Source organism: Falco cherrug, chromosome 15, assembly GCF_023634085.1.
Source record: "Falco cherrug isolate bFalChe1 chromosome 15, bFalChe1.pri, whole genome shotgun sequence".
NCBI classification, from domain to species: Eukaryota; Metazoa; Chordata; class Aves; order Falconiformes; family Falconidae; genus Falco; species Falco cherrug.
The window spans coordinates 1-69,287 of record NC_073711.1 but is presented as its reverse complement, the minus strand read 5'-3'; the positions used below and the strand labels follow the sequence as shown (position 1 = coordinate 69,287).

At 58.5% G+C, this 69,287-nt stretch overlaps 3 protein-coding genes across 3 annotated transcripts; all 3 read right to left on the bottom strand.

Moving 5' to 3' along the window:
* Positions 1-34,615: 34,615 nt before the first annotated feature.
* HES7 (hes family bHLH transcription factor 7) lies at positions 34,616-39,013 on the bottom strand. Its single transcript, XM_027798274.2, has 4 exons — positions 38,790-39,013; positions 36,661-36,756; positions 35,423-35,501; positions 34,616-35,265 (listed from the first exon to the last, which is right to left on the bottom strand). The coding sequence occupies exons 1-4, from the start codon at positions 38,823-38,825 to the stop codon at positions 34,631-34,633; spliced, it is 846 nt and encodes a 281-aa protein (XP_027654075.2). The 5' UTR covers positions 38,826-39,013; the 3' UTR covers positions 34,616-34,630.
* Positions 39,014-40,454: 1,441 nt separating this feature from the next.
* PFAS (phosphoribosylformylglycinamidine synthase) lies at positions 40,455-57,680 on the bottom strand. Its single transcript, XM_055727639.1, is given in 32 exon segments — positions 40,455-41,050; positions 41,401-41,553; positions 42,231-42,371; positions 43,210-43,324; positions 43,481-43,572; positions 43,905-44,115; positions 44,630-44,775; positions 45,332-45,457; positions 45,703-45,858; positions 46,282-46,365; positions 47,101-47,281; positions 48,095-48,325; positions 48,900-49,031; positions 49,252-49,365; positions 49,817-49,978; positions 50,595-50,656; positions 50,902-51,058; positions 51,148-51,221; positions 51,597-51,725; positions 52,257-52,388; positions 53,175-53,268; positions 53,270-53,304; positions 53,396-53,520; positions 53,961-54,010; positions 54,012-54,102; positions 54,649-54,754; positions 55,180-55,321; positions 55,323-55,367; positions 55,892-55,997; positions 56,409-56,547; positions 56,985-57,165; positions 57,573-57,680. Coding segments are annotated over 31 exon segments (4,053 nt in total). The 5' UTR covers positions 57,573-57,680; the 3' UTR covers positions 40,455-40,709.
* A 1,882-nt stretch (positions 57,681-59,562) lies between these two features.
* Positions 59,563-66,539, bottom strand: LOC129737405 (polyunsaturated fatty acid lipoxygenase ALOX15B-like; the record flags this gene model as incomplete). Its single annotated transcript, XM_055727327.1, has 12 exons — positions 59,563-59,742; positions 59,873-60,043; positions 60,293-60,393; positions 60,778-60,899; positions 61,229-61,398; positions 61,574-61,660; positions 62,230-62,430; positions 63,598-63,741; positions 64,057-64,302; positions 64,882-64,951; positions 65,908-65,992; positions 66,305-66,539. Coding segments are annotated over 12 exons (1,812 nt in total), but the record flags the coding sequence as incomplete, so codon positions are not given.
* Positions 66,540-69,287: the final 2,748 nt, after the last annotated feature.

Here is a 69,287-nt window from a genome sequence, read left to right as displayed (position 1 = left end):
AGCTCTTCCCTGGGAAGAGCGTGTCTGCTTGTGCTGGACCTCTCTTTCTCAGCGTTGCAAACAAAAGATGTTCTTTCTCCCTTTCTGGAAAACATTTTGGAAAAGCAAGCTGTATATTACCAGGCTAGGCTTAGGATGATGTTAGACTCGTTTGGCTTTGTTCGGTACGCAGCTGAGAGTATAGAAGCACATCTGCTCTTTGGCAAAGAAGCCTCACTGGGCACCACTGTGGAAAAGCAGAGGTGCTTGCTTTGGAGGTTTCCTCTTCCTCCTTCTAGTTCTTAGGTAAGATTACTCTTCACCCTCTCCTCCAGCTGAGTTCCAAGCAATAGTAAATGCTGGCAGCGTCAGAGCTGGCATGAGTGGCTTTGTTAAAATGATCACGTACGCTGGGACTGGCTTGTGTTGCCTCTGTGTGCTTCAGAAGGGGCACAAAGAGGTGACAGTGGCGTTCCTTGGCAGCGCCACTATTTTTGGCTTGCCCTGACTGGGTAGAGGGTGCAAGAGTGGGCTTTGGTAGCTGGAACGGTCTGAGAAAGCCTGACGTAGCCTGCAGAGAGCGAGGGCGAGATGTTAGATGAGGGCGAATGCCATAGTTTGCTGGCAGAGGGGGTTTCAGCTTGCGTGTAACTTACAGGAGCAGATCTCAGAATGTCACAGGCTCACAGAACGGCTGGGGTTGGAAGGGACCTGTGCAGGCCATGTCGTGCAACCCCCTGCTAAAGCCGGTTTGCCTAGAGCGGGTTGCACAGGGTCGCGTCCAGGTGGGGTTTGAGTATCTCCAGGGAAGGAGACTGCACAGCCTCTCTGGGCAGCCTGTGCCAGGGCTCCGACACCCTCCAAGTGAAGACGTTTTCCCTCACACTCGGATGGAATTTCCTGTGTTTCAGTTGGCGCCCGTCGCCCCTTGTCCTGACGCTGGGCACCACTGAAAAGAGCCTGGCCCCATCCTCTTGACACTTGCCCTTAAGATATTTATATGCACTGAGGAGATGCCCTCTCACTCTTCCCCAGGCTACACAGGTGCATCTCTGTCAGCCTGTCCTCATAAGGGAGATGGTCCAGTCCCCTGTGGTCTTTGTAGGTATAAACTGTGCACCGCAATGTAAAAGGAGGTTGCTCTCCAAGGGGTTTCCAGTGCTGCTAAAACTTGGTACTTGTATCAAACTTGTATCAAATCGCCTGGCGTGGCTTGTACTTAGGAGCATTTTTGCCAAAGGCTGCCCGTGATCAACTTCAATCACAAAGTTACCTTTTCCATAGCAGGAGAACCCAAAAATTTCTGGTTGTGGGGTTTAGCTTATCCATCATTGTGGCAACCTCCCTGCAGGTTTTACGTGGCCGGAGTCATTTCCCCGTCTAGGCTTCTCCGATGTGGGGGGAGAGGCTTCAGCAGTCGGGCTGTTGATGTTCTCTGCTGCACCTTCCTCAGATTTCAGCACGTCTTTCTCAGTCAGTTCTCAATCCACCAGACTGAACACAAAGTCTTTCTCTGAAACGTGAAGGTAGCAGAAATTTTGTTCAAATTCCCACTTGCTGCTGATCTGGATGTTTGGGGGTGAATTCAGGAGTTCCCTTACCACGTTTTCAAAGGGCTTAAAGACACGAGAGAGACATTTTGTTTGCTTTCTGCCCGCCCCCAGCCGCCCAGAGCCCCAGTGGGAGAGCGCGTGTTTCCGCCCCGCACCAAACCGGAGAGCGCTGAGGTGTAAGTGACTGCTTTCTGTCTGCTGTCACCTGACTGCTCAGCGCAGCCACAGCTGGGCCCAGCGCACTTTGCTGGACCTGATACCTTCCACCTCGGCAACGCCGCTCAGCTCAGGTCGATTAGAATTTCAGGGTTTGATGGGAACGTACAAGAGCGCGTGCTTCTCAGAAAGGGATGCAGGTGCGTATCTTTGTTACCTTGTTTACTTGCCCTTCCAAACCATTCTTGGATCTTGGTAAGGGAGTCTGTCTCCAAAAGTTGGCTGATTTTTTCCAGCACCTAGAAGACGTACAGAATAGTGACCATGAAAGAAGAGAAGCTGATTCGTGACAGTTTTTGCATGTGTTTCCGTTTAGCTCTAGCTGTGTGAGTGTGCGGCTTTACGGCTGTGCAAATTGCCTAGCCCAAGGTGTCCCATCAGGTTTGCCACAGTGTGAGCTAAGGACGCCAGCCTGCAAAAGGTGATATTGCATGAGCGCCGTGTAAGCGGCACTTCAGAGACACCGCAAGGAAACGCTAAGAGTGTTTACTACGAAGAAAGCCCCTTGCATGTGTCATGCCAGATTTACAGGCTGCCTTTTAGAGAACAAGTTTCAGCTGTGTCGTTCCACCAGTGATTGCCCATAGCAACTTCCAGGTAGGGGAGAGCAACTGAGGAGTAAATGCTAAATACAAAAGCCAGTAGTCTCCCCACGGGGGTGGTGGCGGTGGGAAAAGTGGCCAATGAAGTCCCACACCATCCTCAAGAGAACTAAGAACGCATACCGTGGTAGGAATCCATGTACTGTAGCCCTCGTGTCTTTACCTTTTTTTCCTGATCTGTGTCGCTGAGGTCAGAACTCCCCTGGACGCGAGCACTGTAGCGCGAGCTGACGGATGGGGAGGAACGCTGAGGGAGAGGCGTGTCCTGGAGTTCCAGTCTGTGTGCAGGCTGTGCAGAGGCTTGGAACCGTTTCTGCAGAAGCTTTTCCAAAAGAGAAAGCAACGTGTAAAGGAGTGGCTTGACTCCATTTCTGCAGCGCTTAAAGCAGTGCGAAACGTAGGGCTAACACTAGTCCCCAGCAAGGGTGTGCAGCAGAAACACATCTGAAACTGTCGCTCGCTTGGACAGGAACACCTGTAGGTTAGCTGCATTAGGTTAATTGTTACAGCTGCTACTACACAGTCGCCGAGAATCGCAGTACATATCTACGGCAAATGCGTAACGCTGGAGGAGAATGAGAGTGCTGCCGGGTAACTGCTGGTGGAAGTCAGGTGAGGAAACCATTAAGCCTGCAGCTTGAGGCTAAAGAGTTACGGCAGCAGGAATCTTGTACTGGAATTTATGAGCACAGCTGCAAAGCTGGGTCTGAACCTCAGTGTGCTGCTTCTAGAGAACGGTGTCAGCCCAAGTAAAACTGCTGGCAGTAAGTAATCTAAAGAAGCTTTGTGTGTGAGGGGAGGAGGCTTCTCCTGGGCTTGCTTGTTGTATAGTGTGATGTTTTCTCCCCGGCGCTACCAAAGCACAGTGGCGTTACAGATCTGAACACAATACAGTTATGGTTTAGCTGTCGTACTGCTTGACACCGTCTCCCTTCCAAGCTCTATGTTCTACATGTGGGATGCTCACATCCCTCTTTTTGGTTCTGCGCGGTCCTCCTTAGCAATCGGAGACCGTCAATTCAGGTTACATTGTTGAGAAGTGAGGGAGAGTGTGCCGCAGCAAAGAGCCATGTCTTCCCCCCCGCTACCCACCCCATCCCCCCACCCCCCTTACCTTTTCAGGCACAGCAGAGTTCTTCCCAAGCCTTTTGGGAACATCGGCGCGTCCTTCTGAGTGTCCTTTTGGCAGGCTGCTGCTTACAGCACAGACCAGAGTGTTGTTTAATCCTGTGCAAGAAACCAGAAGATACAGGTTTTTCCTACAGTAAACACGCACAGTCAACTTGGCAGGTGATCTCCAAGGAGAGTCTGTGCTGGAAGGATGGAAAAGGGAGGTATCGGACCTGAAGTTTGTAGGCCCTGATACAGGGCTGATGGAACGGTGTGTAAACCCTGGGTAAACCTGTCATACTTGGGTAGGTGGCAGAGGGCCATAAGCAGTCTGTTAGGGAGGACGGTGTGACCAGCCGCTACCTCAACAGTAATGATGCTCCAGGTACGACCCGGAGAGTGGGCAGGTGGGGTGAAGCCCACTCCCTGAGCGGTGCCAATCAGGAGAAAAGTGTCACTTGTCCGTGTGTCTTCAGAACAGGCTTGTGGTTTTCAATGAGAGCCGCGGCATTTAATGAAGAACTGGAACCCTCCTTTCTTAGCCAGGCTCAACGGATTTTCTTAACGAGCCGCTGTTTCTCTGGTGGAATACCAGTCCAACTGGGTTTCACATGGCAAAGCAGCAGTGCTGTGAAGTAGCTGGTGGAGGATTTTCAGCACCTTGATTCTGTTCAGATACTAAGCCGAAAGTAGTGACAGCTGAAACAGTTACTTGTTGTCTTGGTGCAAGAGTTGTAGTTGCACCTTGTAAAGAGTTTAGTGCGGCTAAGCTGAGGTTATTGCTTGCTGAGGACAGGTAAGGCTGCTTAGTCGATTGAAATGAAGGTAGCAGCTTTCTCTGCGGAAATGCTCCTCTTAGAAATGGGAAACGGCAGCAGTGGGTACTTTTGGAACAAAATGGTGGTTACGCTCACATTTCTCTCTGTGCGTGCCAGGGCAGTTGTCCTGGCTCTCTGTGTGGTCTCTCAGCAAGTCTTACCTGGTATGTGGCGGACCATCCGCGGATGGGGGATGTTCCTGGAGTGATGGTAGTAGTTTTCGCCTGAGCAGCCAAGCTGTGAGTCACGCCGGTTGTTCTTCCACATGTCGTGGCTCAAGTGAGGTTCACACGTTGACTCAGAATCGGTCTTTGTTGTGTGAACTTGCTGGCCCTCGTGGGGAGCGTCTTTGTTCAGGGCAGGCTGGCTCTTCTGCCGATGGGCTGAGGCCAAACGCTGGGGGTGAAGTGGAGAACAAGTGAGAACAGCAAAGGAGACGTCCAGGCCTTCTTGGTTTCTGCCTTTCCTAAAGGTTGTGTGCGCAGGGAGGCAGCCCCCTGTCTCTTTATAGTTGCTATCTGTTGTAGAGTTTGGATTGAGAGGTTGAATAACAGACTAGGAGCTGTTATTACCGTTATCCTGTGGGGGTTTTTTTCCCTTTCCGGTAGTAGCAGTCCCTAATGTTCACAGTCGTCTTTGCCTCAGGCACTTGCCTGGCACACTCGGTACTGTAACGTCTAAGACTGGGAACATCCCAAGACAGTTGGTTTGTTGAAGGCACCTGGCAAATGTCACGTGGGGGATGAGCTAATCTGATCTCTTCTGTTATGTTCCAGGCTCTAGTTCAACAAATACTCTCTGAGGCACCTGGCTCGGGTGCAAGCGCATCCCCAGTGGAGTGATGGATCTTAGCGTACGGGGGGAGTGGTCCGTGAGCCAGGGAAACCCCCTGGGAGGGCAGAGACCTGCCAGGAGCCAGCAGCTCCCATGAGAGCAGCTGAAGAGGTGTGGGCAGGGCCAGGGGTCCTGGAAGCTGCTCCTCGCTCCCACAACGTTCAGCCCTGGGGAGCGCTGCGACCGGGGCGGGCAAACAGGTGGCTTTGCAGGGTGGCCGTTTGGGTGGGAGGGCACCTCTTTCAGGGGGGGACATTGCGCTGGCCAAAGGTGAGAGACTTGAGGTACACACAAGCCAGCAACTGGACATTGTTCTGTGGTCATCTGCACAGGTCAAGGGCCATGCAGTGGTGGAGCTAAAGAGCCTTAGGGCAGCGAGGAGGGTGCACAGCAAGCTCGCCCCCCTGGGATAGCTAACTGAAGTTTTCAAAAATGAAGTTCATGTGAGAGGGTTCTCTTCTTCACTAAAAACTTTTATGGATTTTCTTTGGCAATTGAAACTGTCTTGTGAAAGAGAAGTCTAGAATCTCACTAGTTACTTAGCAACCTCTTTGTATTATATACAATAATTCCTGGTACAATATGTTTTGGGGATTTTAGGGGTGTTATTCTACCCAAATAGCAACTTACGACATGCCTAATATTGAGATTGGTAAAATTAAATGACAACCAAGGATGTTTGGGGTTTACCCAGTATGGTGCACCAGAATGGTGCTACCAGCCGGCACTGTCATTTTTATATTGTAGATAAAATGACACCCCAAACGTTGATTATCATTGCAGCATGCCATAGCATAGCAGTCCACGAGCTTGTGGCCTTGAGGCACAACAATTTCAGGACATTGCACCTGCGGGTGACTGCTACTCATGTAACTTGTTGTTGGTTTTGTTGGTTTTGCAAGCCATCTTGGGCACAAGAGGAAGATAAAAACTGTGTCTCTGAGGTCAACAATAAATCAGATTTAGAGTTTCTCGTTGTGTCTTAAGGCCTTTTGCAGAGGCATGGGGCATGCTCTCTGTCTTTGTGTCCTCACCAGGAGTGGGACTAGTGTCCGTAAGAGCTGGAGAAAAGGAGAAAATGGAAGAAGCACGGGCAGATATTTTTTATGCTTGGAGGGCAAAAAGAGGGGCACGTGTGTCGTGTGTGTCTCTTTGTCGTTACGGGTAATGTTTGGGTAACGTAGAGTCCGAGATGCTGTTGAATATTGTCAAGAGAAGGCATCTGATAGCAGAAGCTCTAAGAAAGGGTTCAGGTAGCTGCTGGCTCCTGATGCCTAGGATGCCTGTGGAGAGGTACTACTGCTGGTGCTACAAGATGATGACCTATCTAGAAGGAGAAAGGAAACGTGGATGGAGTCGGGTGAAGGGCAGTAGTGTTAGTTGCCAAAGTTATGTGATCTGTGAGGTTTGGATACCGTAGGGTTCCCTCGTTCAGATCAGCCTGTTGACTTCAGTGGAAGGTGAAAGGATGAGTATTATTACGGCATCCGATTCTGCCAGTACTTCTGGCATTTTGCCTTGACATGCTTTCCTTTCCCCACAGCCGATCCCAGTTTTTTTCAAGAGAGTGCTATAAAAATATGAAGGTATTTTTTTCACTTTTAAAAGGAGTAGCTCTTTTGGGTGTGTATTTTGTTGCCTTATGAAAAGCATTTGCCAAGAGTTAGTTGGCGTTGAAACTGAACAAAGAAGCCATCTAGTGTAGCACTCATGTTTTACCTTAATTTCCTGATCCACGTCACAGAGGTCAGAACTCCCCTGGACGCGAGCACTGTAGCGCGAGCTGACGGATGGGGAGGAACGCTGAGGGAGAGGCGTGTCCTGGAGTTCCAGTCTGTGTGCAGGCTGTGCAGAGGCTTGGAACCGTTTCTGCAGAAGCTTTTCCAAAAGAGAAAGCAACGTGTAAAGGAGTGGCTTGACTCCATTTCTGCAGCGCTTAAAGGCAGTGCGAAACGTAGGGCTAACACTAGTCCCCAGCAAGGGTGTGCAGCAGAAACACATCTGAAACTGTCGCTCGCTTGGACAGGAACACCTGTAGGTTAGCTGCATTAGGTTAATTGTTACAGCTGCTACTACACAGTCGCCGAGAATCGCAGTACATATCTACGGCAAATGCGTAACGCTGGAGGAGAATGAGAGTGCTGCCGGGTAACTGCTGGTGGAAGTCAGGTGAGGAAACCATTAAGCCTGCAGCTTGAGGCTAAAGAGTTACGGCAGCAGGAATCTTGTACTGGAATTTATGAGCACAGCTGCAAAGCTGGGTCTGAACCTCAGTGTGCTGCTTCTAGAGAACGGTGTCAGCCCAAGTAAAACTGCTGGCAGTAAGTAATCTAAAGAAGCTTTGTGTGTGAGGGGAGGAGGCTTCTCCTGGGCTTGCTTGTTGTATAGTGTGATGTTTTCTCCCCGGCGCTACCAAAGCACAGTGGCGTTACAGATCTGAACACAATACAGTTATGGTTTAGCTGTCGTACTGCTTGACACCGTCTCCCTTCCAAGCTCTATGTTCTACATGTGGGATGCTCACATCCCTCTTTTTGGTTCTGCGCGGTCCTCCTTAGCAATCGGAGACCGTCAATTCAGGTTACATTGTTGAGAAGTGAGGGAGAGTGTGCCGCAGCAAAGAGCCATGTCTTCCCCCCCGCTACCCACCCCATCCCCCCACCCCCCTTACCTTTTCAGGCACAGCAGAGTTCTTCCCAAGCCTTTTGGGAACATCGGCGCGTCCTTCTGAGTGTCCTTTTGGCAGGCTGCTGCTTACAGCACAGACCAGAGTGTTGTTTAATCCTGTGCAAGAAACCAGAAGATACAGGTTTTTCCTACAGTAAACACGCACAGTCAACTTGGCAGGTGATCTCCAAGGAGAGTCTGTGCTGGAAGGATGGAAAAGGGAGGTATCGGACCTGAAGTTTGTAGGCCCTGATACAGGGCTGATGGAACGGTGTGTAAACCCTGGGTAAACCTGTCATACTTGGGTAGGTGGCAGAGGGCCGTAAGCAGTCTGTTAGGGAGGACGGTGTGACCAGCCGCTACCTCAACAGTAATGATGCTCCAGGTACGACCCGGAGAGTGGGCAGGTGGGGTGAAGCCCACTCCCTGAGCGGTGCCAATCAGGAGAAAAGTGTCACTTGTCCGTGTGTCTTCAGAACAGGCTTGTGGTTTTCAATGAGAGCCGCGGCATTTAATGAAGAACTGGAACCCTCCTTTCTTAGCCAGGCTCAACGGATTTTCTTAACGAGCCGCTGTTTTTCTGGTGGAATACCAGTCCAACTGGGTTTCACATGGCAAAGCAGCAGTGCTGTGAAGTAGCTGGTGGAGGATTTTCAGCACCTTGATTCTGTTCAGATACTAAGCCGAAAGTAGTGACAGCTGAAACAGTTACTTGTTGTCTTGGTGCAAGAGTTGTAGTTGCACCTTGTAAAGAGTTTAGTGCGGCTAAGCTGAGGTTATTGCTTGCTGAGGACAGGTAAGGCTGCTTAGTCGATTGAAATGAAGGTAGCAGCTTTCTCTGCGGAAATGCTCCTCTTAGAAATGGGAAACGGCAGCAGTGGGTACTTTTGGAACAAAATGGTGGTTACGCTCACATTTCTCTCTGTGCGTGCCAGGGCAGTTGTCCTGGCTCTCTGTGTGGTCTCTCAGCAAGTCTTACCTGGTATGTGGCGGACCATCCGCGGATGGGGGATGTTCCTGGAGTGATGGTAGTAGTTTTCGCCTGAGCAGCCAAGCTGTGAGTCACGCCGGTTGTTCTTCCACATGTCGTGGCTCAAGTGAGGTTCACACGTTGACTCAGAATCGGTCTTTGTTGTGTGAACTTGCTGGCCCTCGTGGGGAGCGTCTTTGTTCAGGGCAGGCTGGCTCTTCTGCCGATGGGCTGAGGCCAAACGCTGGGGGTGAAGTGGAGAACAAGTGAGAACAGCAAAGGAGACGTCCAGGCCTTCTTGGTTTCTGCCTTTCCTAAAGGTTGTGTGCGCAGGGAGGCAGCCCCCTGTCTCTTTATAGTTGCTATCTGTTGTAGAGTTTGGATTGAGAGGTTGAATAACAGACTAGGAGCTGTTATTACCGTTATCCTGTGGGTTTTTTTTTCCCTTTCCGGTAGTAGCAGTCCCTAATGTTCACAGTCGTCTTTGCCTCAGGCACTTGCCTGGCACACTCGGTACTGTAACGTCTAAGACTGGGAACATCCCAAGACAGTTGGTTTGTTGAAGGCACCTGGCAAATGTCACACGGGGTGTGAGCTAATGTGTTCTGTTGTGATGCAGTCACGAGGTCATCAAACACTTGCCATGGCAACCGCATTCCACAGTATAGTGGTGGGTCACAGCTTGGAGGTGGGGGTGGGGGGGTGGTCCGTGAGCTGGGGAAACCCCCTGGGAGAAATAAAATCCTGTTTCTCTAACTCTTATTTATATCCAAGCTCAACTGTGGGTCAATCTGTGGTAGCAGCAATTACAAGTGAAGGTGCAGAGGGCACCTTCCCCACTGAAATTCAAAAGTTAATTTGGGATAAGGCAACTACATTTGCAAAAGAATTCAATCTTGGTGGTATCTGGTCAATTTTACTTACATTTCTGATTAAATTATTAAATGGTTCTTATCTCGACCCTCGACTTTGAACATTCCTTTCTGATTCTCCTCCCCACCCCTCTGGGTGGTGGGCAGTGAACAAGCAGCTGTGTGGTGCTTGGTTGCCGGCTGGGATTAAACCCCAGCATTTTGGTACATCCTAAAACAAAAACCCCAGCTTCAGCCACCCAAACCACACAAACGAGCACATCACAAATAGCTTTGCTTGACTATCTACTTACTGTGGACCTGTAAGCGTGTAAACGACCAGTATCCTAGTTATGGCACAGAGGCAAGAGGTGAGCATGCCACCACTCTGTGAGGGTAAGAGGAACTGACTGTCGTCTTGGGGTGGAGGGTGGTGATGTGCTCCCCCTGTCCCCATCCCCCGTCCCCCCGCCCCGCATTCTAACCTGTGTTGCATCACAATGCTCAAGTGATGACCACCAGTGGTGGCGGTGACGGGCGGCTCTGGTCCTGGCTCACAGTGCGTTCCGGGAGACAGATAAGAGCCCGACAGCCAAGGGCTAGTTTGAACAACGTGCCCACCTGGCAGTCTGGCCACGGTCTGACTCAGGCCAAGCCTGGAAGAGGCTAACTTCTGTAGTCGGTGTGCAGATGTGACTGTGAGGTAATTCTCTGACTCCGTTAATCTTGGACGGCCCAGGGCCCGTTGAGCTCTGCTGTGCGGCACCAGCTGGCACAGCTCTCGCCTTGAGTAGGGATGCCTCTCTAGGCTATATGCAGCATTTTATCTCTGTTTTGCTTGTTTCTGAAGGGAAAACCTTCATTTGGGAACGCTGAGCACCGTATGAAAAGAGCTGAGGCTTGAAATCCACAGCAAAGGCAATTAGTGCTGACCTGCACCCAGTTCCTCGCAGCAGGATGTTGTGCCAGGAGAGGGCAAGGACGTGAGCAGCCACGGGGCCTGCGCCTGCGGGTGCTGAGGGAGCCAGCGGCTCGGGCGATCACAAGTCGAGCAGGGTGTTGCACGCGGTAAGAGAGGCGCGTCCTCTCGCAGCACGTCTTGCTGACCTACTGAATTGTGTTTTCCCATCAGCACGATCGGCACATTGTCCTTGTTTCACTGTTCACTGAAAGCCATTCCCACAGGTTACCGAGGAGCTGGACTGTAAAGCCAAGGAATCGGGAGCAGGTACAGCCACAGGCAGACAGAGTATGGTTCTTAAGTAGCTTGCACAATGGCATATTTTACTGTCTCCACTGGGCTCTTGTGAGCGTCAGCAAAGGGATTCAGCAAAGCCTTCACATTCTCACTGTGTCCCTGCCGCTGAGACTTGAAGAGCCACTGTCCCCTGTTCTCTTTGCAGCTACAGTGCCACTGGGAGCAGTGGGTTTGGAGGGCAGGCTCCCAGGGAGGTGGGAAGAGGGGACAGCTTCTAGCCAGGGCTCCGCCGTGGGTGGGATGCGACAAGGGTGGGGAAGAGTGTGACAAGGGAATCGGGGAGGCAGAAGCCCTGCAAAGAGCCAGGTTTCTGCAGGTGGGTGGTTTGTTTTCATTCTAGCGCTTTGGCTGATCAAGGGTGGGACTCTGAGCTGAGAGGCTTGGCTAAAAGGCCAGAGCAGTGCACCTGCAGGAGCACATCACAAGACTGGCTCCCAGTGTGTTGGAAGGGCTTGGGGTATCGGCAACCTGACTGCTTTGCAGCTGACCGACTCCTTGGTGCGAGAAGTCAGTGGTGGCAAGATTCAAAACGGGCATGTCTGTAGGAGAAGGCCTCAAGGACAAGAGTCCAAGTACTGATAGCCTGATGAATAGAGACTCGTTAGAACTTGTAGGGCACAAGCCCTGGGAGCAAAGGAACAAGCTAACTGCAGACCCCTGAGCCAGCACAGTTGAGGAGGCAACCAGCCGGACAGGGAAACAAGTAGCCAGATAAGGGAACGGATGGCGCCGATATGTCACTTTGTTAATCAAGAAAGCCGCGTAGAAAGAAACCCCCTAATTTTGGAATAGAAATTGTTGCTATGTCAAGGTAAACTAATAAGTTCCTATTGTTCTAACGGTGTGCCTTAAATATCAACCAATCAGTGTTTGTTACGCTTAAGATTTAACCAATCGGTGTGTAATATGTAGAAGGTAGAAACGTATATAATTGTAGAGAAAATCACTAATAAACCGACAACTTGCTTGCATCAAGCTGCGCCCCGTCTCTTCATTCGCCGCACATGTCGGTCTTTTCACTCCCTTTTTTTTGAGGCTTTGCAAATAAGAACAGAGCGCTACAGTGAGCTACTAAAGAAAGAAGACCTACATCTGTCTGTCTTCAGATGTTCTCAGTGAGCTGGGTGAGAAGAAAGCCTGTGGGACTGGAGGACTGCTGGATCACAATCACCACAAGGTAAACTGTGGGGTCTGTTTCCTTACAGAGCCTTTTTTTTTCTTTCTTTCTTTTTTCTATTTGTCCCTCCTTGCACCTTATTTGATGTTACTCTGTTGATGTGTTTTTGACTTGATCTAGTCGTTATGGTATGGAGTGTTGGCACAGCTGGGAAGGGGTTTTTGTGCTCAACTTGGACACAGGAGTTGCCAGGTCTAAAGAAGCAAACAACATTTGTTTATCCTTTGCTCTTCCTCTGAAAAACTACCCGGTTCCTGTGATGTGCGTAACTTTGTACTTAAGCAGAAACTTGCCTTTACAAGAGGCTGTGGCTGATGCTTCCTAGTTCCGCGGCTGCATGCCCAGATTTTATTTATGGTCCTTTTGGCTGTATGTCACAGTGTGCCATATATGCAAAGTAACACAGCACTTTATTTGGTGAGCTTCCATTTTGCGTGAGCTTGTCTTCCCTTGCCCTTCTCAAACATTTTCAAATCACGGCTGAAAGGCTCTTAACGCGGAGACCCTTTGTAAGGTAAGGATTATACTAGAGCAGTGTTTTGCTTAAGGTTTTTGGGCAGGAAAGAAACACAACTCCTCCACCACCAAAAGCAGAGGTACCCTTACTAGCTGTCCCAAAGGCTGTTGTATATTGTAACCCTGATAGCTTACAAGCTGAGCCTAAAAAACAGCTTTCAGGGCAGTAAGGCATGAGTAAGGTGGAGAGAATCAAGCTGCCTCTCCAGTCTCATGTTCTAAATTTTGTGTAGGTGAGGAGAAGGACGTTTGCACCGAGGTTTTTGTGTTTTGCTGTGAGTACATCCACCGCACTGCTTAGTGTAACTGCACCATTGCTCGCCCTTTCTCTTTTGATTTGGTAACTCTGGCCTCGGTGCAGCAGTGGAAGCAAGCCGAGGACGGTACGGGGCTCAGCAGAGGAGACTGCAGGGCCTGCCCTGTCCCTGGGGAGCTTCTTGTGACAGGTGTGAATTTGGGAAGTCCTGTAGAAGGAGAAAGTCCTTCCGAGCGGCCTTGTCAGGCTTTGAAGCGCCTTAATGAAACCGGCCGTCTGGTGGTGGGAGACTGGAGGCGTCAGTAACAGGGCAACTTGCTTGTTGCTTTTTGCTTATTTACTTAGAATCCTCCTCTCTTGGGATTGACTCTCCATGCATTTCCACGGGCAGTTCAGTGCCTGCATTGCCATGTTAAAAAGGCATGAGGGAGACGGGTATGTGTGAAATACTTGATGCCAGGAAACTGACACGGTGTAAGAGGAGACTTTTGGATGATCTGAGATCCATGTAAAACACTGTGTTGCAAAGCACAGCTGCAGGTGTAGCTGGGAGAGTGTGTTTCCTTCTGTTCAGGTTTGTATGCCAAGGCTAATGCTTTGTAACGTACGCTACAAGACGGTGTTGCTTCATTCCAGCCTGCAGTGGAGGCTGCCGGCTGTTCCCACTGCCGCCTTGTGTCCTTGCACAAGACTGTTGCTGCTATCGCAGCCCATCCAAGAGGCCTCTGTTCTCCTGTGGAAGCCACTCTGTTTCCATCAGTTCCGTTTTCACTATGCAGATAAAGGAAGTTCCAAGGCAAGGGAGAAGAAACGTGCTCCTTACACTCCTCTTGTCTCTTCAGCCGGCATTTTTGCCACAGGTGCTTTCTGCAGTAACAGCGATAGCGATACAGTCCTTTGAGAGCTCATGCCTTCACAGCACATTTCAGGTGAATAGCCTGCTTAGTGAAATGGCCAGCTCTTCAGTATCAGCGTCCCAGGGAGCAGCTGGCTTTCCAGTCAGCCTGGGTGCAGGAAACCTCTAATAAATGTGACAGTTTTCTGTAACTTGGCTCTCGGCGAGTGTGAGATCCATGCTGCTCCCCCGTTTCTGAATGCCTGCCTAATTCTCTGTCAGGCTTTTTTTCCCTCCAGGGCTCCTTTGAACCTTTCTCGTATGCTGTTGCTTGGCACTGAGGCTGCTTGCGCTGGGGGCGTTCTTTGAAGTCAGCGTTCTCCGGTGGTGTCAGCACTATTCCTGTAGCCCCAAGCCTGACGAGCCACCCCTCTGTCCCACATTTGTCATCCAGGTCTGGCTTACTCACCAGCCAGAGGGCCTCCTGCAGCCTTGCCTGCTGCTGCCGAGCCACAGTCTGTGTTGAGAGGGTTTTTGGATAGCCTGGGGTTGTTCTAGGCAAGAATCTGCCAGTGAGGTTTGTATGTAATGCTGTCTGGGGTTATTGTCACTTAGGGAAAGTTTTGGGAGCTGAAACAGCAGGAGGAGGAGGAGGAGGGTGGCTGTTACGGTCAGCATACTAGAAACGGCAAGAAGGGGTCATGGACTTGGAGACTAATAAGGATTTTTGCCACAAGCGCAGGTGGAAAAGTAAGAGGAAGACAATGACGGCAGGTTTCAGGAAGACTTTGGGCTGCGCTTATGTTAGGGAGGGGACCAAGTCCTCGTCAAGGTGCATCCACAGCAATATTCCTGTCAAACGAATGTGAGAAAGCATTAGTGCCTGTATAGAGGGCAGTGGTGAGAGCTGAAGTAGTGGGGGGCCGTTCCTCTCTGTCCCTGAGGGCAAGTAATTCAAAGTGGAGCCGCTGCAGGAAAGCGCTGCGGTAGTAACTGGGGGCTCACAGTGTGCTTGGCTTTAGGCTGCGGCTGTAGCAGACTTGCCTTGTGCGCTTCTGCTTGTGCTTCACCAGATTTAGCCTGAAGATGCTGCAAGCGAGTGCACGAGAAGCTCTGTAAGGATGGATGTGGGAGGTGGTGCTACCAGCAGTTCTTTTACCTCCTTGTTGAAGAGCTGGTGGTCTTTCTTGGTGTTGCAGTGTTTGAGATCATCCTTGCGTACCTGGAGAAGGCAGACTGGAAGGACGCCTTGTCAGTGTCTTGCCACAGCGGAAAGGGGCTGTTGCATTGGGAGAGGCCGATGATTCATCCAAGCATGCTCTGTCTGGAAAAGAAGATGAAGACGATGACTCGGACAGCAACTGGGCTTCACAATGAGACAACGGGAAAGATGGGACACGTAGTCCATGGGATGAAGTTGGGACGTGAAGTGGTTCCGCTCCAAAGACCATCTGCTGCCCTTGTGACACCAGATTGTCCCAATGCTCCATAGTTCCGTAGCTGGCCCAGAGCTGTTTCTGGACATGAAGGGCAAAGATAAATGCGTTTTTTTACCCTGAAGCTTCCGTATTAATAGCTTATTTTTATAAAAAATAAACCAATGGCAAATGTAGAATTTATTTTGTTTCCCAAGGAAGCGATTGCATTCCTGGTTGTTTTTTTTTTTAATTCTTTTAAATGTGACTTTTTCTACATACCAAGTTGGGCACGTTACCCAAGAGCATTAGTAGATGCTCTTTGAATGGATGCCGCCTTCTCTGTTTCTGCCCTAAGTTTTCTTGAAAGCGGTGAATGGTGACCTCACAACCTGTTCCGCTAGTGCCGTTGCAAAGTGTGCATGAACACTCGGCACAAACAAGCAGAAATTCTAATTTTCCTGAGCTCCTCAACAGACAATCACCAGCAACCAAGCTGCCTTCATCAGCTGAGCCACGCTGACTTGTATACCATGTGTAGTTAGCTGGGGTCAGTAGATGAGCTACGAGCGTGGGGTTACGCCAATGCTTTAGACTTCAGCTTGAGCAGGGTGGATGTCTGCGCAAGCGCAAATCACGTGCCTTGGTTGGCACATGGTGCGCATGGAGTTGAGGCGTCACGATCGCTTTTGGTTACTTCTCGGTCCTCTTAGCAAAATTGATCACGGAGCCTCAGAACAGTACCAGGAGGCAGGAGCTCTCTCTTTCAAGTCACTTACCGAGTTTCAGTAGGCCTGATTTATGACATGATCCTGCATGCATTGTTTTCTCTGTCAAATATTTTTCCTTTACAAAAAGAGGCATAGTCTCAGTCTTGGCTGGATGTTCTGGTTCCACTCGTTTCTAACTGACTGAAGTGCTCCTGCAAAGGACAGAAACAGAGACCGTGGAAGCGCGGCTTCGCTTCAGGCTTGTGAGCCTGCCCCATCCCTTTCTCCTGTAGGGACTTAGCCAGGTAACTGCAGCTTCTGAGCAAGTACAGCTTCCGCGCGGGTCAGCTGAAGAGCGTAAGAAGACATCATCGTAACTGTTGTTCTGAGCTGAGCTGGAATCAGGGGGCTGACCCAGGCATGGCTTGGCTTGTATCCATTTTCATTCCTCCCTCTGTTGTTACGGCTTTCAAACGGAGACTAGAAGTGGGATCCCCACAGGCCTGTAAAGGGTTGGCAACCAACAGGTTGTGGCTTTCTACAGTCGGTGCGTTTCTGTCTGTTCTTTTTGAATAGCCATAGAAAAGCCTGTTCTGTTAGAAGGGTGCCTAGTGGCTCGAGTAATGTGGGCTTTTTTGTTAGGCTTTATAGAAATGTGATTGCTTTTGTTCCAGAAACGAGAACAGCTTTTTCATGAGAGCATTGCTGCTCTTATTTCTGTAACAAGAAGTGCATCGTGAGTGTGCCTGCCATCTATTACGCTGATTCTCTGATGTAAACGTGTCAAGCAATGCAATTACAAGGAGTTACATCGTTACAGCTGAGGTTCTGCGCGTTAATGCACATAGCACCTATTAAACCTGATCTAAGGCTCTTCAGCCTCTCTAAGGTTTCCTTAAGATGGTTTCGTACACGTGCCTCATCTCCTCAGGCTTGAGAGTGCACGAGCAGGTGGCATAGACAAACTGGGGACTTTGGAGACTTTCTGAGTGGGTCCGAAAGCCTCTTACGGCATTACGCAGCCTGTCCTGCATCGTTGCCAGTGACATTAGGCAAACGCACCCGCGCCGTGCACATGCACGTGTTTTCAGATCAAGCTGTTGCAAATCTGAAGCTTACCTGCCTGTGGAGAAAGAGAAGGAAAAGGTGCTCTGCATTATTCTGCTCTTAGCACCGGGAGCCTTCCAGCTCGGCAGCATCACAGCAGCTTGGGGACCGGCTGTGCGGCCTCTTTGTACACATTGCTTGTCTCAGTCGCCCGCTCTTCCTGTCCTCTCGCTGGCGCCTTAGCCAGGAGTTGGGGCATTGCTGCTGTTTCCCTTTGCTCTCTCTTTGTGCTAAGCTCGTCAGGTGATACTAGGCTGAAGTTCATGCCTGTGGTCATGAGTCGTCTCTCCCGGATGCTGTCCTCGGGATGTGTTAACTGGCGAGATAGAACAGCAAGCGAGAGTAGACTGGGGTTTCGATGGGCTCAGCCCTCTGGCTGCTGCTGCCGTTCTCAGCCTTTCAGCATCCTACAGTACTGCAGCCACCTAGAAGAGGCTGTTCTTGGCGGGCCTGGACTCACACTGATGTGCGCACTGACCCTTTTCTAAATGCTTTAGGTGCCTGGCTGTTCATCAGTGTATTCACCAGCCATAGACACGATCCTAAGAGAGTAAAGTGGTGATTTGCTTTCAGGCAGCCGGCTGCAGCTATGTGAAGTGGCGTGTTCAAGAAGCCCCGAAGGGCCCATTCTTGCAGTGAGTCCAGTGTGAAGTTACTGTTGAAAACAGCCAAATTAGTTGCAGCACATGAAAATTGCCCCAGCGTCAGGTCAAATGCGAGATGTTGAAACCTTTGGCTTTGGACGTTTGTGAGAAGTTCTGAAAGAACAGCTTGTTTAAGCAAGTGTGCTTGTGTGATTTGTGACCCCTCCAGCGCTTGCCATGATGCTGCAACTCCTCCTGAGAGAGCAGGGAGGCAGTCCTCCTGTCTCACCAGCGTCTTTTTGCAGCATGAAAGTGGAGGCTGGTAGGCTGGCCATGGACCGACATGCCTGGGAAAAAGCATGCTGAGCGGTCTTGGCCTTGTGCTGTATTTTGCTTGGGTCCTGATATACGTGCTGTCACGTACTTCACATGCTGTGTCCTGTGTCTTTGTTTAATGCCCGAGTGTCTGTGGCCGCCTCTGTGAAGAAGGTCGTGGACTCCCCAAGTAGTACGTCCTACCTCTGCAGCAATGGGCAGCTGGTTGAGAAGTCAGGGGGCCAGATGTGTGTATCGGGGGACATTTGAGTGATTCAGTATTTTTAATCTCATTTTACTTTGTTGCAGGGAACACCTGTTACATATTTTTTCTTGTCTTCTCATGTAGAAGGAGAGTGGGTGTGGGTTGGGGAAGTCGGTTACCCTGGTGTAAATTGTAGAATCCAGGTGTGCGACACGACTGACTTCCTTGGGAGGACACTGTTAGTGCATTTCTTCTGGCTTCCTGTCGTTCTCAGATAGAATTGAAGTGTTCCTTTACTTAACTACAGCGAGTAAGTTACAGAGCTGGTAATAGTCAGTGTTATTCTAATGCATTTTATTCTGCTTCTTGACTGCTTCATGACATTGTTTGGAACGGCTGCACAGGTAGCTGAGTTTAGCGCTCTGTGTTTGTTTTTGTTTTTCAGGAGGCTCTGAAAACTTGGCCATATTCAGTCATCACGATCCAGTGCATAACTCCTGCTTACTTCTGCGTTCGCTGTGCACTCCAAAGAGTTTACGTATTTCTCGAGTGGGCCAGCTCTGCAGTGATAAGATTACGTCTTGGGAGAAGGATAGAAAGAAGTACTTGCAGAAGAAGCTTAGTTTGCAAGCTGAGGGCTTCACGAAGCATTGAGCAATAGTCGACATGGATGTGTGACTGTTGCAGTCAGTGTACTACCGGAACCTTCTCAGTAACAGCAGACACATCCTAAAGACCAGAGACTCCCAGCTTTTGGGGGTAGGGACAAGCAATAGTTCAGAAGCTGGGACGTCTAATTTTATCAGAGGACACAGAAACGCCGCTGCCTCACAGAGCAGTCTTGAGAGTTACTCTGCCGCTGCTGCACCCTGACGTGATTGTAAGAATCTGCTTCAGCTTCTCCTGCTAGTGAATCCAGGCCTCTAATAAGGCAGGCAGGTGGGATCAAGGATAACATAACACAAACAGCTTTAATGCTTATCTTGAGTCACACGTTGAACATAACCTTGTTCTTTCTTTATTACTAGGATGGGCTTGAGAGAGCTTTGTTGTCAGGCATCTAGCAAATACAGTCACGGGTGCTTTGGAAAGGGAAATGGGTGAGAAGGTGCAATTGATTGTAACTATCCTTGCAAACTATTGCCCTTCTGGCTCTTACCACGTTTGTTCCATGACCTGTCAGCTTCAAACTTCATGGAGGGAATGCAACCGTGCTGTTGAAAGACCACATTAATGTGGTTGCTTTAGTTTTCGTTCTGTTCAGTAGTGATCCTGTGAGGCCTCTGCGATGTAATTAAGTTTTTCAGGCTCAGCTACTGCAGCATGGTGCTGAGGGACAGCTGGTAGGAAACACTCAGGACAGAGATTTGAATGGGTTTAAGACAGTCATGAGTACAGCCCAAAAGCATTCGGTCAAGTTCAAGTGTGGCCCATTCAACAGGTCATTACCACAGCCCTGTCAGTGTGTGGTCACTTAACCCTGCTGTCTGGTTTCCAGATGACTTTGTAGTGTTTACACCTAAGACACCAGGGAAGTTGCAAAGCACTGCCAGCTCGTCTCCTGCTAGAAGCTCCGTCCCCATTTACTGCAGACGGCAGACTCCTACTCTCGTGCAGCTGTATAGAAATTACCTCTCTCGGAAAATGTTCCCCATTTACATGGCTTTGTGCGAATGAGTTTCTGCCTCTGTGGTCTGAGTTGGCAGGCAGACCTGAGTAATGCCCACTCTGTGTGACTGGCCTTTGGCCAGCCATTCATAAAAACTCTGTTTCCTGAATGTGTGGCCACACGTTCCTTCACCCTTACCAGCCTGCTCTGCTGGGGGCTCTAGCACAGCTGGGCACGTGCAGCAGTGAGCGAGCAGCACGAGAAAGCCGAGCTGAGGTTGGCCACTCGGTCTTGGCATACTCCTCTCCTGCAGCGGGAGATGGGAATGGAGGTGGTAGTTGTGACTATAGTAGGCATGATTTGAAGGCAGGGGCCCTTGGAAAGAGAACACTGAGCTCTGCGCTGAGCTAAGCTCCTCTTTCTTTAACGCTGTGCGGCCAGGGTTTCTCTCCTTCCCCGCAAACGGCCAGATGCCTTGAGTGAGCTTGTCTGCACCGAATCATCTGAGTCTGGAAAACAGATGGGAGTAGGGTTGACTTGTCACCTTGCCTTGTTTTTGTGAGATTTAATTGGCAGAGGTATCTTTTAGACGGGTAAACCCCAATTCTTCCGCTTTCACAGTCCACTCACAGGGCCTGAAAAAGGGCCAAACGCGTTTCTGTCCTTGTTGGCTGTATTTCAACGGCTCGAGGTTTGCACGGTGCATTGGAAGGCTGGTTTTGGTCTCATCCTGTCTTGTCCGTGTCTCACCCCACCGCATTGGATGCTACAGTGTGTGCTGCTTCTCTGCCAGTCGTGAGAGCTGTGAAAGCAAATTCCAGCTTGCTGTGAGGCAGACGACTGCAGTCATTGTGCAGGCCACATGTGGCAAGTCCAGGGTCTTTCTTTTTCTTGGTTTTTTCTTTTCTTCCCCAGTGCCTAGGGCTTGGTGTGCATCTCTGCAGACAGTGTGTGCGTGCCCCTCTTCCTACCCCAGTATGTCTGTGACTGCAGAGCCAAGCCTACACACAAGAGCTCTTTGTGCAGGCCTGGCTGAGTCACGCAAACAGATGACCCTGATGCCAAAAGGCGTTGCCTCTGTCCCTTTTTTCATTTAGCTCACGTCTCATGTACCTATGCAGCATGGTTGGGTTGAATGACTTGAGGACAAAATACAATGAACATCAAATTGTTTTATTAGGAAGTCTGAACGCCTGTCTTTATAATCTAAGTGCTCGGATCACATATTTCTGTATGTGAAGGTGGCTGGGAGATGCTGCAGCGGCTGTGAATAGGGGAGGCCTCTGCTGGAAAAGGGATATCCGTGGTTTGGGGGCAGCCGTGGTACAGGTGAGATTTCTGGTAGAGCGTGAGGGCAGGACGGCCTCTTGTTTCCACCACACTTTCTCAGCTGTAGCTCTTCCCTGGGAAGAGCGTGTCTGCTTGTGCTGGACCTCTCTTTCTCAGCATTGCAAACAAAAGATGTTCTTTCTCCCTTTCTGGAAAACATTTTGGAAAAGCAAGCTGTATATTACCAGGCTAGGCTTAGGATGATGTTAGACTCGTTTGGCTTTGTTCGGTACGCAGCTGAGAGTATAGAAGCACATCTGCTCTTTGGCAAAGAAGCCTCACTGGGCACCACTGTGGAAAAGCAGAGGTGCTTGCTTTGGAGGTTTCCTCTTCCTCCTTCTAGTTCTTAGGTAAGATTACTCTTCACCCTCTCCTCCAGCTGAGTTCCAAGCAATAGTAAATGCTGGCAGCGTCAGAGCTGGCATGAGTGGCTTTGTTAAAATGATCACGTACGCTGGGACTGGCTTGTGTTGCCTCTGTGTGCTTCAGAAGGGGCACAAAGAGGTGACAGTGGCGTTCCTTGGCAGCGCCACTATTTTTGGCTTGCCCTGACTGGGTAGAGGGTGCAAGAGTGGGCTTTGGTAGCTGGAACGGTCTGAGAAAGCCTGACGTAGCCTGCAGAGAGTGAGGGCGAGATGTTAGATGAGGGCGAATGCCATAGTTTGCTGGCAGAGGGGGTTGCAGCTTGCGTGTAACTTACAGGAGCAGATCTCAGAATGTCACAGGCTCACAGAACGGCTGGGGTTGGAAGGGACCTGTGCAGGCCATGTCGTGCAACCCCCTGCTAAAGCCGGTTTGCCTAGAGCGGGTTGCACAGGGTCGCGTCCAGGTGGGGTTTGAGTATCTCCAGGGAAGGAGACTGCACAGCCTCTCTGGGCAGCCTGTGCCAGGGCTCCGACACCCTCCAAGTGAAGACGTTTTCCCTCACACTCGGATGGAATTTCCTGTGTTTCAGTTGGCGCCCGTCGCCCCTTGTCCTGACGCTGGGCACCACTGAAAAGAGCCTGGCCCCATCCTCTTGACACTTGCCCTTAAGATATTTATATGCACTGAGGAGATGCCCTCTCACTCTTCCCCAGGCTACACAGGTGCATCTCTGTCAGCCTGTCCTCATAAGGGAGATGGTCCAGTCCCCTGTGGTCTTTGTAGGTATAAACTGTGCACCGCAATGTAAAAGGAGGTTGCTCTCCAAGGGGTTTCCAGTGCTGCTAAAACTTGGTACTTGTATCAAACTTGTATCAAATCGCCTGGCGTGGCTTGTACTTAGGAGCATTTTTGCCGAAGGCTGCCCGTGATCAACTTCAATCACAAAGTTACCTTTTCCATAGCAGGAGAACCCAAAAATTTCTGGTTGTGGGGTTTAGCTTATCCATCATTGTGGCAACCTCCCTGCAGGTTTTACGTGGCCGGAGTCAGTTCCCCGTCTAGGCTTCTCCGATGTGGGGGGAGAGGCTTCAGCAGTCGGGCTGTTGATGTTCTCTGCTGCACCTTCCTCAGATTTCAGCACGTCTTTCTCAGTCAGTTCTCAATCCACCAGACTGAACACAAAGTCTTTCTCTGAAACGTGAAGGTAGCAGAAATTTTGTTCAAATTCCCACTTGCTGCTGATCTGGATGTTTGGGGGTGAATTCAGGAGTTCCCTTACCACGTTTTCAAAGGGCTTAAAGACACGAGAGAGACATTTTGTTTGCTTTCTGCCCGCCCCCAGCCGCCCAGAGCCCCAGTGGGAGAGCGCGTGTTTCCGCCCCGCACCAAACCGGAGAGCGCTGAGGTGTAAGTGACTGCTTTCTGTCTGCTGTCACCTGACTGCTCAGCGCAGCCACAGCTGGGCCCAGCGCACTTTGCTGGACCTGATACCTTCCACCTCGGCAACGCCGCTCAGCTCAGGTCGATTAGAATTTCAGGGTTTGATGGGAACGTACAAGAGCGCGTGCTTCTCAGAAAGGGATGCAGGTGCGTATCTTTGTTACCTTGTTTACTTGCCCTTCCAAACCATTCTTGGATCTTGGTAAGGGAGTCTGTCTCCAAAAGTTGGCTGATTTTTTCCAGCACCTAGAAGACGTACAGAATAGTGACCATGAAAGAAGAGAAGCTGATTCGTGACAGTTTTTGCATGTGTTTCCGTTTAGCTCTAGCTGTGTGAGTGTGCGGCTTTACGGCTGTGCAAATTGCCTAGCCCAAGGTGTCCCATCAGGTTTGCCACAGTGTGAGCTAAGGACGCCAGCCTGCAAAAGGTGATACTGCATGAGCGCCGTGTAAGCGGCACTTCAGAGACACCGCAAGGAAACGCTAAGAGTGTTTACTACGAAGAAAGCCCCTTGCATGTGTCATGCCAGATTTACAGGCTGCCTTTTAGAGAACAAGTTTCAGCTGTGTCGTTCCACCAGTGATTGCCCATAGCAACTTCCAGGTAGGGGAGAGCAACTGAGGAGTAAATGCTAAATACAAAAGCCAGTAGTCTCCCCACGGGGGTGGTGGCGGTGGGAAAAGTGGCCAATGAAGTCCCACACCATCCTCAAGAGAACTAAGAACGCATACCGTGGTAGGAATCCATGTACTGTAGCCCTCGTGTCTTTACCTTTTTTTCCTGATCTGTGTCGCTGAGGTCAGAACTCCCCTGGACGCGAGCACTGTAGCGCGAGCTGATGGATGGGGAGGAACGCTGAGGGAGAGGCGTGTCCTGGAGTTCCAGTCTGTGTGCAGGCTGTGCAGAGGCTTGAAACCGTTTCTGCAGAAGCTTTTCCAAAAGAGAAAGCAACGTGTAAAGGAGTGGCTTGACTCCATTTCTGCAGCGCTTAAAGGCAGTGCGAAACGTAGGGCTAACACTAGTCCCCAGCAAGGGTGTGCAGCAGAAACACATCTGAAACTGTCGCTCGCTTGGACAGGAACACCTGTAGGTTAGCTGCATTAGGTTAATTGTTACAGCTGCTACTACACAGTCGCCGAGAATCGCAGTACATATCTACGGCAAATGCGTAACGCTGGAGGAGAATGAGAGTGCTGCCGGGTAACTGCTGGTGGAAGTCAGGTGAGGAAACCATTAAGCCTGCAGCTTGAGGCTAAAGAGTTACGGCAGCAGGAAGCTTGTACTGGAATTTATGAGCACAGCTGCAAAGCTGGGTCTGAACCTCAGTGTGCTGCTTCTAGAGAACGGTGTCAGCCCAAGTAAAACTGCTGGCAGTAAGTAATCTAAAGAAGCTTTGTGTGTGAGGGGAGGAGGCTTCTCCTGGGCTTGCTTGTTGTATAGTGTGATGTTTTCTCCCCGGCGCTACCAAAGCACAGTGGCGTTACAGATCTGAACACAATACAGTTATGGTTTAGCTGTCGTACTGCTTGACACCGTCTCCCTTCCAAGCTCTATGTTCTACATGTGGGATGCTCACATCCCTCTTTTTGGTTCTGCGCGGTCCTCCTTAGCAATCGGAGACCGTCAATTCAGGTTACATTGTTGAGAAGTGAGGGAGAGTGTGCCGCAGCAAAGAGCCATGTCTTCCCCCCCGCTACCCACCCCATCCCCCCACCCCCCTTACCTTTTCAGGCACAGCAGAGTTCTTCCCAAGCCTTTTGGGAACATCGGCACGTCCTTCTGAGTGTCCTTTTGGCAGGCTGCTGCTTACAGCACAGACCAGAGTGTTGTTTAATCCTGTGCAAGAAACCAGAAGATACAGGTTTTTCCTACAGTAAACACGCACAGTCAACTTGGCAGGTGATCTCCAAGGAGAGTCTGTGCTGGAAGGATGGAAAAGGGAGGTATCAGACCTGAAGTTTGTAGGCCCTGATACAGGGCTGATGGAACGGTGTGTAAACCCTGGGTAAACCTGTCATACTTGGGTAGGTGGCAGAGGGCCGTAAGCAGTCTGTTAGGGAGGACGGTGTGACCAGCCGCTACCTCAACAGTAATGATGCTCCAGGTACGACCCGGAGAGTGGGCAGGTGGGGTGAAGCCCACTCCCTGAGCGGTGCCAATCAGGAGAAAAGTGTCACTTGTCCGTGTGTCTTCAGAACAGGCTTGTGGTTTTCAATGAGAGCCGCGGCATTTAATGAAGAACTGGAACCCTCCTTTCTTAGCCAGGCTCAACAGATTTTCTTAACGAGCCGCTGTTTTTCTGGTGGAATACCAGTCCAACTGGGTTTCACATGGCAAAGCAGCAGTGCTGTGAAGTAGCTGGTGGAGGATTTTCAGCACCTTGATTCTGTTCAGATACTAAGCCGAAAGTAGTGACAGCTGAAACAGTTACTTGTTGTCTTGGTGCAAGAGTTGTAGTTGCACCTTGTAAAGAGTTTAGTGCGGCTAAGCTGAGGTTATTGCTTGCTGAGGACAGGTAAGGCTGCTTAGTCGATTGAAATGAAGGTAGCAGCTTTCTCTGCGGAAACGCTCCTCTTAGAAATGGGAAACGGCAGCAGTGGGTACTTTTGGAACAAAATGGTGGTTACGCTCACATTTCTCTCTGTGCGTGCCAGGGCAGTTGTCCTGGCTCTCTGTGTGGTCTCTCAGCAAGTCTTACCTGGTATGTGGCGGACCATCCGCGGATGGGGGATGTTCCTGGAGTGATGGTAGTAGTTTTCGCCTGAGCAGCCAAGCTGTGAGTCACGCCGGTTGTTCTTCCACATGTCGTGGCTCAAGTGAGGTTCACACGTTGACTCAGAATCGGTCTTTGTTGTGTGAACTTGCTGGCCCTCGTGGGGAGCGTCTTTGTTCAGGGCAGGCTGGCTCTTCTGCCGATGGGCTGAGGCCAAACGCTGGGGGTGAAGTGGAGAACAAGTGAGAACAGCAAAGGAGACGTCCAGGCCTTCTTGGTTTCTGCCTTTCCTAAAGGTTGTGTGCGCAGGGAGGCAGCCCCCTGTCTCTTTATAGTTGCTATCTGTTGTAGAGTTTGGATTGAGAGGTTGAATAACAGACTAGGAGCTGTTATTACCGTTATCCTGTGGGGTTTTTTTTCCCTTTCCGGTAGTAGCAGTCCCTAATGTTCACAGTCGTCTTTGCCTCAGGCACTTGCCTGGCACACTCGGTACTGTAACGTCTAAGACTGGGAACATCCCAAGACAGTTGGTTTGTTGAAGGCACCTGGCAAATGTCACGTGGGGGATGAGCTAATCTGATCTCTTCTGTTATGTTCCAGGCTCTAGTTCAACAAATACTCTCTGAGGCACCTGGCTCGGGTGCAAGCGCATCCCCAGTGGAGTGATGGATCTTAGCGTACGGGGGGAGTGGTCCGTGAGCCAGGGAAACCCCCTGGGAGGGCAGAGACCTGCCAGGAGCCAGCAGCTCCCATGAGAGCAGCTGAAGAGGTGTGGGCAGGGCCAGGGGTCCTGGAAGCTGCTCCTCGCTCCCACAACGTTCAGCCCTGGGGAGCGCTGCGACCGGGGCGGGCAAACAGGTGGCTTTGCAGGGTGGCCGTTTGGGTGGGAGGGCACCTCTTTCAGGGGGGGACATTGCGCTGGCCAAAGGTGAGAGACTTGAGGTACACACAAGCCAGCAACTGGACATTGTTCTGTGGTCATCTGCACAGGTCAAGGGCCATGCAGTGGTGGAGCTAAAGAGCCTTAGGGCAGCGAGGAGGGTGCACAGCAAGCTCGCCCCCCTGGGATAGCTAACTGAAGTTTTCAAAAATGAAGTTCATGTGAGAGGGTTCTCTTCTTCACTAAAAACTTTTATGGATTTTCTTTGGCAATTGAAACTGTCTTGTGAAAGAGAAGTCTAGAATCTCACTAGTTACTTAGCAACCTCTTTGTATTATATACAATAATTCCTGGTACAATATGTTTTGGGGATTTTAGGGGTGTTATTCTACCCAAATAGCAACTTACGACATGCCTAATATTGAGATTGGTAAAATTAAATGACAACCAAGGATGTTTGGGTTTTACCCAGTATGGTGCACCAGAATGGTGCTACCAGCCGGCACTGTCATTTTTATATTGTAGATAAAATGACACCCCAAACGTTGATTATCATTGCAGCATGCCATAGCATAGCAGTCCACGAGCTTGTGGCCTTGAGGCACACCAATTTCAGGACATTGCACCTGCGGGTGACTGCTACTCATGTAACTTGTTGTTGGTTTTGTTGGTTTTGCAAGCCATCTTGGGCACAAGAGGAAGATAAAAACTGTGTCTCTGAGGTCAACAATAAATCAGATTTAGAGTTTCTCGTTGTGTCTTAAGGCCTTTTGCAGAGGCATGGGGCATGCTCTCTGTCTTTGTGTCCTCACCAGGAGTGGGACTAGTGTCCGTAAGAGCTGGAGAAAAGGAGAAAATGGAAGAAGCACGGGCAGATATTTTTTATGCTTGGAGGGCAAAAAGAGGGGCACGTGTGTCGTGTGTGTCTCTTTGTCGTTACGGGTAATGTTTGGGTAACGTAGAGTCCGAGATGCTGTTGAATATTGTCAAGAGAAGGCATCTGATAGCAGAAGCTCTAAGAAAGGGTTCAGGTAGCTGCTGGCTCCTGATGCCTAGGATGCCTATGGAGAGGTACTACTGCTGGTGCTACAAGATGATGACCTATCTAGAAGGAGAAAGGAAACGTGGATGGAGTCGGGTGAAGGGCAGTAGTGTTAGTTGCCAAAGTTATGTGATCTGTGAGGTTTGGATACCGTAGGGTTCCCTCGTTCAGATCAGCCTGTTGACTTCAGTGGAAGGTGAAAGGATGAGTATTATTACGGCATCCGATTCTGCCAGTACTTCTGGCATTTTGCCTTGACACGCTTTCCTTTCCCCACAGCCGATCCCAGTTTTTTTCAAGAGAGTGCTATAAAAATATGAAGGTGTTTTTTTCCACTTTTAAAAGGAGTAGCTCTTTTGGGTGTGTATTTTGTTGCCTTATGAAAAGCATTTGCCAAGAGTTAGTTGGCGTTGAAACTGAACAAAGAAGCCATCTAGTGTAGCACTCATGTTTTACCTTAATTTCCCGATCCACGTCACAGAGGTCAGAACTCCCCTGGACGCGAGCACTGTAGCGCGAGCTGACGGATGGGGAGGAACGCTGGGGGAGAGGCGTGTCCTGGAGTTCCAGTCTGTGTGCAGGCTGTGCAGAGGCTTGAAACCGTTTCTGCAGAAGCTTTTCCAAAAGAGAAAGCAACGTGTAAAGGAGTGGCTTGACTCCATTTCTGCAGCGCTTAAAGGCAGTGCGAAACGTAGGGCTAACACTAGTCCCCAGCAAGGGTGTGCAGCAGAAACACATCTGAAACTGTCGCTCGCTTGGACAGGAACACCTGTAGGTTAGCTGCATTAGGTTAATTGTTACAGCTGCTACTACACAGTCGCCGAGAATCGCAGTACATATCTACGGCAAATGCGTAACGCTGGAGGAGAATGAGAGTGCTGCCGGGTAACTGCTGGTGGAAGTCAGGTGAGGAAACCATTAAGCCTGCAGCTTGAGGCTAAAGAGTTACGGCAGCAGGAAGCTTGTACTGGAATTTATGAGCACAGCTGCAAAGCTGGGTCTGAACCTCAGTGTGCTGCTTCTAGAGAACGGTGTCAGCCCAAGTAAAACTGCTGGCAGTAAGTAATCTAAAGAAGCTTTGTGTGTGAGGGGAGGAGGCTTCTCCTGGGCTTGCTTGTTGTATAGTGTGATGTTTTCTCCCCGGCGCTACCAAAGCACAGTGGCGTTACAGATCTGAACACAATACAGTTATGGTTTAGCTGTCGTACTGCTTGACACCGTCTCCCTTCCAAGCTCTATGTTCTACATGTGGGATGCTCACATCCCTCTTTTTGGTTCTGCGCGGTCCTCCTTAGCAATCGGAGACCGTCAATTCAGGTTACATTGTTGAGAAGTGAGGGAGAGTGTGCCGCAGCAAAGAGCCATGTCTTCCCCCCCGCTACCCACCCCATCCCCCCACCCCCCTTACCTTTTCAGGCACAGCAGAGTTCTTCCCAAGCCTTTTGGGAACATCGGCACGTCCTTCTGAGTGTCCTTTTGGCAGGCTGCTGCTTACAGCACAGACCAGAGTGTTGTTTAATCCTGTGCAAGAAACCAGAAGATACAGGTTTTTCCTACAGTAAACACGCACAGTCAACTTGGCAGGTGATCTCCAAGGAGAGTCTGTGCTGGAAGGATGGAAAAGGGAGGTATCGGACCTGAAGTTTGTAGGCCCTGATACAGGGCTGATGGAACGGTGTGTAAACCCTGGGTAAACCTGTCATACTTGGGTAGGTGGCAGAGGGCCGTAAGCAGTCTGTTAAGGAGGACGGTGTGACCAGCCGCTACCTCAACAGTAATGATGCTCCAGGTACGACCCGGAGAGTGGGCAGGTGGGGTGAAGCCCACTCCCTGAGCGGTGCCAATCAGGAGAAAAGTGTCACTTGTCCGTGTGTCTTCAGAACAGGCTTGTGGTTTTCAATGAGAGCCGCGGCATTTAATGAAGAACTGGAACCCTCCTTTCTTAGCCAGGCTCAACGGATTTTCTTAACGAGCCGCTGTTTTTCTGGTGGAATACCAGTCCAACTGGGTTTCACATGGCAAAGCAGCAGTGCTGTGAAGTAGCTGGTGGAGGATTTTCAGCACCTTGATTCTGTTCAGATACTAAGCCGAAAGTAGTGACAGCTGAAACAGTTACTTGTTGTCTTGATGCAAGAGTTGTAGTTGCACCTTGTAAAGAGTTTAGTGCGGCTAAGCTGAGGTTATTGCTTGCTGAGGACAGGTAAGGCTGCTTAGTCGATTGAAATGAAGGTAGCAGCTTTCTCTGCGGAAATGCTCCTCTTAGAAATGGGAAACGGCAGCAGTGGGTACTTTTGGAACAAAATGGTGGTTACGCTCACATTTCTCTCTGTGCGTGCCAGGGCAGTTGTCCTGGCTCTCTGTGTGGTCCCTCAGCAAGTCTTACCTGGTATGTGGCGGACCATCCGCGGATGGGGGATGTTCCTGGAGTGATGGTAGTAGTTTTCGCCTGAGCAGCTAAGCTGTGAGTCACGCCGGTTGTTCTTCCACATGTCGTGGCTCAAGTGAGGTTCACACGTTGACTCAGAATCGGTCTTTGTTGTGTGAACTTGCTGGCCCTCGTGGGGAGCGTCTTTGTTCAGGGCAGGCTGGCTCTTCTGCCGATGGGCTGAGGCCAAACGCTGGGGGTGAAGTGGAGAACAAGTGAGAACAGCAAAGGAGACGTCCAGGCCTTCTTGGTTTCTGCCTTTCCTAAAGGTTGTGTGCGCAGGGAGGCAGCCCCCTGTCTCTTTATAGTTGCTATCTGTTGTAGAGTTTGGATTGAGAGGTTGAATAACAGACTAGGAGCTGTTATTACCGTTATCCTGTGGGGGTTTTTTTCCCTTTCCGGTAGTAGCAGTCCCTAATGTTCACAGTCGTCTTTGCCTCAGGCACTTGCCTGGCACACTCGGTACTGTAACGTCTAAGACTGGGAACATCCCAAGACAGTTGGTTTGTTGAAGGCACCTGGCAAATGTCACACGGGGTGTGAGCTAATGTGTTCTGTTGTGATGCAGTCACGAGGTCATCAAACACTTGCCATGGCAACCGCATTCCACAGTATAGTGGTGGGTCACAGCTTGGAGGTGGGGGTGGGGGGGTGGTCCGTGAGCTGGGGAACCCCCCTGGGAGAAATAAAATCCTGTTTCTCTAACTCTTATTTATATCCAAGCTCAACTGTGGGTCAATCTGTGGTAGCAGCAATTACAAGTGAAGGTGCAGAGGGCACCTTCCCCACTGAAATTCAAAAGTTAATTTGGGATAAGGCAACTACATTTGCAAAAGAATTCAATCTTGGTGGTATCTAGTCAATTTTACTTACATTTCTGATTAAATTATTAAATGGTTCTTATCTCGACCCTTGACTTTGAACATTCCTTTCTGATTCTCCTCCCCACCCCTCTGGGTGGTGGGCAGTGAACAAGCAGCTGTGTGGTGCTTGGTTGCCGGCTGGGATTAAACCCCAGCATTTTGGTACATCCTAAAACAAAAACCCCAGCTTCAGCCACCCAAACCACACAAACGAGCACATCACAAATAGCTTTGCTTGACTATCTACTTACTGTGGACCTGTAAGCGTGTAAACGACCAGTATCCTAGTTATGGCACAGAGGCAAGAGGTGAGCATGCCACCACTCTGTGAGGGTAAGAGGAACTGACTGTCGTCTTGGGGTGGAGGGTGGTGATGTGCTCCCCCTGTCCCCATCACCCGTCCCCCCGCCCCGCATTCTAACCTGTGTTGCATCACAATGCTCAAGTGATGACCACCAGTGGTGGCGGTGACGGGCGGCTCTGGTCCTGGCTCACAGTGCGTTCCGGGAGACAGATAAGAGCCCGACAGCCAAGGGCTAGTTTGAACAACGTGCCCACCTGGCAGGCTGGCCACGGTCTGACTCAGGCCAAGCCTGGAAGAGGCTAACTTCTGTAGTCGGTGTGCAGATGTGACTGTGAGGTAATTCTCTGACTCCGTTAATCTTGGACGGCCCAGGGCCCGTTGAGCTCTGCTGTGCGGCACCAGCTGGCACAGCTCTCGCCTTGAGTAGGGATGCCTCTCTAGGCTATATGCAGCATTTTATCTCTGTTTTGCTTGTTTCTGAAGGGAAAACCTTCATTTGGGAACGCTGAGCACCGTATGAAAAGAGCTGAGGCTTGAAATCCACAGCAAAGGCAATTAGTGCTGACCTGCACCCAGTTCCTCGCAGCAGGATGTTGTGCCAGGAGAGGGCAAGGACGTGAGCAGCCACGGGGCCTGCGCCTGCGGGTGCTGAGGGAGCCAGCGGCTCGGGCGATCACAAGTCGAGCAGGGTGTTGCACGTGGTAAGAGAGGCGCATCCTCTCGCAGCACGTCTTGCTGACCTACTGAATTGTGTTTTCCCATCAGCACGATCGGCACATTGTCCTTGTTTCACTGTTCACTGAAAGCCATTCCCACAGGTTACCGAGGAGCTGGACTGTAAAGCCAAGGAATCGGGAGCAGGTACAGCCACAGGCAGACAGAGTATGGTTCTTAAGTAGCTTGCACAATGGCATATTTTACTATCTCCGCTGGGCTCTTGTGAGCGTCAGCAAAGGGATTCAGCAAAGCCTTCACATTCTCACTGTGTCCCTGCCGCTGAGACTTGAAGAGCCACTGTCCCCTGTTCTCTTTGCAGCTACAGTGCCACTGGGAGCAGTGGGTTTGGAGGGCAGGCTCCCAGGGAGGTGGGAAGAGGGGACAGCTTCTAGCCAGGGCTCCGCCGTGGGTGGGATGCGACAAGGGTGGGGAAGAGTGTGACAAGGGAATCGGGGAGGCAGAAGCCCTGCAAAGAGCCAGGTTTCTGCAGGTGGGTGGTTTGTTTTCATTCTAGCGCTTTGGCTGATCAAGGGTGGGACTCTGAGCTGAGAGGCTTGGCTAAAAGGCCAGAGCAGTGCACCTGCAGGAGCACATCACAAGACTGGCTCCCAGTGTGTTGGAAGGGCTTGGGGTATCGGCAACCTGACTGCCTTGCAGCTGACCGACTCCTTAGTGCGAGAAGTCAGTGGTGGCAAGATTCAAAACGGGCATGTCTGTAGGAGAAGGCCTCAAGGACAAGAGTCCAAGTACTGATAGCCTGATGAATAGAGACTCGTTAGAACTTGTAGGGCACAAGCCCTGGGAGCAAAGGAACAAGCTAACTGCAGACCCCTGAGCCAGCACAGTTGAGGAGGCAACCAGCCGGACAGGGAAACAAGTAGCCAGATAAGGGAACGGATGGCGCCGATATGTCACTTTGTTAATCAAGAAAGCCGCGTAGAAAGAAACCCCCTAATTTTGGAATAGAAATTGTTGCTATGTCAAGGTAAACTAATAAGTTCCTATTGTTCTAACGGTGTGCCTTAAATATCAACCAATCAGTGTTTGTTACGCTTAAGATTTAACCAATCGGTGTGTAATATGTAGAAGGTAGAAACGTATATAATTGTAGAGAAAATCACTAATAAACCGACAACTTGCTTGCATCAAGCTGCGTCCCGTCTCTTCATTCGCCACATGGTGGCTTCCATGTCTGTGTATTCACAGAGAGATAAGAGAGTTGGGCAGAAAGATGAGAAAAAACAGGATGGCTGCACAACAGGGGAGCAGTGTGTGGGCACCACACCCGGACCCATCATAGGGGAGGTGGAAGCGTGTGAGCGAGTGGTTTTAACCGATCACTTTTTACATAGCAAAGCCTGCTATGTGTATGTGTGTATCTTTTGCTGAGAGTATAAATTGCTGTAAGTCTTTCAATAAAGTGGCGCTAACTTGATCACATTGGTCGTATAAGTTGTGTCTGAGCCTTCTACGTCAACAGGGAGGGGGCTTCCCTAGTGTCACAGCCCTTGTGCCCCCGCCGATGCCAGAAGCCAGGCAACACACCAGGATGCAATACATTCTGTATTTGAATTATATTTTTTTCCCCCCAGAAATACAGGAAAAAAGGGGGAAGGGGACACAAATACGTACAGGAAAGGGGGGGGAGGGGCAGGGAGTGGAAAACACAGGTTATAACAAAAAAAAGATATTTTTTTTTCCCCCCTACCCCTTTTCCCACCCTCTTTTTATCCCACCCCCCCCTACTTTGGGATCTAGGGCTGGCTAGGATGCCAAGGCTCCACCTGTACTGGGAAGAAAGTGTTAATGGACCCCAAAACCACCACCCCTTCACCCCAAAACCAGCCCCAGGAGCCTCAGGGGCCCCCTAGGATGCCACCCAGAGCCATTCCCAGTCCTCCCAGTTCCTGCCCAGGACTCAGATCCACCCCTCAGAGAGGATGGAGGAAGGGTCCCATCCCTCCCAGTCCTGGGCCTCCAGGACCTGGGGCTATGTTTTGGGGCAAAAACCCTCAATTTGAGGGCAATCAACCAACTCTGGGAAAACTGGATTAATGCCAGGTCTGGAGTAAAACAGGGGTAGCTCTGGAGCTGGGGAAGTCCCTCATCCTCCCAGTATACCAGGGCAGAACCCACCTTCCTCCCAGTATACCAGTAAACCTCCCCATTCTCCCAGTATACCAGTTAAAAACTACCATCCTCCCAGTATAGTAATGCAAAGTCCCCTTCTTCCCAGTATACCAGTTAAAACCAACTGTCCCCCCAGTATACCAGTTAAAAAATATATTTCTGGTATACTAGTGAAAAAGAAAAGCTATTCCTCCCAGTGTACCAGTAAAACCTCTGCATCCTCCTCAGTAATATAACCTTGTCCTCCCAGTACACCAGTGAAAACACGCCTTCCTTCCAGTCCACCAGTTAAAATTCTCGTGTCCTCCCAGTAGAGGAGTGATAAAGATCAGCCCTCCCAGTATACCAGTGAAAAAATCCTGTTCTCCCAGCATACCAGTTAAAAATCATCCTCCCAGTACCACAGTGAAAAAGCAGCCTTCCTCCCAGTATACCAGTTAAGAACCCCATCTTCCCAGTATACCAGTTTAAAAAAAAAGCAAAACATTTTACCAGTAAGCAAGTCACTAACCACTATCCTTGCAGTATACCACTTAAAAACCCACATTCCTCCCAGTGTACCAGTGAAAACCACCATCTTCCCAGTATAACTGCCAAAACTCTACCTTCCTCCCAGCATACCAGCTTACTCCTGTCCTCCCAGTACTTAAAAAGGGTCTTCCTCCCAGTAGAGCAGCTAAAAAGCCTACCTTCCTCCCAGTATACCAGTTCCCCCCCATCCTCCCAGCCCTCCCAGTCCCCTCCATCCTCCCAGTGAGCAACCGGAGGATGCACAGCCACCACCACCACCCCACCCCTCCCCCCCAGGTGCCCTGTGGCCAAGTGTCTATGGCTCAGGGCCAGGGTCTCCAGACATGGTGGGGTGGCCCCAGCAGCCCCCCACCCTCCCCTGGTGCCTCCTCCTTGGCACAGCGCTGCCGTGAGTCCTCATGGCCGCTGGGGCCACAACCAGAGCTGCAATTAGGGCCATGCTGGGGCCCCAGGCTGGTCCCCCAACTAGGCCCAAAAGTAGGCCCAAAAGTAGGCCCCAGACCAGGCCCATAACTGTGGCAACCAGGACACCTGGACCTGTGGCCAGGGCAACCAGGGCCATCGCCAGGGCAACAGGGGCCATCGCCAGGGCAACAGGGGCCATCGCCAGGGCGATAACCAAGGCCGCAGTCAGGCCTGTGAGTAGGCCCCAGACCAGGCCCAGGAGTAGGCCCAAAGCTGTGGTAACCGGGCCCGTAACTGTGGTAACCAGAGCAGCCGGGCCCCACTCGCAGCGTGGGCAGTCCGTGGCGGCTGGGGGGCCCGGAGGTGTCAGCAGGGCCGGCGGTGAACAGCGGGGGGCAGACAGCCGTAGGGCCCAGGCCCAGACAAGGAGTCTCTGCTGGGATGGCCTGCAGGAAACGGGCAGCACGGGCCAAGCACTCCCGGTAGCCGCTGCGGTAGCGCCGCAGGAACAGCTCCTCCGTCCTCGAGGGCTCTGTGCCAAAGAGAAACATGGTGACCACCTCTGCCACCAGCCCCTGCCCTGGCACAGCCCCACAGCAGCCACCGGAGAAGCCACAACATGGTGTCCCCTGGGGGCTGTGGGGCAGGGGTGGGGGGTTCCCAGGGTAGGGGGAAACTGAGACACGGACCTGAGAGGGGCTGCACCCGCAGGAACTGCACCGTTTTCTGCAGGATCTCGGCCTTCTCCACCTTGGGGTTTCGGAGGCGCTGGGGGGTGGGGGAGGGGAGAGAGACAGACAGGGCGGGGGAGGTGAAGGGGAGACACATGTCACATGAACCGCGATGGTGGGGGGCAGGGAGGGGGGTAGTGGTGGCCACAGTGTCGTGACAGAACCACCATAGGGCCCCAGCAGCTCCCCTGTGAGCAAGTACTGAAGGGTGCCTTCCTATCTCTCCAATAGTGCCCTGATAGTGTCACGATAGAGCCCCCATAGTGTCCTGATAGTTTCACGACAGAGCCCTGATAGCGCCCCGATACAGCTTCTCAATAGGGCCCCAATAGTGTCCCGATAGTGTCCCAGTGAAGCTCCCCAATAGGGTCATGATAGAGCTCCGACAGAGCTGTGATACAGCTCCCCAGTAGTGCCCCGATAGTGTCCTGACAGAGCCCCGAGAGCGCCCCCCCCCGGTAGCAGGCGGCACCTGAACAAAGCTGCAGCCGCAGTGACAGGAGACAGGCGTGATAATCGCAACAGAGCCTCGAGAGAGCGCTGAGCATCAGGACAGAGTCACGACAGTCTCCACAGTCACAATACAGCCACAACAGAGACTAAATAGTCGTGATCGGGTCACAACAAAGTCATAACAGAGTCCCGACAGATGTGATAGTAATGACATTAACCTGACAGAGCCCAGCCAGAGCTGTGAAAGCCTCAACAGAGCCAGAACTGTCACAATAGTTGCAATAATCATGATAGTGCCACAAGGGAGACTTGACAGAGCCCTGAAGGTCATTACAGAGTTGTGATAGGGCTGCAATAGCCAAGATAAAGCCACGACAAAGCCGTGATAGTCACGACAGTATCACAATAGAGCCATGACAGGGCTGTGACAGTCATAGTAGAGCCCTTATAGAGCACAGAGTCATGATAGTCATAATAGAGAGCTGTGAAGAGCCACAAGAGCCACGACAGCACCACAACAGAGCTGCGACAGAACTGAGAGTTCTGAGTTGTGACAGAGCTGCGACAGAGCCACAATAGTTCTGTGACCATCGTGACAGAGCCACAACAGGAGCCGCAACAGCCCCATGACAGAGCCCCGACAGTGCCACAACAGTCACGACAGAGCTGCGATAGACGCAGAAGAGCCGCGATAGTTGTGACAGGCCCGCAATAGAGGCACGATAGTCGCGATAGAGCCTCACCTCGTCGCAGGTGGCTGCTAGCAGCAGCAGCCGAAGCCGGTCGAGGCTGCGGTTCATGCGGTCACGGCGACGCTTCTCCATGAGCGGCTTCAGGAGCTGCCCGGGGGACGGGGGAGGGGGAGGGGGGCAGAGTGAAAGTGAGCCCTGAGCTGGGCCTAACTGGGCCAGGGCCAAACCAGGCCGGGTCACAAGGGGAGTCAAACTGGGATGGGGTGGTTTGTACTGGGACCAAACTGGGATGGGGTTAGAGCATAGGCTGGGCCAAGCTAAGCCAAGGTTGAAGCAAACCTGCAGCCAAACCGGGCCAGGGCGTAATAGAGTTAAACTGGGACGTGATGGGTTAAGTTGGGGTTAAACTGGGCCAAAATGGGCCAGGGCTGAACTAAACCAGGTTGGGATTAACTCGTACTGGGGCGGGTTGGGGCCAAACCAGATCAAGGCTGGGGCTGAACTAGGCCAAGTCCAACTGGGTCCAGCCAAGCTGGATGGGGGCTGAACTGGTCCAAACTGGACCAAAGCAGGACCAGGTCAAACCCAGGCTAAAATCAGTTCTAGCTGAACTGGGCCAAGATGGACGAAGCCCTGTGTGGGCGAGCAGAGGCAAACTGGGGTGAACTGGGCTGATCTGAGCCAACCAGGGCCAAACCAGGTTGAGTCAGGACAAAGTTGGACTGGGTTTAACTGGGTTCAGATGAACTGGGCCGAGCAGGGCTGGACTGGGACAAGTCTGGTCTGGGTAAGCCTGAGACTGAGCCTAAGCAGGGTGAACTGGCATGAACTGGGCTTAACTGGGATAGATCAGGTTGAAACAGCCTGAAATGGGCCAAGCCAGGTCAAACCAGGCCAACGTGAGCTGAACCAGCTTGAACTGGGTCAAACTGGGCCAAACTGGGTCAAACCAGGCCAACATGAGCTGAACTGGGTTGAGCTGGGTCAAGTCCTAACTGGGCCAAGTTCTAACAGGGCCAGACTGGGCAGAATGGGACCAAACCGGGCTGAGTGGGGCTGAACCAGGCCAAGTCCTAACTGGATCAAACGAGGTCAAACCAGGCCAAGCCCAAACAGAGCTGAACTGGGTCAGGTCCTAACTGGACTGAACTGGACCAAGCCTGAATGGGGCAGAACTGAGCCAAGTCCTAACTGGGTCAAATGGGAAAGAACAGGACCAAGCCTCAAACCAGGCTGAACTGGGCCAAACCCTAACTGGATCAAACTGGGCCAAACTAGACCAAAATCAGTCGGGGCTGAACCAGGCCAAACTCTAACTGGACTGAGCTGGGCCAAACTGGGCTGAATTTGGTCAAGTCCCAGACAGGCCAAATGGGGCCAAACTAGGCCAAGTCTACACTAGTCCGAACCAGTTAAAAGTCCAGACTGGGTTGAACTGGGCCAAACGTTAATTTAGATGAACCAGGCCAAATGGGGCTGAACCAGGCCAAGTTCAAACAGGGCCAAAAAAGGCCAAATGGGGCCAAACCAGTTAAAGTCTAAATCAGACTGAACCAGGCCAAACCCAGACTGGGCTGAACCAGGACAAATGGGTCCAAGCCAGTGAAAGTCCCAACCAGACTGAACCAGGCCAAACTGGGTTGGGCTGGGACAAAGGGGTACAAATCAGGACAAGTCCCCACCAGGCTGAACCACGCCAAATTGGGCTGAGCTGGGACAAGCCCAGACTGGCCTGAACCGGTCCAAAGGAGTCCAGGCCAGGCCAAGTCCCCACAGGGATGAACCAGGTCAAAGGGGTCCAAACCAGGCCAAGTCTCGACTGGGCTGAACCAGGCCAAATTAGGGTGAGCTGGGCCAAGCCCCGATGTGGCTGAACTGGCCAAAGGGGCCCGCTGAACCAGGTCAAAGGGGTCCAAACCGGGCCAAGCCCCGACTGGGCTGGACTTGGCCAAATTAGACTGAGCTGGGCCAAGCCCAGACCGGGCTGAACTGGGCCAAAGGGGTCCAAACTGGACCAAGCTCCCACTGGGCTGAACCGAGCCAAACTGGGCTGAGCCAAGCCAAGCCAAGCTCAAACCAAGTTCTGAACTGGTCCAAAGCCAGACTGGGCTGAACCAAGCCAAAGGGGTCCGAACCGGGCCAAGCCCCCACCGGGCTGGGCCGGGCCGGGCCGCTGTTACCTTCCTGTCGCCGTGGGGCTCCGCAGCGCTGCTCATGGTGCCGGGCCGGGGCGAGCGGGTCTGGCCCAGGTAGCCCAGGGGGAGCCTTTATGGGATGGGTGGCCCCGCCCCAGGGCGGGGGGAGGTGGGAACTGGGAGTACTGGGGGCACTGGTGGCGTTGGGGGGAGGGGAGGCACTGGGACCGCTGTAGGGACTCTTGGGGACATTGGGGGGAGGGGAGGCACTGGGGCCGCTGTAGGGACTCTTGGGGACATTGGGGGGAGGGGAGGCACTGGGGGGGAGCAGTCAGTGCGGGGGCACTGGGAAGTTTGTGGAGGTACTGGGAAGAGAGGAACTGGGGGCAGTGGGGGGGGGAGGGGGACCACTGGAGGAGCACTGGAAGTACTGGGGGGTGGGGGGAGCACTGGGGAGGACACTGAGGAGCACTGGGAAGGCAGTGGGGGGAACTGGGAGCAGTAGAACAACTGGGGGGACGCTGGGAGGGCACTAAGAGAGCACCGGGGGGGAACTGCAAGCAATGGAAGAACTGGGGGGAGCAGAGGGAGGGCACTGGGGGGAACTGGGAGCACTGGGAGGGACAGAGGGAGAACTGGGGGGGGACACTGAGGGGAACTGGGAGCGCTGGGGTTGAAATCTGGGAGGCACTGGGAGCACTGAGGGGGGAGCCGGGCCGGACGCGTGGGGGGGGGGGGGCGGGGGAGGGGTGGTGGCACGAGCCCGCCCGGGACCCCGGCGGCCCCTTTGATCCCGCACGTGGCCGGCACCCGCCGCGGGGGGGAGGGGCCGCCCGGCCGCCTGGGCTCCCCCTCCCCGTGGGAAAGGAGGGGGCCGGAGCGGGGGGAGGGGGCCTGGGAACCCGGACGCCTGAATTCTCCCACGCTTGGGGGCGGGGGAGGGGAGGGGTAGCTGACACCCCCGGCCCTTCCCCCACCTGCGGACCTTTTGGGCGCATTTCACGGGGATTTGGGGCCGGGGGGTGGGGTCAGGTTTCCGATGGAGGGTTATGCTGCCTCCCCTCCCCCCTCATCCCCCCAGCCCGGACAGCTGGGTCCCACTGGGCGGGGGGGATGGGGGAGGGGGGGGGGGGGCCGGAGAGGTGACAAATGGCGGGGGGGGGGGTGTGGCTGACAAATGGCCGGAGGTGGTGGGGGCCGTGGGGTCCCCCTGCCCGCACATGCCCAAACCCCCACCCCCCTCGCCGGACGCCTGGGTCCACTGGGGGGGGGAGGGGGGGGGACAGAGGGGAAGGGAGGGTCCTGAATCGCAGCCCCCCACCCCGAAGTGGCCGGGGGGGGAAGCAGGGTGCCCCCATCCCCCCCAGGGACCCAGGGTGCCCCCATCCACCCCAAGGAAAGCGGGGTGCCTCCTGCCCCCCCCCTCCCCGAGCGACCCCCAAAGGGTCCCAGGGTTCCCACCCCCACAGGGGACCCAGGGCGCCCCCTCCCCCAGGGGATCAGTGATGCCCCCATACACCCCCCAACCGCCGCGTCCGGGCCCCCCCCCACAAACGACCCCTTGTCCCCCACGTGGCTGCAGCCAGAAGCACTTTATGAAGGCCACGCCCCCTTCCGTGGCCCGGGCTTCCGATGGGGGGGGGGGGGGGGGGGGGTGGTCAGCTGGGGGGGGAAGGTCTCGCTATGGGGCAGCCGTGGGTCCAGTCCATCTGTGGGTCAGGTCTTTATGGGGCAACTGTGGGGCTGCCCCTTGGTTACGTCCATCTGTGGCTCCATCTGTGGGTCAGGTCTTTCTATGGGGCAGCCGTGGGGCTGCCCATGGGTCAGGGCCAGCCGTGAGGCCATCCGTGGGTCCAGTCCATCTGTGGGTCAGGTTATTTCTGTGGGGCAGCTATGGGGCTACCCCTTGGTTACATCCATCTGTGGGTCCGTCCGTGGGTCAGCCGGTGGGGTGAGGGGGGTCTCTCAGGACTCGCCGTGGGGCCAGCGCAGGCACCACTCGCAGGCGTTGTGGAACATGCGGAGCCAGGGGGCAGCGCCCCCCGCATCCCCCCCTGCCGTGGGGCGCCCCCAAGCTGGGGGCCACCAAGGCCATTGCCAAGGTCGCACCCCCCGCTCGGGGTGGGGCATGATGGCCAGGTGGCGGCCGCAGGGGGAGCAGAGGGCGGCCACCCCTCCCCCCGAGCCATTGGGGTTCAGGGGGTACTCAGTTGTGGGGTGCCCCACATCATCCACGTAGCGCAGGGGGACCAGGCTCCCCTCCAGCGCCGCTGCCAGTCCCCCGGCATCCCGGAACTGGAACCGGCCTGGGGGAAAATGGGGGCGGGGGGGGGGGGCGTCAGCACGAAGGCCAACGGGCCCCAGTGCACCCAGCACGACCAGTGCCCCAGTGTGCCCACTGCACCCAATGCCCCCAGTCTGCCCAGTGCACACAGTGTACTCCGAGCCCTCCCAGTGCGCCCACTGCCCCCAGAGCTCTCCCAGTGCCCTACCAGTGCGCCCAGAGCCCTCCCAAGCATGCTGAGTGCCCTCCCAGTTACCCCAGAGTGTGCCCAGTGCTCCCAGTACCCGCCCTGGCCCCACACCTGCAGTACTCCCCCCCCGGTCCCTATGCCCCCAGTGCCCCCCAGTGCCCCCCGTGCCCCCCAGCACCCACCTTCCCCGTGGGCCACCCAGACGCCCAGGCAGGCGCCCGCCATCCCCCGCAGCATCAGCGCCGGCCCCGGCTGCACCCGCACGGCCACGAACCTCGACTCGAACCGCCCCGACAGGTTGGGGCTCAGCACCACCGCAGGGGCAGCCCCTTCCGCTGTGCCCCACAGCATCACGGACCGCCCCCGGGGTCACCCCCCGGCCCCCCCCCCGGGGATACCCCCAGGGACACCCCCCTGCAGGGACCACCCCGGGGACACCCCTCCAGGGACCCCCAAGGGCCCCCACCAGAGACCCCCCCAGGGACACACGCTCCCCAAGGACCCCCAGTACCACCCCCACAGACCCCCCCAGGGACACATGCTCCCCAAGGACCCCCAGTACCACCCCCACAGACCCCCCCAGGGACACACGCTCCCCAAGGACCCCCAGTATCACCCCCAGGGACATCCCCCTGCAGGGACCACCCTGGGGACACCCCTCCAAGGACCCCCAAGGGGATACTCCCAGGGCCCCCACCAGAGACCCCTGCACGGACACACTCCCCTGCAGGGACCACCCTGGGGACACTCCTCTAGGGACACCCCCCCAGTGACACCCCCAGGGACATCCCCCCCCCCCCCCAGGGACCCCCTGTGTCACCCCCAGACACACCCCTGGGGACACCCCCAAGAAGCCCCCCCAGGGCCAGCCCCCCCCAGGAGACACCTCGCCCAGGGGCTCCCTGGGGACACTCCCAGGGACCCCCCCAGGGGACAGCCCCCAGAGGGACCCCGTGAGGACACCCCCACCCCCCAGGACACCCTCCCCGTGGGTGTCCCCGCCAGCACCCACCTTGGGGGGGCCCCACCCAGCCCAGCAGGGCCAGCAGCTGGCACCCATTGCAGACCCCCAGGCTGAAGGTGTCAGGGCGCCGGCGGAAGCGCTCGAGGGACCCCCGCACCCGCGGGTGGAAGCGCACGGCAGCCGCCCAGCCTTGGCGGGGGAGGCAAGAGAAACCGGGGGGGTCAGGGCACCCCGAAAATGGGAAGCCCAACACCCAGCACCCCAACACCTCCACATTCTCCCCCCCCAGCACCCACAAATTATCAGGAGTACCCCCAAAAGAGGGTCACCCCAAAGCCAGGCACCCCAAACCAGCAGCCCGGCACCGCCAAACCTGCCCTCTCAGCACATGGCACCCCAGCGCCAGGGGCGCCACAGAACCCGTCACCCCAAAACCTGGGCAACCCCAAACCAGGGACATCCTGAAAATGGGCACCCCAAACCAGAGGCACCCCAAAACTGGGGAACCCACAGAACCAGCAGCACCCCAAACTCAGGGCTGCTTCATCTCAGGGACACCCTGAATGCGGGGGCATCTCAACAGCGAGGCGACCAGAACCAGTGGCACCCCTAAACTGGAGCACCCCAAAAACAAGGGTACCCCAAAAAAGGGTCACCCCCAAAACCAGGGGCACCATGAACCAGCAGCACCCCAAAATCTGCAGTGCCCTAAAGCACAGTCACCCCAAAGCAGGGGCATGGTGAAACAGCAACACCCCAAAACCAGCAGCACCCCAAACCACAGCCACCCCGCACCAGGGACACCCCAAAACCAGCATCACCCAAAAACTAGGAACACCCTAAAGCCATGGGCACCCTAAAACAGGGACACTCCAAACCACAGCCCCCCTAAAACCACCGGGGACCCTCAGACCCTACAGGGGTCCCCCAAACCACCCCTCCCCGTCAAAGTACAAAGCCCCCTGGGGTTCCCCCCTGAAGCGCCCCCAGGTTTGAAATGGGGGGGGAGGGGTGTACCCCAACTTACCCTTGGCGGAGCCAAGGACATCGGCGTAGCTGAACCCCCCAACGAAGACGAGCCCCCGGAAGCCATCGAGGTTGGCGGAGCCTGAGCAGAGGTCCTCTGTCGTCACGTCCCACACCTGGGGACACCCCAACATCTGGGTCCCCCCGCACCTGGATACGAACGCCCAGATGCCTGGGACACCCCCCCCCCCCCCTCTCCGGCCACCTGCATCCCCCCTGGGACACAGATTGGGGGCGGGGGGGAACACGTGTGGACCCCCTGGGTTCCTCACCTGGAAGCCGGCCATGAGGAAGGCGGCAGCCATCTCGCGGTCCCCGTTGCTGCCCTCCTCCCGCAGCACGGCCACCCGTGGCCCTGGCAGCTCTGGGGGCAGCAGAGTCACCCCCCAGCTCCCCCAGGACTCCATGGCCCACCACGGGCCCCCAGACCTCCAGGAACCCCCATGTTCTCCTAGACTCCCCCTGCTGCTGAGACCCCCTGTCTTCCAAGACCCCCCTGATCCCCAGACCCCCATGGTCCCCAGACCCCCAGGGCTCTCCAGATGCCCATAACCACTCAGACCCCCATGATGACCCAGACCCTCATGATCGCCCAGACCCCCATGGTCCCTCAGAACCCCCAAACCACCATGCTCCCCCACGACCCCCCTGACCCCCATGACCTCCCAGCCCTGCCATGTCCCTCCATCCCCTCACCCATATGCCGGAGCAGGGGGGGCTCCTCGAGGTGGTCAAAAGTGAGGGTGAAGGTGGGTCCCTGGCGCCGGCGCAGCCCAGCCTCCTCCTGGGCCACACAGTCTGCGGCTGCCTGCTCCCGCTCCAGCCGGAAGCTGGTCTCCTCCCAGATGGCCCGCAGGTCCCCCACAGGCTCAGCCAGCATGGACACACCTGCCACCACCACCTGAACCTGCCACAGGGACACAGGGATGGTGAGGGACATGGCCACCACCACCTGAACCTGCCACAGGGACACAGGGATGGTGAGGGACATGGCCACCACCACCTGAACCTGCCACGGGGACATGGAGATGGTGAGGGACATGGCCACCACCACCAGAACCTGCCACGGGGACATGGAGATGGTGAGGGACATGGGGACATCGCCACCACCATGGCCATCACTATCACCACTGCATTCACACACACAGGACACAAGTACAGTCAGGGACCCAAGGACACCGCCATGGCCACCTCCTGTCCCACCATAACACCATGGGGACGCAGCCCTGGGGACACGGCCATGGCCACCTCCTGTCCCACCATAACACCATGGGGACGCAGCCCTGGGGACACGGCCATGGCCACCTCCCATCCCACTAGGAGACTGTGGGGGCATATTTGCAGGTCCACATCCTCAGTCACCTGCGCCCACAGGGCCAGCTAGGGCCTCCTGACACCCCCATGCCGCCCCGTCCCCTCACCATGGCGTCAGGCCCGTAAGGACCGCTGTGGCCAACAGGGACACAGCGCACACCGGCCTCCTGGTAGCGGCGGCAGATGTCCACGCTGGTGCCCACCGGCACCTCGAGCACCAGCCCCGGCTCCTCCGCGAACAGCACGGCCAGCGCTGGGGACAAGGGACAGCGGGGTGGAAGACTGTGACGTGGGACTTGGGGACATGGGATAATGGGGGCATGGGGACAGGGGGTAACAGGGATATGGGGACATGGGGACAGGGGACAGTGGGAATACGGGGACATGGGACAGAGAACATGAGGACATGCAGACATGGGACATAGGGGAAATGGGGATGTGGGGACACGAGGACACAGGGATGTGGAACATAGGGGACATGAGGACATGGGACAGAGGATATGGGGACATGAGGACATAGGGACGTGGGGATGTGATGGCATGAGGACATGGGGACAGCGGAGAATGGGGATATGGGAACATGAGGACACGAGGACATGGGACGTGGGGATGAGGCATGTGGGGACATGGAACATCTTTATGTGGGGGACAGGAGGATGTGGTGCATGTGACATGGGGACGTGGGAGGTGGGACATAGAGATGAGGGTTCTCCGGGGATTCCTGGGGATTCCCCAAGACGGAACGGTCCCCGGGGGTGGGGGAGGGGTCCCCAGGGTGGGGTGTCACCGAGGGGGTGACAGTGACTCACGAGAGGCATCGGAGGGCATGGTGGCGATGTCCACCTGGAGGCCACAGTTGCCGGCAAAGGCCATCTCCAGCAGGCAGCCCAGCAGCCCCCCATCGCTCACATCATGGCCCGCGCTCAGCCCCCGCTCTGGGGGGGCAGCGCCATCAGGGTCTGCCCCCACGTCCCCCCGCCACTCCCCACCCCAACTCAAGAGCACTCCAGGTCACCTCCTGTCACCCCAAATCCCCCCCACATCCCAATCCCCAGCCCCCAACCCCCACTGCTACCCCCCCTTTTGTCCCAGAATCCTCCCCCCCCAGCCCCTCCCCACCCCCCCCATATTCCCCCAACCCCTCGGGGAGGGGGGTTCCCCCAACCCCTCCAGCACCCACCTTCGATGAGGCGCTGGGTGATACGGAAGGCGGCGGCCAGGACCTCGGGGTCCTCCAGGTCAGGGCAGCTGTCCCCCAGCTGTGAGAAGACCTGGGCCAGGGCGCTGCCCCCCAGACGGTGCTGCCCCGGGCTCAGCTGCACCCACAGCAGGGCTCCTGGGGGACCCAGACATCCAGGGGGACGCACAGCACACCAAAATCCCTCCAAAGACACCCCAACCCCTCCCAGGAGCCACAGCACCCCAATACGTCCCCAGGGTGTCATCACCCCCACTGGTCACACAAAAATCCCCCCGAGCACCCCAAAATCCATGGAGGGTTCCAACCCCCTGCAATCACCCCAAAATGCACCCAGGGATCCTGGCCTGCCCCCACAGCACCCCAAAACCTCCATGGGGGTGGGCCTGGATCCCTGAGCCCCCCCAAAACCTCCCAGAATTGACAGGGCACCCCAAAGCCCCTATGGGGGTGCTCCTGGGTCCTTAAAAGCACCCCAACCCCCCCCCCGGGGTCACAGCACCCCCAAAACCCCTATGGGGCTCCTTAAAGGTACCCCAAATCTCTCCCTGGGTCACTGACCTTTCCCACCAGGACACTTGAGGTCAGGGGTGACGGTGGCCGTGATGTCAGGGCAGACGGCGTAGGCTGAGACCACCACGGTGCCTGGGCCGGGGTAGAGAGGTCAGCTGGGGTCACCAGGGGGCTGGGGGTCTTGGGGGGGTCATGGTGGGGCACCCATGGCCAAGAGCAGGGGTGTTGGCACCCATGGATCTCAGTGCCATGGTGGTGACATCCATGACTCACCACCATGGCGGTGGCACCCACGACCCAGGACCATTATGGTGGCACCCATGGGTCCCCTGCTGTGGCACCCACGACCCATCACCATGGCGGTGGCACCCATGGGTCTCCCACTGTGGCACCCACAACCCATCACCATGGCGGTGGCACCCATGGGTCTCCCACTGTGGCACCCACGACCCATCACCATGGCGGTGGCACATCATGGGTCCCCCGCTGTGGCACCCACGACCCATCACCATGGCGGTGGCACATCATGGGTCCCCCGCTGTGGCACCCACGACCCATCACCATGGCGGTGGCACCCATGGGTCCCCCACTGTGGCACCCACGACCCATCACCATGGCAGTGGCACCCATGGGTCCGCCACTGTGGCACCCATGACCCATCACCATGGCGGTGGCACCCATGGGTCCCCCGCTGTGGCACCCACGACCCAGGACCATTATGGTGGCCCCCACGACCCATCATCATTGTGGTGGCACCCATGACCCATCCCCCTGGCAGTGCCACCCCTGGGTTCCTCTGCCGCAGCAGTGACGGTGGGGCCCGTGACCCAGGACCACCCCCCACCCCGCCCTGGCAGCGGGACTCACCAGGCGCCAGAACGGTTTGGGTGCCGACGCGGGCGGCCATGCTGAGCGAGTCCTTGCCCCCATCGATGGCCACGCCGAGACGGTGCATGAGCCCCACCAGCCCCTCGCACGCTGTCACCAGTGCCCCACCCTCCGCCCCCACCTTTGCCCCCCACATCCAGTTCCCCGAGCACTTCACATCCTGGGGACACAGAGAAGACAGGGACACAGGGACATCAGGACCACACAGGGGGGACATGGAGATGCAGGGAACAAAGGGGACATGGGGACACAAAAGGACACAGGGCAAGGGGGGAGGGGACAGGTGAGAGCCATGGCACGTCCCAGCCCCCTCCCCCACTCCTGCCACCCTCGGCCCCCTCTGGTAGCTCCCAACCTCCCCTGTCACCTCCCACCTCATGGCTGTGGCGGTGTGGACATGACACGGTGACCACAGCCATGCCGTGGCCCCTGTGACTATGACGTGGGCCTGGTGACAGCGGCTCGGCCCCCACAGGAGTGACATGGGCCTGGTGGCTTCCATGGCCACGACGTGACCCTGTCATGGCCCCTGTGGCCATGGTATGGCCCTGGTGTGACAACGACATGGCCCCTGTGGCCATGGCAAGCACCCTGTGGCCTCACGGTCTCTAGCTGTGCCATGGCATGGCCGTGCCACAGTCCCCCTTGGCCAGGCCATGGCCATGCTGCGGTACCTGTGACCATGGCCGTGGCCCCATGACCCCGCCCTGTAGCCACATCATGGTCTCAGGACCACAACATGGCAAGGACATGACAGTGGGATGGTCCACGTGGCTGTGACATGGCCACTGTTCTATGGTGTGGCCATCCCATAACCATGCCGTGACCGTGTCATCGCTCCTGTGCCCAAGCCATGGCCCTGCCGTGGTGGTAGCATGTCCCTCACGGCATGGCCATCCCATGCCCACGCCAAAGCCATGCCACTGCTCCCACGGCCGTGCGGCGGCAGCGGTGGCAGTGGTGCAGTACTCACGCGGAGGTCAGTGATGCGGGCGAAGACGAGGTTGGTGAGGGCCTCGGTGAGGGCCAGGCGGGCGCCGGCGGCGGGATCCAGCAGGCCCTTGATGGGTTGCTCGCCCAGCGCTGTGGCTGCCCCCACCGTGTCAAAGTGGGACAGGGCCACCACAGCCACGTCGGCTAGTGGTGTGTGCAGGGGCCCTACGCACTGCTGCTGGGCCACCAGCCCCGTCACCGAGCGGTCCACCTGCCCCAGGGACAGCAGCATCAGCAGGGGACACAGGCCGGGAGGTGGCCATAGGGACAGGCTTTGTGGGGGACAGGGTGGGGACACGTTGGGGACACGGGTGAGATGCATCCTGGGGGGACAGGGACATGGGCCAGGGCAGTTCCTGGAGCGTGGCATTGACCGGGGGGACACAGAGCGGGACACTCCATGGAGGGACATGGCATGGGACACAAGGGGGACGCGGACACACTGGGAAAAGCATCAGGGACATGGAGGGGGATTGGTGACACCAAGAGGGACTGGTGACACAAAAGGTACCGGTGGCACAGAGGGGATCAGGGATGTAGAGGGCATTTGGGACACAGAGGGGACTGGTGGCACAGAGGGACACAGAGGGGGACACAGAGGAGACCATGGCCATGGAGAGGATCAGGGATGCGGATGGGACAGCGGCCATGAAGTAGGTTGGGGACACGGAGGGGACCGGGGACACTGAGAGGACCACAGCTGCCAGGGATGCAGGCCCAGGGGGGCCAGCTGGCGCCCAGGGGGACCCAGGGGGACATGGGGGGACACGTAGGGACACAGGTACCTTGTTGGTGAGGTAGCGCTTGCTGGCCACGGCCGGGAGCCGCAGGACCCGCTCCAGCACCTGCCGCACCGACAGCCCCGGGGGCAGCGCCAGCGGGCGCAGGGTGGGGGGCACCCGCTGCAGCACGAACTCCTGGGGGGCACAGGGGATGGGGACCCCCTCACCATGTGGGTCCCCATTCCCAACTGGAGGGTCCCCCTCCCCATTGAGGTGTCCCCATTGAGGTGTCCCCATCATCACGGTGGGCCTCAACCCCACTGGGTCTCCCCACTCCCAATGGGGGGATCCTCAACACCCAAGGGGTGTCCGTCAGGTCCCCGCAGCGACCCCCTGCCCCCTGCCCCCCCCTCACCTTGCGGGGCATCTTGCCCAGCACCCACTCAAGCTCCAGGTTGACGGGGGTGGGCAGCCCCTTGTGGGACCCCCCCTCGGGCACCGGTGCCTCCAGGTCATCCACCAGCACAATCTGGGGTGGGGGACGGGGGGGTGGCTCAGCGGGGCTGGGGCACCCCCAAACTGCCCCCCCAGGAACCTTCCTGCTCCCCAGAGACTCCCCCCAAAAGGACCTCATATACCCCCCAAAACTCCCCTTGCCCAACAGGGACCCCCAAAAGCCATCCCCCAGACCCCCCCCGTGTCCCTCAATCTCTCGAGGTCCCTCCAGGTCCATGTGTGCCCCCATGGCCCTGTGTGTTACTGTGTCCCCCGCATCCCCACGTCCCGTGTCCCCGTGTCCCCACGCCCCATGTCCAACACCCCCACGGTGACCCCCATGTCCCTGCACCGTGTCTCACGTCCCCATATCCCATGTCCCCCTTGTCACCACATCCCCAGATCCCATGTCTCCACACCCCCCACCCCCACACATCCCCAGGTCCCCCACACCATGTCCCCCGACCCCCTCTGTGCCCCCTTACCCGCCCGTCCCCGGTGATGGTCCCCACCACGCAGAGGGGGCAGCGCTCGCGGGCGGCCAGGCGACGCAGCATCCCCAGCCGGGGCGGCCGCACCAGCAGCGCGTTGGACTCCTGGTACTCGGCCCCCCACAGCTCCAGCACGCTCAGAGTTGGGTCCCCCCGCTGCCACCACCCGTGTCACCACGACTGGGGCACCGCGGGTGCGGGGAGGAGGCAGGGGGCACCGAGGGGACAAGGGGCACCAGGAGGGCACTGGGGTCTGGGGGGCATGGTGGGGATAGGGGTGCTGGGGGACCCTAGGGGACATGGGGGGTCCCTGAGGGCACCTGGGGGGGGGGGGGGAGCAGGTACACAATGGGATGTCGGGCATCCCATGGGCTTTTTGGGGCACCTGGGGGACACAGTGGGGGTGGGGTGCACCCGGGGGTGTCTATGGGGCTGGGGACATCCAAGGGTTCCCACAGGGAGGGGGGATGGGATGGGTGTCCTGTGGGTGCAGGGTCCTGGGTGGGGGGATCCTGGGGATGGGGGATCCTGGGGGGGGTGTTCCATGGGTACGGGCCTCCCATGGGGGCAGGGGGTCCTGCAGGGGGAGTGTCCCATGGGTGGGCGAGGTCCCATGGGTGGAGGTCTTGTGGATGGGAGGGGTCCCATCAGTGGGGGGTCCCATGGGTTGGAGTCCCGTGGGTGGGGGCTCCCATGGGTGGGGGTGTCCTGTAGAAGAGGGGGTCCCGTGGGTGGGAGGGGTCCCATGGGTGGTGGTGGGGTGTCCCAGTACCTGGAAGCGGCTGGCATAAATGACAGCCCCCGCTGGCTCGCTGAGCTCCTTCAGGACGTTCCCTGGGGACAGCAGTGATGGGGATGCTGCGGACCCCCGCCATGTGCCCCCACATTGCCCCATGTCCCCATGTCCCCGTCCCTCTCCCCCTGCTCCATGTCTCCATGTCCCCATGCTATTGCCACCAGCCCCCTGGTCACGGAGAGTGGAGACAGGGTTGTCATCACCCTGTGTCCCCCCACGTCCCCCTGTGACCCTGTTCCCCCCCGATGTCCCTATGACCCCCATGTCCCCCATGTCCCCGTACCGTTGCCACCAGCCCCCTGGTCATGGATGCTGCAGATGGGGTTGTCGCCCCCGCTCTCGATGCAGCCCCGCAACACCCGGTTCATCTTCTGCTCCATCTCAGCGTCCCCCCGCTGCACTGCCCCCGCATCCCGCTCCTCCGTGTTGTCCCCCTGCACCTGGGGACACCGCGGGGACACAGACCCACAACATGGGGACACCCCCCCCGATCCCCACAGCCCACCTCCTACTGGTCTCTCCCCCTTACCTGGATGGAGGAGGCAGCCCCTCCACCGACACCGATGCGGTACACAGGGCCCCCCACCTTCACCACCAGCATCCCTGGGGTGGGGGGACACGTGTGTGAGACCCCCCCAGGCCCCGCAAAGAGCTTGTGATTCCTGGGGGGGGGGGGGGATTTGGGGATCCTATGGTGGGCTATGTTATGGGGCTATGTTTGGGGGTCTCGTGGGGGTTTAGGGGTTCTGGGGGAAGTTGGGGGGGCCATGGGGATTTGGGGGTCTCGAGAGAAGCTTGAGAGTCCCATGGAGGGATCGGGGGTCCCAGGTAAGTTTGGGGGACCCATGGGGATTTAGAGGTCTGGAAGAAGTTGGGGGATTCTATAGGGATTTGGGGGTCCCATGGAGGGTTTGGGGGTCCCAGGGGAAGTTTGGGGGTCCCACGGAAGGGTTGGGGGTCCCAGAGCTGGGGTCTCACCTGGCTCAGGGGGCTCCTTGCGGACGTGGTCATCCTCGATGGCACCAATGCCACCACTGAACATGATGGGTTTGATCCACTCCCGCCGCTGCCCCCCCGGCAGCACCTGCCCGAAGGAGCGGGCAAAGCCTGGGGACAGCCCACGGTGTCACCTCCCTGCCAGCCCAAAGCCATCCGTCATGTGGCCACCACCCCAAGGGGGTCCCCAGGGGTCCCCCAAGGCCATGGAGGTCTCCAAATGCCCCTGAAAGGTCTTTAAACATCGCCAAGGTCCCCAAGGCAGAGCAGTGTCCCCAGGAACATGGGTGTCACCTAGAGGGTCCCCAGATATCCCAGAGGTCCCCAAGATCATGGAGATCTCCAGGAGTCCCCGAAAGGTCTTTAAACGTCCCCGAGGGTCCCCAAGGCCACGGAGGTCTTTGGGTGTAGGCTGGAGGGTCACCAAAATGTCCCAGAGGTCCCCAAGGCCATGGGATGTCCCCAAGGGTCCCCAGGATCTTTGGGTGTTCCTGGAAGGTCCCCAAATGTCCTTGGGGTCGCTAAAGGCTGCAGGTTGTTCCCAAGGGTCCCCAAGACCATGGAGGTCTTCAGTGTCCCTGGAGGGTGCCTGAATGTCCCCAGGGGTCCCCAAGTGTCCCCGGGGGGGGGGTCCCCACTCACCGGCCAGCACCGGCTCCCCAAATTTGTTGCCGTAGTCACTGGCCCCGTCGCTGGCCCCGATGGCGATTTCCAGAGGGCGGGCAAAGGACCTGGGGTACGGCTGCGCCCCGTCTTCCCACGGCAGCTCGTAGCCTGGGGCGGGGGGCAGACAGGGGGGTCCCCGTCTGGCCAGGGTGGGGGCAGGCTTGGGGGGGTCCCAGGTTTGGGGGGATCTCGGGGTGTTTTGGGGTGTTCAATGAAGTTTGGGGGGATCTCGGGGTGTTTTGGGGTGTTCAATGAAGTTTAGGGGAGCCTTGTGGAGGTTGGGGGGGGGCCCCCGGGAGTCGGGGGGGGGGGGGTAGGGTGCTTAAGGAATTGAGGGAGTTTTAGGGGGGGGTCATTGGGTTATTGGGGGTCTTGGGGGGTTCCCAGTGGTACTGGGGAATCCCAAGGGGAGTCTGGGGGGGGGGCAGGGGGTTATGAAGGGGTTGGGAGACCCCAGGAGTTGGGGGGTCCCAGGGGTCTGTTTGAAGGGGGCGGGGGGGGCGGTCCCTGGGGTATTGGGGGTCCCGGGAAGGTTTCTCAGGGTCCCAGGAGTATTGAGGGGGTCTGGGAAAGATGGGGGAGGTCCCAGATGCTTTACGGGATTGGAGGGGTTTGGGGGGGCATCTCAGAGGGGTCGGGGGGTCCCAGGGGGGTGGGCGGGGGGTTCCCTGCACTATACTGAGGGGCCCCAGGGGTCCTGTGGGGTTTAGGGGGAGTCTTAGGAGTACTGGGGGGTCCCAGGAGGTTTCGGGGGGGGGGGGGAGGGTGTCTCTGGATTACTGGGGGGCACCAAGGGGTCTGGGGGCTCCCCAGGGAGTTGGGAGGGTCCTGGGTGTTTTGGGGAGGTCCGGGGCGGGGGACCCTCAGGGCGTTGGGGGGTGCCGAGGGTCTCACCGGGGATGAGCAGGTTGCCGAAGCTGTAGCCGGCGGTGCCAGCGATGACATGGGCACCGCGGCCAGTGCACTGCACGTCCCGGATGCGGCCCCCCCGTCCCCGTCGTCGCCCCGCTGAACGGGGCCACAGCTGGGGGAGGGGGGGGGGGGGGCAGGTTAGGACACCCCCACTCCTCACGTCACCCCCACCCCCCCCCAGCCCCCTCCCCAACCCCACTGACCGGTGGGGAAGTTGTGGGTCTCGGCGGTGAAGATGACGTGGCGGATGGTGGTCCTCTTCTCAAAGGGGCTGGGCTCAGCCGGGTCCCGCGGCCACAGCGTCGTCACCGGCACACCCCGGATGGCGCTGCGGTGACAAGGGACATGTCACCCCCACCCCCCCCCGCCAGTGCCCGCGGTGGGGCCACACCGCAAGGCACAGGCATCCATGGGTGATGGAACCATCCCGGTCTGGGTGCCACCGTCACCCCTGGGCGAAGGGTCCCCCAAGCTCCATGCTGTGGGTAGCCCTGGGTGACAGGAGCCCCCCGTGCCCATGCCATGGCACCCGCGGGTGATGGAACTGCCCAACCTCCACACCATCATCACCCACGGGACCCCCAAACCCCCATGCCATGGCCTGACCTCCACATCATCATCACCCATGGCCCATGGGACCCCCAAGCCCCCATGCCATGAGCACCCACAGCTGATGGACCCTCACCCAAACTCCACACCACAGTCACCCATGGCCAAAAGCCACCCAGGGCCCTGGCATGGCGCTACGGGGGCACCCGGGGGTCTCACCTGCTGTTGTCGGAGAACTTGATGACGTTGTTGGGGTTGCTGGAGCTCTGGGGTCCCCATGATGCTCTGGAAGAGCGACTGTGGCTTCTCCTGCCCATCCACCACCAGCCGCCCCTTGAAGAACCAGTGGCGGCTGTGCTCGCTGGGGACACGGGAACATGGTCACAGGGGCAGCGTCACCACGGGGACGTGGGCACGGGAGGTGGCATCAATGGGGATGCGGGAACGTTGTCACGGGGGTGGCATCAACAGAGGACGTGGTCATGGGGAGGTGGCATCAACGGGGGACATAAGGGTGGGGACACGCTGGGGGTGACATGGAGGGACATTGTGGGGGTACATGAGGGGTCACATGGCAGGGCTGGGGGGGGGATGTCGGGGGGGAGCCACCAAAGCGGGGGGTCAGGGCTGTCCAGGGGATTTGGGGGGACAGCAGGGGATGGTCAGAGAATCGGGGGAGGGGGGGGTTGGGGAGTCACAGGAATTTGAGAAGTTGGGGAGTTCAGTGGGATTGGGGGGGGGGGGGGTCAGGGGTTGGGGGGGCACAGTGGTGCCAGGGGGGACTCGGTGGGGCTCGGGGAGTTTGGGGGTCTCCAGGGGATGGGGGAAGGCTCTGGGGAGAGCTGGGAGGTTGGGAGGTCCAGGGTGGGGGGACGTCAGAGGGATCTGGGGGGGCTCCGGGGGGCACCTGTTGGACTGGGCCAGGTCGAAGCACTCCACCGAGGTGGGGTTGCGGCCGGCGGCGCGGAAGAGGCGGGTGTAGTACTGCACGTCCCAGGGGTCGAAGGCCAGGCCTGGGGAGACACCAGTGTCCCCAAGGGTCCCCAGGGACACCCCTGCCACCCCCGCCGTGTCCCCCCCCAGGTCTCTCGACTCACACCCGGGCGGCGGTCAGCACCCTCCAGGGACACCTGTGTCCCCATGACCCCAAGTGTCCCCATGCCATCATCCCCTTGTCCCATGTCCTCCATGTCCCCACCACCCCATGTGCCATGTCCCCACGTTCTCATCTCCCATGTTCTCATGTCCCCTTCCCCCCATGTCCCCAAGCACCCCCATGTTCTCCACATCCTCGTGTCCTCTTGTCCTCCATGTCCCCATGTCCCCAAGCAGCAACACATTGCTCTGTCCCCCTAATTCCCTCATGTCCCCCCTCGTCCCCATGTCCCCAAGTACCCCCATGTCCCACATCCACCCATATCCCCCAGTGTCCCCCTACCCAGCTCACGGTCCGCCTGCTCCAGGGCCTGGGGGCCACCCCCCAGGACGTCGATGGTGGTGACAGGGACCGGGCACACGGGGACCTCGAATGTGGCCAGTGGCTCCGGGTAGAGCTGCTCCGTCATGGGGTCCCGCAGCGCCCGCCCCAGCCGCCCCGCCGCCCCCCGCCGGCGGCTGCCCCTCGAACTGGGGGAGACATGACCCCACACCGTGTCGTCCCTCAGCCTGGTGGGGACCCCCGTGGGGGCTCTCCCAGACAGGGGGACACAGGGAAAACCAGAAAGTAGGGGACACCAGGAGCCCAAGGACAGGTGGACACTGTGACCCCCCCAAGAACAGATGAGTGGGGGGGAGGGCCTGGGGACAGGGTAATACGGGGACCCCCAGGGAAAAACAGGGATGGGTGGGACATGGGGACCCCAGGGGACAATGGGACCCTTGAGACAGCCAGAGATGGGGGGACCCCCAGGGCCACAGGGAACCCCAGGGCCAGCCAGGGTCAGGGGGACCCCTGGGGCCACAGGACCCCTGGGGACAGGGGGACCACCAGAAGAACTGATGTTCCCCATGTCCCCAATGCCCTCAATGCCCCCAGTGCCCTCAATGTCCCCAATGTCCCCAGTGCCCTCGATGTTCCCAACGCCCCCCAAGCCCCCAGCGTCCCCAGTGCCCCCAGTGCCCCCCATGCTGTTCCCACCCCCGGTGCCCACCTGGAGCAGGAGGCGGCGGGAGCGCTCCAGGCGCTGCACGCGGCTCAGCCCGGCCGCCCGGCAGAGGGACACGGCGTTGGTGGAGGCGGCCGTGGAGACCCCCAGCCTGCCGGCACCCACAGCACCCATGGGACACCCCCAGGACGCATGGGACCCCCAGCTCCCATGGGAACCCACCCCCCCAGGACCCCCCACACCCATGGGACACCTACTCACACCCATGGGAAACCCCCAGGACGCATGGGACCCCCAGCCCCCATGGGAACCCCAACATCCATAGGACACACCCCCCCCCCAGGACCCCCCCCACCCACGGGACACCTACTCACACCCATGGGACCCCCAGCCCCCATGGGAACCCCAACATCCATGGGACACCCGCCCCCCCAGGACCCCCCCCACCCATGGGACACCTACTCACACCCATGGGACCCCCAGCACCCATGGGACAAACCCCAGGATGCCTGGGAGCCCCCGCCAGGCCCCCCCGCACCCATGGGACACCCCCTCCCCTTACCTGGGCCCAATCTCCAGCAGCAGGTGGGGGCCCCGGGGGCGCAGGAAGCTTTGGGGGGCCACCTCGTCCCCCTCACCCAGGGGGGACCCCAGGAGCCAGCGCAGGATCCGGCCTTCCTCCGCGTCGGGGGGGGTCTCCCCTGCACAGCACAAACACTGGCACTCCCTCCCCCAGCCAACCCCCCCCAGCCATTGCCCCCCCCTCCGCAGAGACCCCCCAAACACCCCTCAATGCACCCCAACACGCCCCAGCCACCCCCCCCCCCCCAGCCCTCTGAGACTCCCCAAAGTCCCCATCAGCCGCTGACTGCCCCGGACCCCCCGTCCCCTGCCATGTCCCCGTGTCCCCCCCATCCCCCCATGTACCCCCACCTGTCCCCCAGGTCCCCAGATCGCCCAAGCCCTCGTGTCCCACCATGCCCCCGTGTCCACCCAGGTCCCCAAAGCCCCCCGCACCCCATGTCTCCCCCCCTTGTCCCCCACCATGTCCCCCCATCCACCCTGTCCCCCACATCCCCATGTCCCCCCCTGTCCGTGTGTCCCCCCCATCATCACCCCGCCCCCCCCGCCCCCATACCGTCCCAGGCCAGGTAGTAGCAGAGCTCGCAGGTGACAGCGGTGACTCCCGGCTCCACAGCCCTGGCCACCCGCAGGGGGGACCCCAGCCCCAGCCCTGAGGGGGCCCCCCCGGCCCCTCCCCCCGAGCCCCCCACCCGCTCGGGGGGGCCTGGCCGCACGTAGAACCGCAGCAGCTGCATCTGGGGGGGGGGGGAGGGGACAGGGACAGAGGGTGGGAAGGGGCCCGGACACCGGGGGACCCCCCAGGTATCCCCAGACGTGGGAACACCCGGAACCCCCTCCCAAAATTCGGGAACCCCAACTCCCAGGGGGCCCCTAAGCCCGGGGAACCCCCAAAGGACCCCTAAAACCCGGGGAACCGCCAAACCTCAGGGACCCCCAAACCCCCATGGACACCCACCCCCCCGGGCACCCCCCCGGGGATCCCCCCGACCACCACCGCGGGCCCCCCCCCTTACGTCACTAAGGGGTTCCCCCTCCTACGTCACAACAACGCCCCGTACCACGTGGTGCAACCCACGCGGGACCCGGGACACCCCCCCGGGGTCCCCCCCACGTCACGCCGCGTCACGCGTGACACACGCACCCCGCAACGCGCGCGCTCCGCAGCCTCCGGCCCCGCCGCCGCCGCGAGACCGCCAGGAGCCGGGGGGGGAGGGGAACGGGGGGTGACCCCCCTGCCCCCGCCCCCTGCAGCTGGTGGGAGCCGGCCGCCCCTCCTCCCCCTCCACAGCCATCGGGGGGGGGGGGGCGGGGAGGAGGAGGAGGAGGGGGAGGGGGGCCCATCCCCCACCCCACTGTGGCATCCAACCAGGTGAACTGGTCAGTGCCCCTCCCCCCACGCCGCGAACCCAGGTGTCACGGATGGGGGAGGGGACAGACACCCACCCACCCCAAAACCCCCCATGGAGTGGAGGGGGGAGCCGGGTGGGGGAGGGGACAGGCCCCCCCTCACCCCACACCCCCCCCCATGGAGGTTCAGGGGGAGCACCCGGGGCGGGGGGGGGGGTCCGGCTTTCTGCCTCCCCACCCCCATCCCATTGGCTTAGCGGTGGGGGAGGGGCGCCGCGAAAGCTTCTGGGTAACACCGCCCCTCCCCCTCATGCCCCCCCCCCACTGCCCCCCAAGGCCAGACCCGACCGCGGGACTCGGGGGCGGGGGGAGGCACCGGGCCAGGGGGGCGGAGGGGGGGGGTGTGGAAGGTCACAGGTGACATCACTGGTGACATCGCCGGTGACATCACCTGGCCTTGGAGACGGACTGTGGCCCCGGGGTGGGCGGGGCAGTGGGCGGGGCTATGCAAATGATTGTGTGCACGTCGTGCAGCGGCTTGGGACATGCTGTGCCCGTGGTGTCCCCTGTCCCCATGATGTCCCATGTCCCCCTGGGGCATCGTGTCCCCATGGCCGCGGTGTCCCTCATCCCCACACTGAGCTGTCCCCGCACTGAGACGTCTCCATGGTGCTGGTGTCCCTCACCCTATGGCTGGAGTGTCCCCATGGCTGGAGTGTCCCCATGGCTGGGGTGCCCCTCACCCCCACAGCTTTCATGTCCCCTGTCCCCAGGGGCATCATGTCCCCATGGTCATGGTGTCTGTCATCCCCACAGACCATGGTGTCCTCGTGGCCATGGTGTCCCACATGCTCACGATTATGGTGACTCATGTCCCCATGTTCTAGGGTGCCCCTCAGTGCAATGACTGAGGTGTCACCATGTCCCCATGGGCTTCTTGTCCCCATGGCCATGGTGGTGCCATGGTCAGCTGTCCCTTGTCCACAAACATAGTCCCAATCCGTGCAGGGGTGGGGGAGGGGCCACGTTTATTCCCTGTGTCCCCCCCACGGTGGAGGGACACAGGGGACATTCAGGTGGGGGCTGCTGGGGAAACTGAGGCAGGGCTGAGGGAGGTGGGGACCTTAGAGATGGCCCAAGGAGATTGGGGACATCCTAGGAGGGAGTTGGGGACATCTGGGGAGGTTGGGGACACACTTGGGGATGGTCCAAGGAGGTAGGGGACATCCAGGAGGGTTGGAGACATTCCATGGTGGGGGTGTTGGGGACACACTGGGGGGGTGACGATGGGATGGGGAAGGCTGGGGTGTCCTGGGGGAGGTTGGGGACACACCAGGGGGGTTGGGGACACGTTGGAGGGTGGGGGGATGGGGAGGCTGGGGACACCCAGGGAAGTTGGGGATGACCCAAGGAGGTTGGGGAGCCCCAGGGAGGGTTGGGGACATCTAGGAGGATTGGGGACATCCAGGAGGGTTGGGGACACATTTGTGGCTAGTCCAAGGAGTTTGGGGACCCACCGGGGGGGCGGGGGGCGGACACACCATCCTTGGTGCGGGGTGGGATAGGGAGGCTGGGGACATCTGGGGGGGGGGAGCAGGAGACACACCAGGGCAGGGTTGGGGACATGTTGGGAACACCACGGGGAGGGCTGAGGATGGTCCAAGAAGGTTGGGGCCATTCAGAGGGACTGAGGATGGTCCGAGGGAGTTGGGGACACTCGGGGGGGGTTGGGACACCCTGGGGACACGGGGGGGGGGGGGGGGGGGGGAGCCCTGTGGTGGGGCTCAGATGGAGACGCTCTCCTGGACACAGGCGGGGTCCAGGTAGGGGTACGGCAGCGCCAGCCCCGCGTTGCGGCGGCGGATGCGGCGGGAGATGGCGGCCAAGCGGCGCCGGAAGGTCTCCAGGAGCTGCTGGGGGGCTGCCCCGGTGAGGAGCTCCTGGGGGCGGGAGCCCAGCGGGCGCTGGGGGCGAGGGGGTCATGGGGGGCCCGGACACCTGGGTCACCAGGGGGGTCGCTGGGTGCCCACCCAGGTGTCTGGGTCCCTTTGGGGGTCGCTGGGTGCCCACCCCACTGCGCGGGTGCCCTCTCACCTGCTCCCCGCCCTCGTAGCTGACGACGCTGAGCAGGGCCAGGAGGGCGCCGGTGGCACTGGGGGACGGGAGGGTCCCCAGCAGCAGCTCGGCGGTGGCCTCCTCCTTCGTCCTCGGTGGTGGCCGCCGCAGTGTCCCCGGCGTGTTGGGCATCCAGGCAGCGTAGTCATACTGGGGGGGGGGGGGCGGGGTGTCAGGGCGAGGGCTTGGGCACCCGGGCCGCCCAACCTCTGCTGGGGTCACCCGAGTCCTACCAGGGTCGCCCAGGTGATTGTAACATCCCCAAGTCCCCAGGTGCCACCAAGGTGGCTCCACGGCCACCTCTGAGCCCCACATGGGCGCTTGGGTCTCCGCACCCCCCAAGTTCCCCCACACCCCTGTGTCCCACCATGTCCCGATGCCCCCCCCGCCAGGTGCCACCTGGCCGCTGTTGACGGCAGCATGCCGCGCGGAGCAGCAGAAGATGATCATGGTGACGAACTTCACCAGCTCGGCGCGGGTGCGGAGCTTCGAGGGGAAGCCTGGGTGGGGGGTGGCAGGAGGTCAGCGACGACCTCACCCGCCATGGGCAGCCCCCACACGTGGTCCCCCACCAACCTGCCACAGGCGCGGCGTGACTGTGGCCACCACATGCCCAGCTCGTGGCAGGACCGTGGCCACGACCATGGCACGTGACCAGTCTGGCTGTGACCGTGGCCGTGACCATAACCACGGCCGTGGGGTGGCCAGGACAACAACCAGCACCATGATGTGACCACGACCATCGCCATAACAGTCACCATCACCACAGTCATTACCATGGTGTGACCACGACGATGGCCACGATGGTCACCACCATGGACAGTTGTGACCATGACCACGGCCATGGCCATGACTGTCACCGTGACCATCCTCGGGCCCCCTACCCGTCTTCTCGTTGCTCAGGGCAGCGTAGGTGAAGATCTCGCCCACCCAGTCCTGGAGCTCGTAGTCCTCGGCCACATCACTGTCCTCGGGGTAGTAGAGTGCCACGATCCCCTGCACTAAGCTGGGCCACCACAGGGACATCAGTGATAGGAGGACAGGGCTGTGTCCCCTGCCCCAGCACCACCCCAGCAGCTCCCAGCCCTGTCCCCATGTTCCCAGCCCTGTTGCTGCCATCACTGATGTCCCCATCCCCATGTCCCCATTCCCATCGCCACTATCCCCATGTCCCCATCCCTGTGTTCCCATCCCCATTGTCCCATCTCCATCATCCCCACCCACGTCCCCATCCCCATTGTCCTCAACCCTATGTCCCCATCCCGTTGTCCCTTCCCCATGTCCCCAACCATGTCCTCCCCACCTCCGTGCCCCATCCTCATGTCTCCACCCCACCTCTTGATGGCCCCCCAGATCTCCAGGGCGTCGTCGCGGTAGTAGTAGTTGGGGATGTCGGTGACCCCGCGGTTCTCCAAGTCATCAGGGACACACAGCTCCGTGTAGGTCAGCGCCGCCGTCCCCCGGGCCACCAGCTCCAGCGTCCCCTCCCGCCCCAAGGCGGTGGCCTGGGGACACCACCCCCTCTCAGTGTTCTCCCCCAAGACCCCCAGTTCCACCTGTCCCTGGGGGATCCAGGCATCTGGGTGCCACCAGAGTGGGGTGCAGGTGCCTGGGTGCCACCAGGGGGACAGAGGGGTCCGGGTGCCACCCGGCGGGGGGACACTCAGGGGTCTGACTGACCTGGTCGATGATCCCCCCGGGGTTCAGCAGCGTCTCCCGGGCCAAGATGTTGATGTGGAAGGTGTAGCAGCAGTGGGGCAGCAGGAGCTGAGGGGACATGGGGACATGAGGCATGGGGACACTGGGGACATGGGGACATTCAGGACATGCAGCATGTTGGTGATGGAGACATGGGACACATAGGGACATGGGACATGGGAGTGATGGCAACATGGGGACATATGACGTAGGTGAAGAAGATATAGAAGACATGGGGACACTGGGGACATGGGGACGTGGGGGATATGGGGACGTGGGGGACACTGGGGACATGGGGACATTGGGGACATAAGGACAGGGGACATGTGGACATCAAGGACATGGGGACATCCAGCATGTTGGTGATGGGGACGTGGGACACATAGGGACATGGGGGTGAGGGCAAGATGGGGACATCTGACATAAGTGACGGAGACATAGGAGACATGGGGACATGGGGGATATGGGGACCAGGGGGACTCCAGGGACACGGGGACATGGAGATGTGGGGGGGTGCCCAGGTGTCTGGAGAGGTCCCAATGTCTGGAGGGACACAGGGTTTTGGGGGGGGGGGGGGTGGGTGGTGTCCCAGGTGCCGGGGGGGGGGTGTGCCCAGGGGTTTGGGGGGTTGGGGGTACCTGGTAGAGGGGGTGGCAGGTGGGCAGGCGGTGGGTGGCCAGGGCGAAGGCCTCCCCGAGGAAGTGGCTGTGCAGCAGGTGGGTGACCATCTCGTGCAGGGCAAAGTGGGCGCCCCTCACCCACAGCTTGGCCAGCGCCCACCCCCACGGCCCGTCCCCCGGCAGGAAGATGGGGGCCTGGGGGCCGGGCTGCTGCGACAGCTGGGGGACAGAGGGGGTCAGCGGGGGGGACGACACGGGGGTGGGGGGGAAGGGGCGAAGAGACAGGGGGATGTGGGGACACCATGGGGACCAGGGGGACATGGGGACACATGGGGACACCACGGGGACCAGGCGGACATGGGGACACAAGGGGACACCATGGGGACCAGGGGACACTATGGGGACATGGGGAACATGGGGGGACATGGGGACCAGGGGGACATGGGGACACCACAGAGACATGGGGACCAGGGGACACCATGGGGACCAGGGGGACATGGGGACACATGGGGACACCATGGGGACCAGGGGACACCATGGGGATATGGGGACACCATGGGGACATGGGGGACATGGGGACACATGGGGACACCACAGAGACATGGGGACACCATGGGGACCAGGGGACACCATGGGGACACATGGGGACACCATGGGGACCAGGGAACACCATGGGGATATGGGGACACCATGGTAACATGAGGGACATGGGGACACCATGGGGACATGGGGGACATGGGGACACATGGGGACACCAGAGAGACATGGGGACACCATGGGGACCAGGGGACACCATGGGGATATGTGGACACCATGGGGACATGGGGGTCATGGGGACACATGGGGACCAGGGGGACATGGGGACACATGGGGACACCAGAGAGACATGGGGACACCATGGGGACCAGGGGACACCATGGGGACCAGGGGGACATGGGGACACATGGGGACACCATGGGGACCAAGGGACACCATGGGGACCAGGGTACACCATGGGGACCAGAGGACACCATGGGGACATGGGGGACATGGGGACACATGGGGACACCATGGGGACCAAGGGACACCATGGGGATATGGGGGACATGGGGACACATGGGGACCAGGGGGACATGGGGATACATGGGGACACCATGGGGACCAGGGGACACCATGGGGACATGGGGGACATGGGGACACCTGGGGACCAGGGGGACATGGGGACACCACAGAGACATGGGGACACCATGGGGATATGGGAACATGGGGATGTGGGGGGACATGTGGACACCGTGGAGACACAGGACATGGGGATGTGGGGACACCATGGTGCCACCACGGGGACACCACGGGGACCAGTGCGACATGGGGACGTAGGGATGTGGGGGGACGTGGGGGGCGGGGTACCTGGATGGCGACGGGCAGGAGCTGCCCGCGGGGGCTGAGCCAGAGCAGGCAGAGGGGGGCGGCCAGGAACTGGGGCTCCCCCGCGATGCGCCCCGTGGGGACCCCCTCCAGCAGCGCGTAGTCAGCCAGGAACACGCGGCCCCCCTGCGCATCGGGGCATCGTGTGCCCCCCCAAACATGGCTGGGACCCCCCACCCCATCCCAGACACCTGGGTCCCATATACACTGGGGTCCCCAGCACCCCCGGCACCGCCACCCTGCGCCGGACACCTGGGTCCCCCAGCATCAGCGCACGTCGTGCCCCCCCCCCCCCCAAAAAAAAACCCCAACCCTGGGTTCTCCTCCCAACCCTGGGGTCCCCCAGCCCACCCTGGATGCCCGGCACCCCCCAAATACTGGGGTCCCTGAGACCCCCACCCACCCTGGGCATGTGGGACCCCAGACCCCGGGGGGGCTCACCTCCATCTCGCGCTGGAGGGTGGTGGCGGGGCCGAGGCTGGGTGCCACCATGGGGGGGGTGACGGGGAAGTTGGGGGGCAGGCGGGCGCAGCGGCGCAGCAGCACGGGGTTCACCCCGCTCAGGTACTGCGCCCCGAAGAAGGCGTCGTCCTGCCAGTGCTGCAGCACGTACTCTGCGGGGGGGTCAGGCACCTGGGACCCCCCCTCAGGCACCTGGGACTTCCCCCCAGACCCCCGGGACACCCCCTCGGACGCCCGGGACCCCCCAGACCCCTGGGACCCCCCCCTCAGGCACCTGGGACTTCCCCCCAGACCCCCAGGACACCCCCTCAGGCGCCCGGGACCCCCCTCAGACCCCCCCTCAGGCACCTGGGACCCCCCCTCAGGCACTTGGGACCCCCTGCAAGACCCCTGGGACACCCCCTCAGGCCCCCAGGACCCCCCCTCAGACCCCCGGGACCCCCCCCAGACCCCCGGGACCCCCCCTCAGGCACCTGGGACCCCCCCTCAGGCACCTGGGACCCCCCACAAGACCCCTGGGACACCCCATCAGGCCCCCAGGACCCCCCCTCAGACCCCCGGCACCCCCCCTCAGGCACCTGGGACCCCCCCCTCAGACCCCCGGCACCCCCCCTCAGGCACCTGAGACCCCCCAAACCCCTGGGACCCCCCAACACTTGGGTGCACCCAGACATCGGGACCCCCCCCCCCCCAGTGCCTGGGGCCCCCTGGACATTGGGGGACACCCGCCCCCAGGCACCTGTTTCCCCCCGCTGTGGGGGAGGGGAACCCACCACTGATGGGGGTCCCGGGCGCCCCCAGCGCCTCCTGAATGTCCTCAAAGCTGCGCCAGGAGTCGCCACCGCGAAGTCCCCGCAGGCGCACCCGGACCTGGCTGGGGACAGGGGACAGGGGGACATGGGCAGGGGGCGGGGGGACAGGGGACAGGGGGACATGGGCAGGGGGCGGGGGGACAAGGGACAGGGGTAGGGGCCATGGGGCCATGGGACATGAGACAGGGGACAGGGGGAAGGGGGACAGGGAACGTGGGTGGGGGGCACAGGGACATGGGGACACTGTTGGGACACGATGGGGACACGGAGGACATGGAGACACTGGGGATGAAGGACGTGGGGACATTGTGGGGACACAAGCACATGGGACATAGGGACATGGGGCATAGGGACACTGCGGGGACATGGAGGACATGGGGACACCATGGGGACACCGTGGGGACATGGGGGACACCATGGGGACACCGTGGGGACACCACACAGGGACAGGGTGGGGCAGTGGTCAGGACACTTGGGGACCCTTGGGGACACAGAGGGGACACTGACGCAGCGGCGGCGCGGGCAGCGATGCTGGCACGGTGTCCCAGGGGAAAGGCCAGGCTGGGGGACAGCGGCGGTGGTGCTGGTGACACTGGTGACGCTGGTGACGCTGGCGACACGGGTGACGAGGCCGATGGGGGGGCCGGGGGGGGTGGCCAGGGGCACAGGGTGGGGGGCAGCGCCCGCAGGTGCCAGGGCCACCCCGGGGCGTAGGGCACCAACCTGGCGGGAGGAGATGGGTCCTGCTTCTAGGGCTCCCAGTAACATCCCAGTCACCCCCAGTGCCCTCCCAGTCCTCCCAGTCCCCTCCCGTGCCTCCCTCCCAATGCTCCCAGTGCTCCCCAGCGGCCCTCAGTTCCCTCCCACTGCTCTCCAAGGGCTCCCAGTGTCCCCCAATTCCCTCCCAGTGCCTTCCCAGGGCTCCCAGTGTCCCCCACTTCCCTCCCAGTGCCCCCCAGTTCACTCTCAGTGCCCTCACAGCCCTCCCTGCTCCCTCCCCAGTGCTCCCAGTCCATACTGGAAGGCCTCCCGACGCTCCTTCCGCTCCTCCTGGCGCTGCTGCAGCAGTTGCGGCTCCCAGGTGGCCCCATTCGGTGTCCGGGCTGGGGGACACGGGGACACATCACACAGGTGTCCCCAGTGTCTCCAGTTGCCTCCCAGTGCTCGCATTCCCCACGGCACGGCAGGTGGTGGGAGTCACAGGTGTCCCCGTGTGTCCCCATGGTGTCCTCTTGGTGTCCCCTTGGTGTCCCCATGTCCTCACGCCCCCTTGATGTCCTCACGGTGTCCTCGTGGTGTCCCCATGTCCCCCCATGTCCATATGACACCGTGTGTCCCCATGGTGTCCTCTTGTCCCCACGTCTCCATCCCCCCACATCCCGCATGTGCCCCCGTGTCCCCCCGTGTCCCCGCACCGGTGCCCTCCCGCAGCTCCAGGAGGCCGCTCTCCAGCCAGCGGTAGCAGGGGAAGGTGGCCCTGGGGGTGTCCCCGGTGTCCCCCTTGTCGTCGTTGTCCCCCAGGGGCCCGGTGACGGTGACGCAGGCGCAGAACCAGCGGTCGGGGACAAGGGACACCAGCGGCTCCTTCCACAGCCGCAGCAGCAGGAGGGTCCCCAGGGGCCGCGCCGACGTCACCTCCACGGCCACTGTCTGCGGTGGCACCGCCTGTCACCCCCTGTCACCCCTCGTGTCACCCCCCCATCCCCCCCTCATGCCTCCCAGTCCTCCCCAGTCTCTTCCCAGTTCTTTCCCAGTCCCTCTCCCAGGTCCCCACCAGTCCCCTCCCAGTGCCCCCCGGTTTCTGTCAGCGTCCCTCGGTCCCCCTCCAGTCCCTCCCAGCCTCTCCCAGTGCCCCCCTAGTCCTTCCCAGCCCCCCTCTAGTTCCTTCACCCTCCCAGTGCCCCTCCAACCCCTTCCCAGTCCCTCCCAGTGACCCGCAGTGCTTCCAGTCCCTTCCCAGTGCCTTCCCAGTCCCTTTCCAGTCCCTCCCAGTGCCCCGCAGTGCCTCCAGTCCCCCTCCAGTCCCTTCCCGTTCCCCCCCCAGTCCCTTCCCAGTCCCTCCCAGTCCCCCTCCAGTCCCTTTCCGTCCCCCCCCCCAGTCCACTCACGGTGCCGGGGCGCAGGTGGTGGAGGGGCCAGTCAAGGTGGCAGGGGGGGCTCTGTCCCCTCGTCCCCACCAGGCTGAGGGACACAGACGCCAGCGTCCCCCCCCCCCCACTGGGACCCCCGTCGTCACCCTCACGTGGTACCGCACCCCCCCGCCGGCCACCGGGGGGTCCCCTGGGGGGGACAGGGTCCCCTCGGGGACATCTGGGGACACTGGGGGCCCCCTGGGGGAAGACAGCGCCACCGGGGATTCCAGGGTCCTTGGTGTCCTTGGGGTGCCCTGGGGTCCCTCCGGGGTCCTGGGGGTGCCTCCGGGGTCCTGGGGGTGCTCCCTGGTCCCTGGGGGTCCCTGCTGGGCGCCCCCCGTGGCACTGCCGGCTCCCCTGGGGCACTCCTGGGTCCCTGCACCACCCCCACAGCCCCAGTCCCACCCCAGTTCCTCCCAGTTCACCCCCCCAGTTCCTCCCATTCCCCGGCCTCAACCGGTCAGAACACTCCTGCACCCCACAGGGACCCCTGGGTCCACCCAGTTACACCACTGGGCCCAGTAAGACCAGTTCTACCCCTGCTTGCATCAGCAGCCCTCGGACCAGTTACACCCCAGCCGCATCCCAGTTCCAGCCCAGTCGCACAACTGGGGCCGGAAGCCATCCCGGTTCCAACCTGGCTGACTCCAGTTGCACCCCAGTTCCATCCCAGTTGCACAACTGGGGCTGGTCCCCAACCCAGAGGCATCCCAGCTGACTCCAGTTACACCCCAGTTCCATCCCAGTTGCACAACTGGGGGTGGGCACCACACCAGTGGCATCCCAACTGACTCCAGTTGCACCCCAGTTTCATCCCAGTTGCACAACTGGGGCTGGGCGCCACCCCAGTGGCATTCCAGTTGCACCCCAGTTCCATCCCAGTTGCACAACTGGGGGTGGGCTGCACCCCAGTTCACCCCAGTGCCATCCCAGTTGCACCACTGGGACTGGGCCGCACGCCAGTTCACCCCAGTGCCATCCCAGTTGCACCACTGGGACTGGGCCGCACGCCAGTTCACCCCAGTGCCATCCCAGCTGACTACTGGGGCTGGGCAGTTACATCCCAGTTACACCCCAGTTTGCACCCCTAAGCCTTGGCCCAGCACCACTCTACCCACCTGATCCAGTACTGGGGACCCAGTATGACCAGTTACACCCCGGTTTAGACCCCACGGACCAGTTTGGACCACTGGGCTTGGCCCCCAGCCCAGTTCCATCCCAGTTTGGGCCAGTAAAGCCCCCAGTCCAGAGCACTGGGTTTGCCCCTTGCCTCAGGGACCCCCCAGTTCTCACCACCGGGCCCAGCGCCATCCCAGTTACACCCCAGTTATCCCCCAGTTCAGACCACTGGCTTCAGCCGCCCGCCCACTTCCATCCCAGTTTGGAGCACTGGGCTCGGCCCCCATCCCAGCTCTGCCCCAGTATACACCACTGGGCTCGGCCCCCCCCATTCCAGTTCCACACAGTTTGGACCATTAAAGCCCCCAGACTGGAGCACTGGGCTTGGCTCCCACCCCAGTTACCTCCCAGTTCCTACCAGTGGGCCCAGCCCCATCCCAGTGACACCCCAGTTACACCCGAGTTTACACCACTGGCCTCAGCCCTCATCCCAGTTCTACCACAGCTGGAGCACTGGGTTTGGACCCCATCCCCAGTTACCTCCCAGTTCCCTCCAGTGTGCCCAGCCCCATCCCACTTACACCCGTTTGGACCAGTAAAGCTCCCAGTCTGCAACACTGGGCTTGGCCCTCGTCCCAGTTCCACCCCAGTTCCCTTGCTGGGCCCAGCCCAGCTCCACCCAGTATGACCAGTACACCCAGGTGCACCCATCCCACACACACCACGGGGCGGCAGCGCCTTTATTGACACCACTAACAGCTCCCAGTACAAACCAGTTTGCCACTGGGGACATATCAGTCCCTACCCATCCCCTGGGAAGGGCGGGCGGGGGTGGGGCAGGTGTCTGGGTGACCCCAACCCCCCCTCGCCCAACCACGAACGCCCACAGTGACACCCCCCCCCCAGGCATCTGGGACCCCCCCAGCACCCCAATGCTCCCCCAAGCGAGCCCTCCGGCACCCCAACACCCCCCGTATACCACTACTGGGGTGCCCCTCCCCCACCCCAACATCCCCCCACCCCCCAATTCCCCCCCAGCCCCCCAATTCCCCCCCCCCCCCCAGCCATCCAGCCCCCCCCAGGTCAGCAGGGTTCCCCCAGGTGGGGGGTGCCCCTGGCTGGGGGGAGGGGCTGGGGGGTCCCCCTC

Coding starts and splice junctions, on each gene's coding strand:
- HES7 (XM_027798274.2), bottom strand. CDS start 38,825: ATGAGCAGCGCTGCGGAGCCCCACGGCGACAGGAAG. Junction 36,757..38,789: donor AGCCCCACGGCGACAGGAAG/GTAACAGCGGCC, acceptor TCCCCCGGGCAG/CTCCTGAAGCCGCTCATGGA. Junction 35,502..36,660: donor TAGCAGCCACCTGCGACGAG/GTGAGGCTCTAT, acceptor CCCACCCCCCAG/CGCCTCCGAAACCCCAAGGT.